The sequence below is a fragment of the Rhodamnia argentea genome, chromosome 10 (assembly GCF_020921035.1).
Source record: "Rhodamnia argentea isolate NSW1041297 chromosome 10, ASM2092103v1, whole genome shotgun sequence".
Taxonomy (NCBI): Eukaryota; Viridiplantae; Streptophyta; class Magnoliopsida; order Myrtales; family Myrtaceae; genus Rhodamnia; species Rhodamnia argentea.
In genome coordinates this window covers 24,274,153-24,346,241 of record NC_063159.1, presented here as the reverse complement: position 1 = coordinate 24,346,241, position 72,089 = coordinate 24,274,153, and the positions used below count along the sequence as shown (strand labels likewise).

Here is a 72,089-nt window from a genome sequence, read left to right as displayed (position 1 = left end):
GGTCTCGAATTTTCTAGAATGCTGTGTTCACATTTTTTCAGAAGACAACCATCCGATAGTCCAATATCGTAACAGATGATGCTAGAATAGCATGGCACTCGCAAGTTGAAGAAAATTCAAGCCAACATAGACAGCATAATATTCCATGACAAACGCTTTCCTAAAATACTGAAAATCTTACACGGCTTAAATTGCAGTACAACACTTGAACTGCCTCGGAGCTGTTTATTAACTTTAGCTGTTCAACATCACTTAAGATACGAAGCATTCTGCCTCAGATAGAACGAGATACATAATGGCTTAAATAACGAAGAATGGAGACATATTTCGCCATATACAAAATAAAGTTCGTGTATATCTTAAATTGTTAGGTCCCAGCTATAAATTTAATGTATGGGGGTGACCAGAAAAACAAAGGCATGGATCAGCCCCTCAAGCGCAGAGACAGCTATCCTGAGGCTCTCTGGCGATCAAGATTTTAACAACATTAACTTCTGAGTCCACCTCAAAATGCTTAACTGACTTCCACAGGAGCCCTCAACTATGAGTCACTCTACCAAAAGACACTGCAGTTGAAGCTTTTAACGAATTTTATTGAAGAATCAAGGAGGAGCTCATACATGCTTCAAGAGAAAATTTAATGGCAAAACAAGCCTCAACAAAATCAACATCAAGCGGCACACTTATTCTCATTTCTTACACTGAGGTAACTTACTAACTTCTCCAAACAACCGATCCTCAATTTCCAAAGATATATCAAAGTAGCACTTACTATCCCATGAGAATGACCTCTGTCTCACATAGGAGGTGAATAGCATCCTATTAAGATATTTCACTCAATTTTTCCTAATTTGATCCTCACCTGGAAACTTTTTCTCACAAAAATTCACCAAGGTAACCAATTTCTCTGCACTAGCTAATAGGCCCTCATTTCAGGCTCCTAGGTAATTTTATATAGACACACACTATGCAGTACGACTAGTTGGATCACCTAAACCTCAATAACACTTGGTTGTCTCAAACAACTCCAAAAAATAGAAATGTAATATTAAGAATCCCTGACGTTTGATGTATCGTACTGGACAGGAATAGCAATCTGCCCAAAACAGAATTCCCAACTCTAGAACTACTTCGTCTACCTTGAAATTTTATCTCTACATAGGTCTTGACAATTTCCCTAGTAAGTGAACCATCGAAAGTAAGTTTTAGGTTATTCACAGAATAAGTGTTATGTGCCATTACTATGTCCCACAAGACCCATATAGGAAATCTACAAACCCCTGGCTAAGAGAATGAATGTTATGTTTCATTAGAATACTTAGCATATTGAGGTTGACTTTAATTTTGTGAGAGTACAGCTTCAGTATAGACTAATTGAAGTGAGTTATGTTCAAGTGTTTAACAGTGAGTACCTGTCCACCAAATCGTTAACCGGCACAAGATGGAAGTGTTTTGCAACAAGCTGGTCCCAAGACTACTGATCTCATGAAACATTTCTTTAAATAAGTAAAGAGAAATTCACTATGGGGTGCCAAGTCAATGCCAACCCATTTGCCAAAATAGCTCATTTAAAAGACAAGGAATCCACAGAACAATCAAAGCATTTCGATCCAAGAATGGAAACCCCCGCCACACAAAATTGCAGAATTCACAGTAATATACAGATGCCCAGGAACCCGCATCAACTACACTGGATAATGCATAACTTTCATCCGGATTAATGCCATTAAAATTGCAACAAAAATAATCGATCGATGCAAAAAGAATCGGAATTATTTGCGCCAACAAACCAACTGACCTTTGAGAACAAGCAAAACGGGTACGACGCCAAAAAATCACTTGCACACCAGTCCAAACCATCATTCATTGACTGGAAATCAACATTCACGTAAGCAAAATAACAAGAATGAAAAAAGGCCAAAACAGTTGAAGTTTCTCACGTACGTACCGTTGGCTAGGGTTCACCGGCATCTCGTGGGCGATCCTACCGCGCTTCCGCTCGCCACCCGACACCCCCGCACGAAGCAGTTCCCGATGATGGTCTGCTCGCACTTGGCCAGTCCCTGTTCGGTGGTCACCGCTTCCGCGGCCGCCACCTTCTCCAGCCTCCACGGCGCCCACTGTAGCCGGAGCAGCGCGCAGAACACGAGCGTTTCTCAGGTGTCGGTACAGCACATCGTCCTGGGCCTGTGGGCCACAAACCCAGTTTCTTCGATCGATCGAGAGACGAGGGATGTGAGATCAAGGAATCCCGCATGGGCTTAGAGAGAGGAAGGGACCGTTTGAATTTTGAACGGATGGGTTTAGAGAGGGTGTGATACGAGAGTTTTATGACGCAACTTTTCAACGGTCGATCGTTCTAACAAATGACACGTGTCAATAAATAGATGGAAAAAATTCAAAAAAAAAGCCCGAAATCCTCTTATTTTCTCAAATAAATGCCTTAAATAGATGTTGTTTCAAATAAGAATTCGAAATGACATAGTATGTTTCAATTAAGGGCCTGAAGTGGCCATAGTATTTCAAAAAAGAGTCTGGCTTGAAGGGTATTTTCATCATTGCATGTTTTAATTTTTTTTTGTTCATTTTTTTTCTATTTTTTCCTTTTTTTCGACTCTCAAAAAAATTTTTTAAAAAAAGCATGGTACAATTTCAACAACGAGGAGGAGGATAACGAGGACAGTGAGTTCCTAGGAAGCTCCCAATTCAATTACAAGTTCAAAACAACGGCACCTCCGCGAATTCAAGAAACACCCATGGCTTTTACCAAAATGGAATCGTGACAGAGCCTACCAATGGCGGCAAATCGGACAATGGGCTCCGGATCAAGATCCCCACCAGATTGAGCATAGCTCAGCCCGAAGTGAATTACCTTCGACAAGAAATTCAACATGGGTCCTTCTACGAGTGATGCGAACCCTAATTTTAGCCCTAATTTTGGCCTAATTTCGGAGGTGGCGGTTGTGGCAACAACAGAGGCGGATATGGAGCTAGGGCTACGAGGGAAATGAGTTGGATGAGGAGTTCATCCCAACCCCGGCCAATGAGGATGTGCTCATGCAAAAGGCGGCCCTCGGCTCGCATGGGCGAGGCCGCTTGAAGTTATGGCGGCGACTCGAGAACCCGCTATCCGGATGCTTAAGCAAATCTTTGAAGCATATTCTCCCACCGCTAGTCCCCCCACCGCCCTGAGCCTCCAAATCGCGCTCCTCCTCTTCCCCGCCATTGTTCCCGGATGCCTTGAGCAAGTGGCCCTAGTCACCACACTTCGCGCCGGACATCGCCCCGCGCATTGCATGGAGGCACGCAAACATGGACACACACTCTCTACAACCTCAAAGTGGATTCGGCGAGTGCATCGCATGCGGTGGATCGGCGGCAATGATAATAGCAGCAAGCGCCGATGAAAGAGAACAGAAGCCACAAGGTGGTTTCCACCACCGTTGCCTCTTCTTCTCAATCGGAAGATTCGTTCATCCGTTCGTCTTCTCGTGCTAAAGGAGAGGAGTGAGACCGGATTTGTTCCGCTTTGTCTTCTAGGTGAATCGCGCGAGCAAACTCAACGTACATCGATAGTTGTTTTAACTTTTTTGGGCTTTTTCATTTTATTTCTTTGTTGAGCTACGGATTAAAGAAAGGAGGTGAAATGACTAAAATACCCATACTAAGGCCCTTCTTTGAAACAAAAAAGGCACTTCATGTGCTTATTTGAAATAAAGTCGACTTCGAACCCTTATTTGAAATATCGAGGACACTTCAGGCCCTTAAACAAAATTTTCCCTAAATAGCTCATGCCTATGGTTTGGCATGTGAAGAATTTTTATGCAATAATTGTTCTTCGACAAAACACTAATTACGAAAGTTACCCATCGACCGTGAGATAATTCAAAGACAACGTTGAAATTTATTCGTTTATCTTGTTAAAATTTAAATGCCATCATCAAAATTAAATGTTATACATCGATTTTTAACTTTTTCATTAATGAAGTAGAATGTCATCACCAAATAATTTTTTTTTCGAAAGAAAGATATCATTCGTATATCAGAATATTCGAGAAGTCCAATGATGGCTTTCGAGTCTAACCAATCCCAAATAGCAGCAAAACAAAGTGAAATCTTAAAAGCACATAACAAAGCATGATCTGCTGGCAATAAACTCTCATCTCTCAAGAACAAATCTATCATAGTGAGCGTTCGAAGGCCAATCACCAGATTAAGTAATGAGCACACTCGAGCTTTTCCACTCCATTTGCAACGAGTTGTGGTTTGCGTCTAGGATCAACGTTCTCATCACCATCGCATTGCAGAGACACCAATATCATGTAATGTACAGGACATCCCAAGGCGTCGTCCGCCTCGCTTACAAGATATACTTCAATCTTATATTATATCCATAACAGAGAGCGCATGCGGAAGTTTCATAAACTAGAAACAATCATCGGTCATATAAAAATACACAAGTGCATGTGAACACCAGGTAGACACACTTAATAGGGTATGGCCTTATAGTGTTCACTAACCTATACAGCATGCATTAAATAGCACAGATAAACCCCGCATCTTAAAAATATCTTTTTTTATATAATAGATAACCGTTTTGATTATATCCTTCTTTATTCAAACGAACACCGGAATAAACCGGGAGGATTAAAAGCTAAATATATACTCCCGAGTACTAACACCAACAGCATGCATCGTCACCATCACCGTCCACGAAGCCGCTGGTACCTGGATATCTAAAAAGAGGGTAATAACAAGAGAGTGAGCCAAAGCTCAGCAAGTAAAACATTTAGTCGAACGACTAAACTATCCAATTCGTCGTTCATTAAGACGAAGACCGGACAAACAACACACACCAAAACACAAAATAAGAGTACACATGTAAAGGCTACGAGTTAGTCGAAATCCATTGGAGTCGACATTCGAACTACAAAACTTCACAAGCCATCCCTCAAGGGTCAACGACCAAACTTTCTTCTTGGCTTAGTCCTTACATGCAACTTGCATGTCCAATGCATTCCGTTTCGACGATAATTTCATCCCTCACATATCAAATCCAAACTACCCATAACCGAGAGGTTGTACTATAACCGATGGCATCACTACGACGGGCCACAACTCCATGGACCATTCTTTACATCCCACACCCAAACACCCATATGTGGTACCATTCCAAAATTCCACCAGCTCGACAACATTCAAGATGATCAACTCATGAATTCTAACTATCCATGACCCGAGGAAGCTAACTCAAGCGATGAATCATTCTTCCAAAGGCAATTACCCTTCCACGCAAGCAAAACTTTCACACGCCAAACCCATCTTCAAGATAACTCGTCGCACCAAAACAAATAGCTATCGGATAGCCTAGTGGTTAGGATAGAGGTAGTACTTGCCTTAAAAATGCGTACGAAAAAATGGAACTTGAATTGTCGTCCGGATGAGCTCGAACCAACATCTTCCTCCCTCGGTGCACCACCCGGTTCAAGGGCGAGCAAGAGGGGATTAGTCGGGGTCAAGGCTAAGCACGGACCACTAGCGCTCATGGATCATCGTCGTCGTGCCACGCATTCTCCAGCTCTAAGTGTCACGCCCCAATCCCCAGCTACACAACAATCCTACCGAACGCCTCAGGTCATTAAAGGATGACATTCCGGGCATATCATCGACCCATTCTTTTATTTTATTTTTTTTATTAAGCACATGCGGAATGTGCTACTCCCCATACAATAATATGAATAGCAAGGATAGAAAAGTAGGAAATCAAATCACACATCAGCAAAAGACCATTTCATTAATAGATACTCATTAACCCTACGGAAGCTACGGTATCTACAAGCTCACTCTTTAGGGAGGCTCCCTATGTCCATCAAAAAGATACCGAGTCGGGCGGGGTTAAAGTTGTATCTACTCCCAAAGAGAGGCCAACGTCACTCTCAACATCCATATCAACAGGTCTCCATCAAAAAGGTCTTCACTCCTACGCTCACTCATCTACAATAGCGGGGCGGTATCTCCGGGTCGTAGTCCGGATCCGACTCTAGGTCCTCGACTCCCCCATCCGAGGTATCTATATCCATAGGGTCCCAAGTCTAGATCTTGGGGAACACAGATGGCAGCCCATCAAGGCCGCGGATCGGCTCAAAGAGTTGGTCTCCGTGATGGACAAACTAGACCTTGAAGCGATGGGGCACTAGGTACCCCAATCCCTCATCGATCCAAAGGGTCATCACATGGTGTTTCCGGACTCGATTCGAACCGGGGATCGGATGGTATGTGACGTCGAAGGACTGGTTGAGTGGTAACCCAAACCTCATCGGACGAAGTTCCATTATTTTGGTCCTGAAAAAGATTAACAACAAACAAGTGAGATATAAAATCTCCGTGAGTCAACGTCTAAGTTTGAGTATGGTATTGATTCGCTTAGGATGGCTTAAACATGCGGGACAATGTCGATAATAGACCAATAGCGTGCGACTAGCGCCACGCTCCAACTACCACATGACTAGGCACAACCCAACAGCCAATCATCATTTGCATGCAACTTACCCCGCCTTGGTCATAACACTATGCAATACATATCACGACAATCAATAGCTTATATCCAAGGCATACAATCATAACACTCATCACAACTTTCGGGCATAATGCATCACACGTATTCCGGTTATTAATGATCGATCCCGGTCATAGCAAAACCATGCTCTTCCGGCAGAACTAGGCATCGTTCCATTCCTTCGACAACAACGACCGATAAGCTATGTGGTTCCAAGTACCCTCAGCATGGCCTAACAATTAGGCATTCTTGTAGAGAGCATCGGTCCTCACCTTGCCACGACCGACATTTGATAAGTCATGTAGCTCCAAGTACCCTCGCATGAATGTACCGGGCTCAACTCCAAGTACCCAAGGGTATCGACTTCGTCCCCAAGTACCCAAGGGTGATAGTAACTATCATATGACCAAGCACGCCAGGCAACCAAGCCGGTTTATATCTTTGCATTTAATCCAGTGCACACACGGTCGTACTCAAAACTCGGCTCAAGGCCATTTTTCATGCTCAACATGCAAGGTGTTTCACACATGATCATATGAATAAACCTTATCCACCGGACTTTGCATCTATATAAGGGTGATTATTCGTCTTAACCATATAATTATAAGTAATCAAGACATATATCAATCATCAGACAATCACCCAATAATAATTAATTAATTAATACAGCTCGGGTTAATTAACATAACCGTGATTAATTAACCCCATTACAATTAATTAAATCCATCTTAATTAATTAACCCGATCTTAATCAACCAATTCATCTTAGTTAAATTAACCGACCACGGTCAACTAGTACCACAATAACTAATTAATCTGACCACGATTAATTAAAATAACTACGATTATCTCAAAGTAATTGCAGTTACATTAAAATAACTATAGTTAAATTAAAATAACAACAGTTAATCTAATATAACCATGATTACAATCAAGTAATCATGATTAAACCAAAGTAACTATGGTTACTTTAACCCGACTAAGGTTAATGTAACTTAACCATAATCAATAATCTAACCCGACTACGATTAATTAAACTAATCCATTATTAACACTAATTAACCTACCCCCAAACACAATTAACGTCCTAATTAGAGTTTAGGAGTTAACTTACTAACTAAACGATGGTCGGTGACGACTCAAGTGTGGCTGCGACGACGATAACAACAAGGCTTGCGGGTATGACGGGGGGACTCTCCGCTCGCGGGCATGCGGGTTCGAGTCGGGTTTTGGTCTCGGGTAGGACTTGGGTCTCGCGCGGCACTACAACGGCTGGACGACGACAGCACCTCGGCCGGGGGACAACACGAGGCGCCCGGAGGTGGTGGCGAGGGGCGGCGCGACTCAACCAAGAGGGAAAAAGGGGGTCACGGCTCTCGGGTGAAAAGGGGGCTCGGGTGCGGGATGCCGTAGGTCTAGGCCGAGGCTTGGCGGGCTCGGGCAGAGACAGGCGACAGGCTCTCCCGTAGAGGCGGCACAGCGACAACGAAGGGTCGCAGGTTAGCCGGCTCGGGCCGGTTTCTCGGCGGCTCGCGATCGTGGGATAAGGGGGAATGGCGAAGGTGGAAGTTGGCGCAGTGGAGGTCAGTGACGAGTAGGCTGGTGGTTATAGGTGGCAACAGAGGTGGGCGGCCGACAAAGTGGTAGTGACCGGTGGTGATCGCCCGGGTGAAGGGAGGGGGAAACTAAGTTGCTGTCGAGGGGTGGTTTGGGGAAAGAGAGAGAAAGAGAGAAGAGAGAGAAAAAAGAGAGTCTTGAGTTGATTGATTGACTAGGGGGGCCCAAGTTAAAATTTATGGTTTTTGTTTCTTATGGATAATATCCGAGGGCGATACGGTAATTTGGTAATGGGTACCGGTTAATCATTTGGCTCAATCGACTAAGAGCAATTTCGTATTTTCACATATAAGGTTTGCTCGGGGCTATGCTCGGGCGGAAAGGTTTCCGATACTACGACGTAACGTCTCGACTACCGGGGCTTGACTTTCTCTAACCGACGTCTCAGGATAATCCAATTATTTTTCCTTAAATCCTCAAGAATCTAAGTTTATTTTCCAGGCTGAAATTCATGATTTGAAATTCATTGAATCCAGTTTTCTCATAGACATCAAAATTTCGGAACGTCACACTAAGCAAGAACGAGAGGGGGCTTGAGTGAAGAAGAAATGAAGAGGAAGTTCGGCTAGGGGGGTTATCCACGAAGAGTGAAGAATGAGGGAGGACAGAGAGTGGGTGTCCTTAAATAAAGGGGGGGAAAAGGGCAATGGAAAGGCCGAGGGGTCCAAGGGGCTTCGCAGTTCCTTTGCAAACCGGTTCCAACACGAGTTAACTTCTCAATGACTAAAACAATTATCGACGAGTAACGGTCCACAAATTATATTCCTATCACACCCAACTATAATTTCACGCTTTATAATCCCTCGCACCAAATTATAAAACCCCAAGTCACAATCTCAAATAATCCAATACACGTCCGTCATTGACTACTTCACTTAATAATCCAATTGGCAAAAATTTAGGCTATCACACATCAATATGTTGAAAGAACATGGATCAAATACCAGTAAAGAACTTCCAAATCTATATTTCGATCAAGGTCGGTAGAGTTAAACCCCCAAAACTTGACCTAAATTTAAATTGGGAGAGGAGACTAGCCTAATCTTGAAAATGTTGTGGAGCCACATTAATCGGAAAAAGGACACTATGAGTGTCAATATTTGTGTACGACACTTATTTTAGTGCCAATATTTTTTTTTCGAATCACTTAAGAGCCAATTTTTTTAAAAACAGTTATTTCGATGGCCTACTCTGGCGTGCTTCGCCGGAAATTTGACGTGGCATCTACGTGGCTCGCCGGTGCTTCCAAGTCGGCAATAAAAAAAAAAGCCAAAAGCTAAAAACATTATAAAAAAAAAAGATGCCTCTATTGCAACCGTGAGGGTGTAAGCCCTCGCCGCCGCCACCCCACCATCTTAGGCGAGGGGTGGGGGATGGCCGGGGGGGTCGCCGACCCCGGCGACCCTTGTTGAGGCCTCGGCAATCGGGGGACGGTGGCGGCGGCAAGGGCTCATAGCCCTTGCTGCAGCAACTTATGCTTCCATTTTTTTTTTAGGCTATTTTTTTTGTTTAATTTTAATTTTTTTAAAAATTAACTATTTCAAAGTTGAATAGTCCACGTGGGTCAATTTTTTTTATAAAAAAATTGACATGTAATATTAAAAAATTAATTAAAAAAAAAGTGCCACATGACCTGTTTGGGGGTGTCATGAGCCAATAAGGGGGTAGAAATAGCGCAAGCCAAAAAAAAAAAATAGTTATAATGAGTGCTAATGTTGCAAATTAGCAATTACTGAAATACTTTTACAATATCTATAACTCTTCCTATAAAGTATTTCCTTAGAAGATCCTTATCATTTTCTTTGAATAGGATAAAATGTTGCTGATTACATGAAAAAATATTTTATAGTATAAAAATGACATTAAGAGCTTTCTAATTGTAATCGAGTCCCTATACCATAAACTACTATAAAATACAAGCTAAGAATTTTGCCTTTATTTTGTTCAAAAGAGGTAAAATCAATATAAAGTGTGGTACAATTAAGCAAATAACTTACGGTGAAGTACATTTTCAATTTTACACATTGCTCGTGCAACGTTACCGATCTATAGTAAAATAAAAGCGGATGTACAATAGGGGTAAGTAATCAAACAAAGCTACACCCTTTTTGGTAGGGTAAATGATTCCCGCCCTAGAATTAGGAACCGAACTAGAAGGGCTGGTTCACAATTTTAAAGAATCGAATACCGGACCAAGCGATTCGATTAAAATCCCAAGTGGGTTCAAGAACTGGCGATAACATCATTTTTTTTTCTATTCCCTACAAGATTGCAAGTATTATTGCATAGTTTAAATTAGGGAAAAAGCCACCAAAAACCCTAAACTATGCTCGTTGTGACAGATTTAACCCAAACTTTTCTTTGTGACACAAAAAGCCCTAAACTTGTACGCATGTGACACATTTACCCCAAACTTGTGATCATGTGACACATTTACCCCAAACTTTTTATTGTGACACTAAAACTCCAAACTTATAAGCATGTGACACATTTATCCCAAATTTTGAGGTAAATGTGTCACATAGATATAAGTTTAAGATTTTTGATATAAAAAAATATATATATTGGGGTAAATATGTCACACGGGTACAAGTTTAGGGTTTTCGATGTCACAAGAAAAAGTTTAGGGTAAATGTGTCACATGAGTAAAAGTTTGGGGTTTTTGGTGTCACAAAAAAAAATTAGGGTAAATGTATCACGATTGACATAGTTCGGGGTTTTTGGTGGTTTTTTCCCTTTAAACTATCATTCTTTAGTATTTTGGATCTCTAGTCAATGAAAATCTCGATGGAAATATACTAAGGGCTTGCATGACAACGAGTGATTCTGTTCCCTAGAACAAAAAAGGATGACAATCATGTTTGGTAATGTAAATGATTCCGATTCTGATTATGTTCCCAGGAACGTTTTTAGAGCAAAAACAAGAACAAAAAAAAGTTGGTTCTAGAAAAAAGAATCAATTTTAAGAGTAACAAAATAAAATAAAGTCTCACATCTTCCATTTTTCCCTTTCAAGTCTATCATCACTTTTCCTTCTACCTAAAACATAATGAAGTCTTATTTTCCAAGAAAAATATATAAGATAATAAAAAATAAAATAAAATTGAAAACAATGAGAAAAATTCTAAAAAATCAGAAAAATTTCAGAAAATTCCTAAAAATAGAAGAGCTTAGATTAGGCTACTTTGACCTCATTTTAATAAAATAGAGCCTAAATTCCCTAGATTTCATAGATTTTATTCTTTTTTAGGAAAATCATAAACACCTTTGAAGTTAAAGCCGAACCACATTTCTTTAAGCCTTTAGGGCTTCATTAGGATTTTATGATGTTATTTATCAATGTCATGATTGCTTGATTGTGCACTTGATTTCATTGGTTGTGATTTGCCTTGCTTTAGGAAAATATTGAGCAATGCCACGTAGGACTACCCTTTTTCTTAAAGTTAATGAAAAGGCTAAGGTGCATCAAAATAAAACAAGATTTTGTTTAGTATAACTCTTCGTTTTGCAATCGTAATACCAGTCATATTAATATAAGGGCGTTAGACTTGACATCGTTTCCTCATTAAGTGGGACTTCTATTTATTATGATTCTAGGACGGCTTGCTTGTATTCCAGGCCAAAATCGCATATGACACTTTTTAGTATTATACGATCTTTTACCAGAAAGCACAATGTTTAGTCATACTCAAGGCCAATCGTCTTATCTTTTTTGCTTTTTAGCATTACACCGACATTTTGACGAGGCATGTTAGGGATAATAAATAAGCAACCAAGGAGAAAAAAATACCACGCCAAATTAGCATGGTTTGGTTGGTTAAAACTACATCCATGGGAGAAAAATGAGAGATTTCATTATATATCGAAATAATGAATATTAACTATTACACTTGAATTATCACCAAATCTCAAAGTGTTTTTTTAACGCTAATTACACTTCGGTGTCCCACACTGTATTCCTATCTCACACTAAGAACACAAGTGGAGAAAACCAAAATATTTTCTTTGATGGCTAGGCAGTGTAACTTCCAGTGAAATTGAAAAAATATCCATTAAATAGTGATTGAAGTCAGATTTCTCAGTTTCCTATGCACCGTGTTCCGGGCGCTCGGCAAATGGCCAATAGCCTAGCCATTCCAGGCCAATGGTGGTAGACCGGGTGTCCTCCCAACCGGGGCATCTAGCTTCTTAACAACACCGCTTGAGGTTCGAACCGAACTCTCAATTGCCCAAACCTTTCACGAACCTATCTTTTTTTTGTCATAATAAATCCTCAGCAAAAATTCGAGACATAATTTTGAGAGCAACAACTATTGACACATGAATTTTAGTCATTTCTTTTTTAGAAAATTAATAAAAAAAATCCATAAAAATTCATAAAATTGCAACATAAAGATTGGAGGCCTTGCCAAAGCCTAAGGAACCAATTTTTAATAAAAATAAATAAATTTTGGTATTTTTCGTATTTTTTTATTATTTTCTATATTAGGAAAATACGCAAAAAAATCAAGAAAATAGAATTCATGGCCACAAAAATATGCAAAAATAGGAAATATTTTTATTTTAATTCTCTTCTCATGTTGGCCATTTAAAACTAGAAAAATTCAATTTGGGGTTACTAGAGTCTTCATAAACATAAACCCAAATTGATCCCAAAAAATTACATTTTGAGTCCTTTTATTTTTCTTTTCATATTTTTCAAGTCATGACATTTACCTCTAATGCCTCATATTGCTTTTCAGTCCAATTATTTCTAAAATTGAGCAATTTTGGAAAAAAGGACCTATTTGCACTTTTTATTTTCAATTTGGTTCTTGGTTTTCAAATTAAGTGCAATTCACGACCAATCAAACATTTTCATGCAAATCTAAGACCATGACCCTATGTTCTCCACCGTCCTAAATCTATTGGTGGGATTAAATTGGTTCGATTTGGTCATTTATGGTTTGGATTAATCAATTTCTGAAATCGGGTCAAAATTGAAAATTGGGGGTTTTGCATAAATCCGAACAAATTTTTCCCAAACTCATCATTTTTAGATGAAATCCATATTGCAGAATTCAATTTTGGGATTTAATTTGACAAATTTTGAAGTTTGACAGGAGAATTTGATCAAATTTGAATGTTCGGGTCTATCGGGTTAGACAAATCCAACCTAACAACCCGAACCATGCCCTCTCCTTCTTCCTCGTTTTCGCGAGCAGGTTCACCCATGGGAGGCCGAAGTTTGATCACCAAATTGAAGTCCTTCCCGGCTATAATCGAAGACACAAGGAGTTGGGCTTTGTGCGCCACTCTATTCCGATCCAAACGGGACTAATTTCATGGCTCGAGATTGACGGAGTTGCGATGGCCACTTGATTCTTCGTCACGGCAGCACCCTAACAACACTTGAGCTTAAACTAGCTCCAATTCAACATCAATTCACTCTTGATGGAGGCCAAATGGAAAGGGACGAAATTTCCAACCGTTTACGGCGCCTTTGGGACCAAATTGCATGTGATGGTACGTGTGGAAGCAAGTTGATGAAACCACAACAACCCCACATATTTTTAGGAAGCAAGTCGACAAGGGTAACTCTCAAGCTCAAACTGGGGAGTAATCTTAAACCTATTTAATCTCAATTTCATGTAATTTCTTTATTTTGAAAATAAACAAAAACTAAAAAAAAGTCATAAGAAGAAAAACTCAAAAAAACCACACCTTTGAATATCAAGCAGAATCCATCAAAATTGCCAAATCAGAATTTTTTTTTTTTATGAAAATGGTACCGAAAGGGCGTTAGAGTAATCTAGCATAACCAAGTCTCCGGACTCTTAATCTCCGGTACGTAGGAATAAAATAATTCTCACGCTATTTTATTTAGGTTTCTAATCAACCTACCAAAAATGATTAGTGGCGGCTCAAAAAATGAAAAATCTATTGCAAGGTAATTACATGAACCATAAGTTGCGATTTGGTATGGACTTGGGAGGGTCCGAGTTAGATTAGTTAATTAATTAACCTAATAATCCATTAGCCTAGAATTTAACAGTTTGTTTTTTTTTAGGTCGCGACAGCTTAGCGACTCACTGGGGGACATAAAGAGGACTTAGGTAAGATAATTTCATGAAAAAAAAGGAAAATCACTTGGTTTGGCAATCTTGGTTGAACTTTAATCCCTAGGTGTTAAATGGTTTTGCGGGAAGGGAGTTATAAGGGGAGGAGTCTGTGGCTAACATCTATTTTGCAGGCTTGGTGATGAGAATTTTAATTTTTGAACTATCGGAGTGCTGATTGCTTTTAAAATGTCATGCATGCCCCTAGTATAATTGCACTACACCACCTCGACTTGTGACCGGACCCGGGTCACCCGATAGTTTCAGGATGGTATTTATGTGGTTCTTTAACCTTAGCGGTAAGGCTTCGCTAAAGGTTGTCCCACTTGGATCCCGAATTCTTCAAAAAATGGCTCAAGGGTTGTTCTCATGCACGTGAAGCTATGATGCATGAGAGTTGCCCTTGTCGACCGAGCCAAGCCGAGATGATGAGACCCGACTAGTCATGACTATGTATGCGAGGCGGCAACTAGTCATGATAAACGTGTGCGAGGCTGCGACATGTCGTTCTGTCTTTCATTTCACTTTGCTAAAAGAACTAAAATCTGCATCCACAATTCATGTACATGTCTTTGTGATTGACATTTTCTTCCTATGAGCGGTAATTTCTTGTCCCTTATACCCTGTCATCTCATTTTTATTTTGAGTCGGTACATGGTTTAGGTTGATTTATTCGACACGTGATCTATATACGAATGGGTCGCAACGATATCCGTTTCGTGCCTACTCCAAAGCTAGAACTCAAGAAACTATGGGGTCGGTTGAAGCCGGATGGTCAGCAGTACGTGCTCAAGCGCACCAGGTTCATGTTGCCGATTCTTGACATCGATGTTCAGAGCAGGATCAGGCAAGCACTTGCTTATTTTTGGTGCCCCGAGACGACCACATTTGTGTTAGGAGAATGTCTCGCCTTCGCTTGAGCCCAACAAATTCCAAGTTCAGTTTGAGAAGGACAAGAACTACAGAGCGCAGCTTAGACGTCATTCTAAGGCTTGGCAGGAGTGTTCTAATCAGAAGCTGATTTGACCCATAGAGGAGCTCATCGAAAATATGAGGAGTCACTTTGCCACAACTCGGTATGTTTAGTCTCATACCATGCCTGCTGAGTTACTCTCGAAGATCCCGATCGTGACAGTGCAGCATACCCGTCATGCTCAACTCGAAATCAGTGAAGAGAAGGCGATGAAGGTCCAAGAAAAGACAAATGCTTTGGCTAAGGAGAATGCATGATTACGGCGTGCCTTGAAGGCCCATTCTTCTATAGATCATGTGGCCTCTAAAAAAAAAAAAAAGAAGACCGTTTGATTTCTTGGTTTGCTTAAATTGAGTCATGTATTTACTTTCATAGGTTGATTGTTTGGGAATCTCATTGTCATGTTTCCAATTTCACACTTTGTTTCCGTAGTTTTTACATTAAGTGTAATTTCATCGATCGTCCTCAATTCTGATTTGGTTTGTTCTTGCTGTACGATTTTTACTAAATTCTATGATCGAGCTTTGAGTAAATGCCAAACACGAAAGTTGTAGACCTATGTTTCAACTAATGTCCTACAAAATTTCAGAATTAGATTCATAATTTAAGAGGGTCATTCGTTCTTTCAACTACATGCGGTTATAACAGTTTTCTGAAGGTGATTTTTTAGAAAGACACATTAAACTGATTTGATCCGTTCATTTCTAGTCCCATTGGCCAACATAAAAGTTGTTCATCATCTTCTCAACTACAAGCTCGTCAAATTTGGACGAATTTTGGTCAACGTGCGAATTAATATGGAATTTTTCGTAAAAGCGGACAAACTGAAAATTGCCTGTTTCAATCCTTTGGTCATAATTACTTTGTTCGTTTGAGTCTAGAGGGACGCCATGGGCCAGCTCGCTATTCTTACTCCCTATACTCATTTTGGGTTTGTTACTGCGTACGGGTAATTTATCACGAATCCTTCACATATTACTCGATCAGCCGCAAAGAGGATGGCCGACATCAACGCCACCGTCGGTGACGAGAAACTTGGCTCATTGACCGAGCGCTTTGAAGGGATGATGTCCCGAAAGATGGAGGAAATGATGGCCACCTTCACTGCCCAAACTTTAATCATCCACCTCCAGCCCGCCGGTAGTCATTCCCGCACCGATTCCTCCCGCGGACAATTCCGACAAAGCCTTGAAAGCTACTCCCTATCGACAATCTTTGCTAGAAAAGGTGATCATCACGGGCATGAGCTCGAGCATGCCACCCTTAGTTTCAATCCCCCAAGCCGGACATGTGGCCCCCAGATTGAATGATGATACGGCCAAGCTGTTGGCCCAAATGGAACAAAAGATCCGAGAGGTCGAGAGGACTCACAATACCGACGGTGCTTATCAGAACATGAGGACTTATAATTGGTTTGCTGATGCATTGGCTACCTTGTCTTCAATGCTACAAGTCACCGATGGACTTGAGGTTGACCTATTGAAGATCGAGGTATTAAAAAAGCCGGCGTATTATATGGTCGTGATCGATAAATCTGATAGTAAGCCGTGGTACCATGACATCAAGACTTATATTCAGAAGCGGGAGTTCCCCAAAAAAAGTACCGTATCCGACCAAAAGTACATAAGGAAGATGGCCTCAAAGTTCTTCCCGAACGGAGAGAATTTGTATAAGCGGTCATTCAATTCTGTTTTGCTAAGATGTGTTGACTCAACCGAAGCGGTTCGTCTGATGATGGAAGTACATGAAGGGATATGTGGTCCACACATGAACGGCCACTTGTTAGCTAAGAAGATTATGAGGTTGGGTTATTATTGGCTCATGCTCGAAAGAGATTGTATTCAGCATGTCCGGAGCTGTCACAAATGTCAGATTCATGGTGACAAGATTAGTGTCCCGCCGAATGAGTTGCATCGCTTATCCGAACCATGGCCGTTTTCTATGTGGAGCATTGATGTTATCGGCCCTATCAACCCTAAAGCATCCAATGGGCATCGATTCATCTTGGTAGCAATTGACTATTTCTCTAAATGGATCGAAGCCGCATCCTATTTAGCGGTCACATCACGAAATATCGTGAAATTTATCCGTCGCGATATCATTGCTCGATACGGTTCACCCGAAGCCATAATCACCGACAATGGCTCAAACTTGAACAACAAGCTAATAGATGAATTGTTCAACGAATTCAAGATCAAGCATCCGAACTCTTCCCGATATCGTCCTCGGATGAATGGAGCAAGAGAAGTTGCCAATAAGAACATTAAGAAAATCTTAGTGAAGATGGCTGAAAATTATCGCGATTGGCATGAGAGGTTGTCATTTGCACTTATGGCATATCGAACCTCGATCCGGACATCTACCGGGGCAACCCCGTATTCTCTTGTATATAGAATGGAGGCTGTTCTATCGGTTGAAGTGGAAATTCCTTCCTTACATATACTGTCTCAAGCTAAGCTAACCGAAGCCGAATGGATCCAGCAGAGGACGGCCCAATTGAATCTGATCGACGAAAAGAGACTTAAGGCCGTATGTCATGGCCGGTGCTATCGCGAGAGGGTTGCTAAATCATTCAACAAAAAAGTTCGGCCTCGATATTTTCGGATCAATTACCTGGTCTTGCGAAAATTGTTGCCAATAGTCCCACTCCCATAAGGGAAGTTCGCTCCAAACTATGGTGATCCATATATAGTAAAGAAGGTGCTCCCTGGTGGTGCTTTGATTCTAGCCGAGATGGATGGTCGTGTCTTTACCAATCCAATCAATTCTGATGCTTTGTAAAAAAATATTATACTTGATTTACTCTCATGTTTTCATAATCAAGTTATAATATTAAGATAGATTCACGAGTTGTTCACATTCGGGCATTCGTTTGTTTCCTCACTACTAATATGTGCTGAGAGATTGTTTCAAATGTGGGGGTCTCTCCGGCCCAATTGAATTGACCATCGGGAGCGTGAGATTTACATATCCACAAAGTAAAGGGGTTATCTTGCGAAAAAATATGACAACCAAGATGAAATCACAAAGCATATGGAAGATGGAATAATGCGAAAGCAAAACGCAAATGAGCAAAAACTTGCATCCTTTTCATTTAGCGGAAAACCTTACAAACAGATCATCGGAGTGGGAACGTAAAGCCAAACCGAGCCCTAATGAGCATCACAAAGGAGTTTAACCGACTCTCCATACGGTTGATGCTCGGCCTACACCGATCGCTCCGAGAATCGAGATCCATCAGCTTAAAGAGGAGGAGCTCACATTTCTCTTTAAGCCTGGCTACCTTGTCCTCGTGATACTCGGTAGCAAATTCCAAGTCATGGATTAGCATTTTCCCGCGGGCTATATCCAGGGTCGGATCGTCAAGCCTTTCTTCCAACCATGTGCATTGAAATCTCAAAATAATATTGAGCGAATCACGCTCGAAGATAGTCCGGGACATGGCCAACCGTTCCACCAAGTTCCCCCTCTCACGAATCGGTAGTGAGACTTGTTCATTACCATAGTCAAGGGCCTTTTTATGATTGTCGGCTACAAGACCGGCTAACACCAAGTTGTCCGACCGATCATGATAGCGAGCTCTCACAAGATAAGCCAAGGTAACATCTTGATGAGCAAGATGGTAAGCCTCTAGGAAGTTAGTGAAGAGAGTAGGAAAATCCCGTATTCCTCTTCTAACTTGGTGCCTTTAATAGAAACAGTGTCCATATCCGTAAACATAAGACGGATTTCAACTTCGGCCTCGGGATGGTTGGCTATATAAGAGTGGCCCTGGCCTAAGAGATTATAAAGTTTCTCCCATTTGGCCAAAACCTCGGTCGAGAAGACGTGTGCGGGGAGGGAGGCCATTATTGTTGAAACGACCGAAAAAGAATGGATGTGAAAGAGTGACTAGAAGGTTGAAGACGAAGATATGAAAGCGTTAATCATCTCGACACTAAATCCTAATTTAAAGAGCAGGAAAAGTCATAACAATAATTATTGTGGGGGCCAAGTTAATTGTATGGGTAAAACTACAGACGTTTGGTCCGTGAATCACGGATTTACCGATTCGAGCCTCGCAAATCAGAAAAAGTTGCGAAATGACTCAAGGGTCCCGCCATATTAAGAGAGGGACAAGCATACCGCAGAAAAGATTTGAGGGTCCCACCATGTCGGGAGGAAAGGAAGGAGATAGAGCGGGAAAACACGAAATCTTGGGAGAAGCGCCGGCTTGGTGGTTTTCATCCACGTTAAAAAGGAGGCTCTGGAACATACATGATTACTCAAAAAAATTTAGAGAGAGTAAGCATACATTGGAGAATAGAGAATCCTGAGTGAACGAAAGGTAGTAAGAGCTATTTCAAACCAACATGTTTATAGACTACCATCACTTACTGGAGGCGACCAACCTAGATGTCCCGGAGAGCGAACTGCTGAGAGGCATTGAAGATTTCGAGGTCAAATCCAGTGTTGAAGCCATAAAACCCAACCCCCTCGGTGATGAAGTTCAAGATCTCGATAACAACAACAATAATAGCAAGAACAGCCGTAGTCAACCCCGAAAAAGAAAACATCAAATCAAAGAGCTCGAAGCTGCGTTCAAGGAGTGCCCTTACGTGGACAAGAAACGAAAAAATGAATTGAGCCGGAAGCTAGGAATGGAGCCCTTGAAGGTCAAGTTTTGGTTTCAAAACAAGTGGGCCCGATTGAAGGTTCAAAATGAAAGTCATGAACTTGCATTTCTAAAGGAAGAAAATGAAAAGCTTCGAGCAAAGAATAAGAGGTATAGGGATGCTCTTAACACCGCTGTTTGCCATGTCTGTAGCAACCCCATCACCTTTGGTGACATGTTCCTCGATGAGCCACATCTGAGCATTGAAAATGCTCATTTATCGATTCATCCCCCAGAGCAAGTTCTCGAACAATCGGATTTCGTTGGGGATACGTCCCAGAAAGTCGATCTTGCGGAGGCAGAACCGACTCCCTTCGAGGGAAGATACATGCATCACTACAATTGGAGTTTCCACGATGTCACGATCGGCCAATTCAACGCCGATGGAACTCTGAATCAGTAGCCTACATGAAGCTTGAGTATTTTATTATGGGCTCTCAAAATATCACTCTTTTGAGCATTACTAGCTAGCCCTTATGAATCCTCAAGAGAAGTAGGGACATGCACGAATGAATGTCTTGTTTGTTACAAAATCCCCATATGAGACATTCTTCTTTTTACACCTAGAGTTAATCCAGGGGCAAAGAACAGTACTATCCACGAATATCATCATGCTTAAATGCGTGAATTCCTTGTCAGATTTGATTGCATGCTGAAAAGAAAAGCATTGAAAGCCTTCACATAGGTAAATACGAAAATATTTGAGAAAAAATAATTGCCTCGTTCGTAGGAGGAAGCGAAAAGATTTGAGGAGAGAAATAACTGCCTCGTTCGTAGGAGGAAGCGAAAAGATCCGAGGAGGAAAATAACTACCTCGTTCGTAGGAGGAAGCGAAAAGATTTAAGGAGGGAAATAACTGCCTCGTTCGTAGAGAAAGCGAAAACATTTGAGAGCTCCTCCATATCAGAAAAGAAAAAAGATGACAGATTGAGTGAGAGGTAAGAGTTATTACGAAATGGATCCAAGGCACTAAGACCGAAAAGGAGAGAAAAAGCTGTCCTCTTTCGTAGAGAAAGCGAGAACCTATATGCGAAACTAACGGATCAGAAAAAGTTTATAAAGAACTTGAAGTCTCCATGCACCTAATGACCTCCCGAACTCGTCACGAAAGGCCATCATCGCTTTTGTGATTTTCGAGCAATTTGTTTTTGCAAGTCCAAGAACATCTAAAGCCTAGTCTCCGGTCGAAATACCCATTTTCGGTCTACATATGGAAGGTTTTAAAATAAGTACACGTTCATTCCAGGCGGAAGTATGGAAAACTTCCTATCCCGAGGATCTGCGAGTCATGGCCATTGATGGCAACCCCGTTTCCTTCTCGATCCTCGTTGCTATCTTGAGAAAGTGCATGTACGGGGTTTCAGCTTATGCGAAAGCAACGAAAGCCTTAGAAGTACCGAGGCGGTACAAATTGATTTTGACATCGTCATCACAGCCATTGTAGGGATCGATATGAACAGTCTCGATCTCTTAAAGATCATTGATTCCGAGTTGGACATACCGATCATCGTAGCATCAGCAAGTGATGATCATCGGTTCATAACGAGGACCATATTGCACGGTGCTCGAGACATCCTAGAGAAGCCGATCTGCGTTCGAGTGCTCCAAAACATTTGGCAGCATGTTGTAAGGAAGCAATTACTCGAACAAAAAAACTATGGCCAAGCTGACGACGACGATTTTGTCGGAAAGAAAGGGCCCCTTTGATCCACCGAGCTTCATTCTATATTCATTGAGGCGGTTCGACAACTAGGAATCAATTCAAGACGACCAACGGCTGTACTCAAAATAATGAATGTAGACGGACTCACCATACAAAGTGTCACGAATCACCTTCAAAGATTTAGAAATAAGTTGAAGAAGAACGATGCAGCTTGGAACCAAGGTGCCCGGAGCAAAGTTGAATGGAAGATCAATATTGGGAAAACCTACAGAGTAAAAAGTACTCGGCCACTTCCCAATCAAGAATACTGGCCATACCAACCTTCCGCTGGTAGTTCTAGCGGCAGACAGCTTGATCATCCCTACAAGTTCCCTAGCAACGGCGGAGGCTCAAGCTCAAGGAGTCAGATCGCTCACGGCAAAAACAAAGTGGAAAATCTATCGCCAGTGTTAGCAAGTAACTATGTCCAATTCGAGTATCAATTGCTCGAAAAATCGAAAGATTACTTTGATGATGAGCTCACCACCTTGATCGCCCGGTTCAGAACCGAAGGACCTCCCGAGTTGTGATCCGAAGCAAGCGATTATGGATCCTCAAACAACGATCGTTGGTGTATGATCCAAGACAAAATCAATCGATCATTGGAATGGCCAACAAAAGAGGTGGAACCAATCTCGCATGAATACTCCTTTAATTCCATGTATAGTTCCCCTGCGTGGGATATTTTTTTTTACTTTCTAGCTGTCTAGAATTTGTCTAGAGTTAAAAGGCGAATTTTCTCCTCTCTTATCAAATGCGTAAATTCCTTGTTAAGCTAGGCCTGTAGCAAAATCAATTTGTGGATGACGCCCCTAAACGCCCGTAAAGAGAGATTCTAAATAGCCTTACTTGGGAGAATACGAGTAAAAGACCAAGCGGGCTCAAAGATGGGTAACTCCGTATCGTCCCAATTGGCTCTCGGTCGTTTCAAACTCTAAATTAAGCTTATTTTATTCTCGATAGGGGATTGTCAACTGCTTTGAGAATAATATAACAAAAACCGAACCACCCGTGGACGCCAACAACACCACGGCCTGGTGGTTGGGGGAATGACAGATGGTCCGAGGCGTCCGGGTTCGATCTCGGGATTTGGCATCAATGTACAATGATTAATAAAAACTTTTTGCTTCGCAATTCGGTGCCGATCGAAGCTCAGCCCGGATGGTTACAAAACCGGAGAGATAACATCCCGGACATACAATCCGATCCAGACGAGTCGATCTTTTCAATTCAAAGTTCACAAGAAATTCGTACAAGGGTAAAACGGTATCGTTTCAACTCGTTTAGAACATGAGAACGTACATTGACGCTTTCCCTTTTGATTTTAATAGGGGTCACCGCCTTTCCAGATAGGGAAGTATCTCTTCTCCCTAAAAATTAATGAAATGAGAAATTTTTGAAGCTTTTGACAATCTCATGTCTCGAAGTAGACAATACGGTTTTGCGACTCATCTGCACGCCCTTAAGAATTTTCTTACGTGCTTGTGAATTCTGTTCGCCAAGATAAAAAGTTGTTGTATTTTGTATGCTTGAAAACACTCATACATCGCATGGTTTATGCATGATTGTTCATCATGTTAAATTTACCAACTCTAAATAAGAAGTATGAACTATATAAGATATATCGAATGTACAGAAGGGGGCATGACAGGATGATGAAAGGCAATCCTTTCCCAAACACGTCCAATTTTTTCAGGCGAGATGAACGGTGGCAAAATTCCGTATTCCCCGAGGTAAAGAGTTTTCTCGCGAAAGGTACGATAACCGAAGTGACGGAGGCATTCATTTCTCTATCCTAAACACTACAAGTTGTCCGTTGATTAACCCATTTGAGTGGAGGTTTCACTTCTACAACCCTGTCAAGAACCACCCCACATTGGGGCAAAACAGAGGTAATTCCATCAGCATCACGAGGCAAAATGGTTAGAAATTTTCTTGCTTGGACTAACATTAATCTTCGGGTGATTCTTTACATTATACTTGCGCTTAAATTCAAGTGCCTTAGGATGACGAAAAACATTTGTTCCTCTATCCTATACATTTATATCCATTTGCACAACCCATTTGAACCTGCAAATGCATTTCTAAAAGCCCTTATTGGTGACCATTGTTGTCCCAAAGCAAAAATGGTCCATCTTTGAGTAGGACTTGAAAAGTCGGATCAACGAAAAATCCCCGAATGAACTCATCAAGATACTGAAATATGCAGCAGTAAAATAGAGGTAAAAAAAAAAAGCAAAGGTTGATTCTTTAGAAAATTCTTGGACATTTAAAAAGCAAAGTGCCTACCAAAAGTAAGGCCAATGCCCATTCAATTCATTGTTCATTTGTAATGCACAATTCTCTTGTACATTTCAAGAGGGGCTCTCATTAAGTGTCAAATTGCAAAATGCAATCCTCTGCTCATACCACCCTCAAAGTAATGGTGGCACCCCAAAAGGCCAAGATAGGTGACAAGATTGCAATGGTCACCAACATCAAGCTGTTTCTCATACATTTTCCGAGCCAAAACGAATCCTTTCTTTTCCAAGTCCCCAAATCATAACCCACAATACAACCCTTCAAAAGTCTTTTCTGACTAGGGCACTTGAATTAATGTGGAGTTCAATGATTTTAAGTATCGCTCGAAGAAGTTCGAGCAAAATTATTTCTCTCTCATTTTTGTAGGGTTTTTGACTTGTAAACCCATAGCAAATAACAAAGAAATTCATTTCAGCAGCCTTGACTCAACTAGAATCCCCTTTGTAAACCTTTGACCTAGCCCTTATTACGGTTCTAATCAAGACCTCCAGATCGGCTCGGTCGTATCAATTGCGAGATTACTCGGATCCTTGTTGAATGCGATGATGGAAAGATTGAGTGATTTCTTTTGAATCCTGCAGACAGGATAAATAGTTTTTCTTGAGAGTGAGAGAAAACCCTTTCGGATTGAAGTCCCCCCATTCATCTCACATTTGAGGTATTCGTAATGTGAGAACATCCTTGGACAGAATTGGTAATGCAAACTTGATAGAATGGTATGAGTAATTGCATTATACAAATGTTATTTCTAATCATTGAGAGCTTGGTAAAATAGTCTTGCATGAACTCATTGTTGAATATGTTTGCGCATGTTACCTCTAACATTCTATGATAGGTAATACATTCCCAATGTTCGATTTCCCTCCAAAGGTCTCGAAATTCATCCAAGGATTATTGAATGAGCAAGTTCTGCTGGCAAATGCCTACCATGTACGATACGAGCAATCTGTTTCATTCCTTGATTAATCATTCGAGCAACTCGGGTAAGTTTTCCGAACCCTTTTTCAAATTAGCAACTCTTCCGATGATAGTTGTTATGATTCAATTCGGGTAATATGCCCCTTTCGTACTTATCGATTCTATTCGGTGGTGCTCCTATCAAATATTGTTCAATTCGGGCAATGTGCCTCTCCTATCAGGTCGTGTAGATATATACACTGGTGATTTTGACATCTTATCAAACCATAACGACGTAGCTCTTATGATTTTTGTCTCAGATCACGAAGACATATACACCGGTGATCTTGCCCTTTAGTCGGCTCATAATGACATAGCTTTTATGGTTCTCGGCTCCTTTATCAAATCATGAAAACATAAGCACCCATGATTTTGATCTAAACCAAATCATAATGACGTAGCTCTTATGATTTTGGTTCTCCTTTGTCGAATCGCGAAGACATGCACCGACGATTTCGACATTTAATCAACTCACAACGACGTAGCTCTTGTGAACTTGATCTCACTTCTTTCGACTCACAACGACGTAGCTCTTGTGATCTCAAAGGACACACATATCTTACGCTGTCTCGCATTGGGAGAAGTCTTTGATAGCATATAGGCCAAATACCTTAAGGTCCTCGTGTTTGCAAGAAACTGTGAAATTAAGGGAATCGACAGCTTATGAGGTATTTGGTAAAACAGGTATTCTCATATGCGATCCATGTGCAGGTTTCTCTAACATGGAAAAGAGAAATTATGACACGTGTTATTTACAGCCTTGCATATCATGCATCACTTCATTACATAAAAAATGGGATTAAAACTCCCGCAAAAAGTTCATTCATCATTTGCATTGTCAAAATTTAGGGTTCAACTTTGTCTTTGAGCGGAACCTCTACGAGCCTCCACTCAAAGAGGGCAGCTATTGACACCTAAATTTTGACTAATCTTTGCATAAAAATTAGAACTATTTTAGTTCTAAACAAAAATAATCTCACATATTTATTTGTTAACATACATTGCATTGCCATATAATTGAACAGACAGAACATTTGAGCTTAATTTAACGGACATCCGGACTAGACATGGGGTGAAAAATGCAGCAAGAATATTTGGACTTGAAAGAAATATTTTCTCAATGACCGTATTGCAAATACTTAGAACCTCGGGGACCGTATTGCAAATACTTAGAACCTTAGGGATCGTATTGCAAATACCAAGAGAAGTGGATATGGAGAAGGAAAGATGAAGAAGGGAAGATGATGAAGGGAAGATGATGAAGGGAAGGTGATGAAGAGGAGATGAAGAAGGGAAGATGATGAAGGGAAGGTGATGAAGAGAAGATAGAGAAGGGAAGATGATGAAGAGGAGATATAGAAGAGAGGATAGAGAAAGGAAGATGGTTGAAAAGAAGATGAAGAAGAGATGATGGAGAAGGGAAGATGATGAAAAGAGGATGGAGAAATTTGGCTATAAAAGAGGGAGAGTTCTTGAGAATTGAGGAGGAGAATTTTGGTGATAGAGAATTTAGAGAGCTCTTGAGAGCAGTTTTAGAGAGAAAATTTGAAGAGAGTTTTGAGAGAGTATAAAAGTTTTGAAGCTCGATGCTACCATTGCCAATTTCTGCGCCGACCAACACAAGCCACAAGTTCATCCCCATCATTCAAGATCGCCGCAGAAAAAGAAAGCTAAGTGATTTCCTAATTTCCTCTAAGTTCGAATACAAATTAGTCCAGATTTTCTACACTGATTTCTCTATGTTTTATGTTAAATAACAGTTGCATATCAATGATGAGACATCAATGGTACAAGAATAGAAGGAAAACAAAAACTTAGAGAAGATCAACGCCTAGATTGCATCCGTCCCGATGATTAATTAGCCAAAGCAATTTCCTCCACTAAAGCTAAGTCCTCTTACTTTCTCCGGCTTCGTTCAAATTAATTGCACTTAGTTTAGTCTTTTCTTAATTTGCAGAGCCTCATGGAATTATAGCAAGATGAGAAAAGAAGCATAAAGGAGAGATAGGACCACGAGACTTCTTGGTCTAACAAGCCACCGAACCACTCCAATGTCAAGACAAGCCCGGAGCATAAGTTTGGTGCGAGAGCTCAAACCGGGGAGTAATCTTAAACCTATTTAATCTCAATTTCATGTAATTTCTTTATTTTGAAAATAAACAAAAACTAAAAAAAAGTCATAAGAAGAAAAACTCAAAAAACCACACCTTTGAATATCAAGCGTAATCCATCAAAATTGCCAAATCAGATTTTTTTTTTTCATGAAAATGGTACCGAAAGGGCGTTAGAGTAATCTAGCGTAACCAAGTCCCCTGACTCTTAATCTCCGGTTCGCGGGAATAAAATAGTTATCACGCTATTTTATTTAGGTTTCTAATCAACCTCCCAAAAATGATTAGTGGCGGCTCCAAAAATGAAAAATCTTTTGCAAGATAATCACATGAACCATAAGTTGCGATTTGGTATGGACTTGGGAGGGTCCGAGTTAGGTTAGTTAATTAATTAACCTAATAATCCATTAGCCTGGAATTTAACAGTTCGTTTTTTTTAGGTCGCGACAGGGTTTCTACGCGTCCGCCATAGTTGAGCTCAACCAAGAGCTTTCGTGACTTCGCGGGACCTCCCGATGAAGAATCGAAGTTCCACATCACAACCGCGAGCTTTGTCTCGGTCCAAGGAAACGATCAAACCAACTCGTGTGGCCTAACCATCTCTAAATAGGTGAACACAATTGTTGGAGCTAATGGCGGACCTCCACTCACTCGATCTTTTTTACTCGAAACACGTTCTAAACTTCTCCTCATCCATCACTAACCACAATCTTGCGTTTGGTTTGCTTCAATTTTGCATAAAACTTTGTGTCAACACCCCGAATCTCGCCAAACCCACCGCAAGTTCACCAAATCAAACCTAAGATCATTCGATCGATCGGGACCTCAAGTAAGTGTATCCGAACTCCTTAGAAGTTGCCCGTATGTCAGAAATGCCTCGATTTTTCGTAGAATGCAAGTTTAGTTCCGCCATGGCCAACCTCGTTCGAGCTTCAATTGCATGTGATGGTACGTGTGGAAGCACGTTGATGAAACCACAACACCCCCACCCCCCCCCCCCAAAAAAATCTATTCAAGTTGGATAAGGTCAATCCAATGTGGTTTGAAGAAAGGAGAGCATCATTTCTATTCCAAGACACAAAACAAACTAGAGAGAGAGAAGCTCTCCTAGGGTTTCTGCACGTCCGCCATAGTTGAGCTCAACCAAGAGCTTTCGTGACTTCGCCGGACCTCCCGACGAAGAATCGAAGTTCCACATCACAACCACGAGCTTCGTCTCGGTCCAAGGAAACAATCAAACCAACTCATGCGGCCTAACCTTCTCTAAATAGGTGAGCACAATTGTTGGAGCTAATGGCGGACCTCCACTCACTCAATCTTTTTTATCGAAACACGTTCTAAACTTCTCCTCATGCATCACTAACCACAATCTTGCATTTGGTTTGCTTCAATTTTGCATAAAACTTTGTGTCAACACCTCGAATCTCGCCAAACCCACCGTAAGTTCACCAAATCAAACCTAAGATCATTCGATCGATCCGGACCTTAGGTAAGTGTATCCGAACTCCTTAGAAGTTGCATGTATGTCAGAAATGCCTCGATTTTTCGTAGAATGCAAGTTTAGTTCCGCCATGGCCAACCTCGTTCGAGCTTAAGTAGCTTAGTTCTAGCCGTTGGAACTCGTTGAAAATTAAGCATGTTGTAGCTTAAGAGATGAGGAGTCGAATGGCGCTAAGATTGGAGTTATCGGTGGTGGTTTCGTCGTTGATCGGTGGCTGAATGGTCTTGGCCGTCCATTCTTCATCTTCTCAAATGAGGAGTTGACTTGGTCAACACCGACATGGCACCACATGGCATGCCAAGTCAGAATTACACGATTTCTAGAAAATAAAATCAAGATCGGACGGGCACAATTGACCACGTGGCACGATCTAGTATTTTTGAAAAATAAAAATTCATTTTTCTGATATTAAAATCCTTTTTCAAAAAATAAAAAAATAAATCGATCTAACGGTACGTGGATTAGCCACCCCTTTCAATCCGGCCCGTAGGTTTCAAAGAGTGGATCTAAGGGTCATGGGCTAGCCACATGGCACACTGTGGAGCGTTGGATTAGTAAATAGGCGGGAAAATTAGGAAAATCAATAAAAGTTTCCGAAAATTCAAAAATCCAAATAAAAATTCAAAACTACGTCGTTTTATTCTCGACCGGGACCCTTACGGTGCCGGGCCGGGCACCCGAGAGGTGCGGGTCAAGTTGACTCGAACCGGATAACATTTTTTAACAATAATAAAAAATTATAAAAAAATAAAAAAAATGGAAAAATTCATTAAAAAATTCAAAAAATTTGTAAAAGACCAGAAAAATTCAAAAAATTCCCAAAATCACAAAAAAAAAAAAAAAACCACATTCAGCTGGTTTGACTTATTTTGTTGATTTGGTTCCCGAACCTTCTCTAAAATGACATTTTTGGCCCTCTGGATAATTTGTCCCAAATTTTCCCAAATCTCTCCCAAAATTTAATTGCACATTCTCTAACCCTTTAGGACTTCACTAGGGATGCCATGTTATGATTTAATGTTATTTATCCGTACGTCCCCGATTCTTTGATTTGCGCACTTATTTTTACTGATTGTGATTGATAGGTTAGATACTCCCATTTGCATGAACTCTTAGATTTTAGAGCCTTCCTTATACCAAGTCATCTGCATGAAAATCATAGCTAGGAAAATCATTGAACTTGAGTACCGAAACGGTGTCAATGGAAACATTGGCGTAACTAAAACCCCGAACCCAATTTCTCTAGTTTCGTAGAGCCAAATGGATTCTCCCAACCGCTCGGTGGGGTTTCCAATCTACCCTTCAAAAAAGATTGGTGACGACTCTATTGACATGTACACCTTGCACATGTCATCCGACCACATTAAGATCGAACTCGATATTAAAAAATTCTCCTATCGAGATTATGTATGGGCCTGGGAAGGCCCACACCCGAGCCCATCCATCTCCTCCTAAAAAGGGGCTCGGCAATCCACTAGCCCAATGTCGGACCGCACCGCTCCGAAGGCGGGTCACAACAACAACGCAATAGTGATGCCAACCAGAAGAGAGGGAGACGAAAACAATAAGCTTTTAAAAGTGGTTTCCATGTTCAACTTACCAAAACTAGAGCCTAATTGCATGGTGAGTTTTCATCTGGCTTGAAATGGTAACCGACAACCATGTCAGTTGAATGTGGCGCAAATGATGACAGAGAGCATGTGAAGTGGGGTTAGGAGTTTCTTTTTGGTGCCATCACCAAGGCCCAGGGGCTAGGACACATGCACTTTTGCTGTCTACCTAGTACCTATGATTGTCCTTGATTTTGACTGAATATTGCATTGTGAGTATATTGTTTAGCTGAATAAAGCACATCAATCGGATTAAGAGTGCTTATTTTGTTTGAGTGATTTCCATGAACTGGCGTTCTTTTTCTCTCAATCTCACCATCTGAAGCTCTGTTGCATGGATCAAAAGTGTTGTTGCTTAATCTCATGTTTTAAATTTATCTTTCTTGGTACATAGTCTCAATTATAGTAGCAGTAAAAATGAAGAGAGTTTCACCTCATCCTTTTTTCTGGCTGGCAATTTTAAGTGGAAGTGAATAACAAATGACATATTGGTCTAGATGACTAGGGAGGTTGCTCCTGCCTCATGGTCTTCGTTCAAACTTAAGAAATATCCTGAATGCACCATACCAATGTAGGAGAGGTGCTCCTATCGAGTTGTGTGGAAGTTGGCTGAACACCACCTGATCCACTTTCTCAATGATGATGTGCATAAATCACATGCGCAACATGCTCTTACCCTCACTTTAGGTACTCAATTTTCATGTTCACCTATACTTTTAAGGTTAATATCATGAAAAGCCCCAAACTAGTACACATGTGGCAAATTTACCAAAAATTATTTTTTTAATCACAAAAAACCTAAATTAGTACGTTTGTGACAAATTTATCCCGAACCGGTACATCTGTGATAAATTTATCGTCCGTTAATTTTCGTTCAATTTAACTGTTAAAGTACTAAGTTGTATGATATGTGGCAATTAATGGATGTACCAACTTGGGGTTATTACCCTTTGTTTGTCATAGATATATCAGTTTGACAATTTTTATGTTATTAACCCAATTTAAAGGAGAATAAACTTGTTACAAGTGTACCAGTTTAAGATTTTTGGTGATCAAAAAAATAATTTGGGGTAAATTTGTTGCAACTGTAGTTTGAAGTTTTTTGTGATCAAAAAAATAGTTTAGGGTAAATTTTTCATAGGTGTATCAATTTTCGATTTTTCATGGTATTGACCCTACTTTTAAAGGATCTAGACATGGATCTTCTAGCATCGATGAAACTCTTGAAAACAACTTATTAAATATCCTATAAGGAAATTAAAATAATAAGGGAAGGTGAAATTAAGCCTCCCGGAAAGTATCACCTTTATTACATGCATTTCGATTTATTGTACATGCAAAACTTTCAAAAAGTTACACAAACATAATCAGCATTCGCGTTTTCATCAATTACTGAGATAGTTCTAGCTTTATATTCCTAAATAATCTTTTTTTCTGGATGTCTATTTGAACAGTTTCATATTTTAAGGTTGTCTAGTAACCTGCTTCGGCATAAAATTTTCACTACACTCCTTATCCACCTGCTTCAGCCAAGTCTTGATGCAGACCTCCTCTTACAGACACAGCTACACTAGTCTCTTCTAGGGTAATCAGCTCCCAGGTGGTTCGGTTCCCAATATTTGGAACCGGGAATCGGACCAAACCGGTCCAACCCCGCTCCTGATGGGGCCAATGGAATCAATTGCATGCTTTTTTTTAATGATTTTTTCAGTATGTTCTCTCTTTTTGCCCTTTCTTCTCTCTTTTTCCATTCAATGTGTTATGTATCTACTTATGTCCTTTGTGGGGTGACATTTTCTTTGTGGGTTTCTTCTCTAAACCAACCATGAATTTCCTGAAATTGGTGGACCACACGTCATGTACTGCGCATAGTTTGGCAAGCTTAGCTTAGCCCGTAGCAGAACAAATTCATCAGCATTTAATCTAATTTGATGCTCGATACCAAGTATAGCCAGCTAATGAGATACGTACATCATGAGTGTCATAACTTGTGTACGGCGTTCACTTGAATATCATAAATTTTTTTTCGCTCACTTGAATGCTACAAATTTGAAAAAATGATCACTTAAGTGACATCGCTGATTTGCCACGCTGGAAATCCTACGTGGACGCTGAAAAATCTGACGTGGCATCGCCGGAGCAATTTTTTGGAATTTTTTAATGTACATGTGGATTTTTTTTTAAAGTTATTTTGATTTTTTTTTTTCATTTTCCCCTTGTTGGCTGGCGAGGGTAACCATGAGGACCCTTGCCAGCCACGGCTGCTTCGCCCTTGGCTAAGGGGGCCGCGACGGCCCTAGCAACAGCCGTCATGGCCTCGGGGGCTGCAAGCAAGGGCGCAAAGGCCCTCTCAAATTTGGGCGAGGGCCATCGCGGCCCCCTAGGCCGAGGGCGAGGCGGCCCTTGCCCCCGGCCGAGCAAGGCGTGGCCGGCGAGGATCGTCGATTACCTCGCCGACCAAGGAGGAAATCCAACGGGTTTCTCTTTTTTTTCAGAAAATATTAAATAACTAAAAGATAAAAAGATTAGAATAAATTAAAAAAATCCATAAAATATTTTTAAAAAAATGTAAAAAATCCACATGTGATTGAAAAATAAATAAAATAATAATAATAAGTCCACGTAAGGTATTTGCCTGAAATAACACTCAAGTGAGTGATTTTGCTCCGATATAGTACTCAAGCAAGTGAAAAAAAAGTTATGGCACTTAAGTGAACGCCGTATAAAAGTTATGGCACTCACAGTGTACTTATCTCCTAGCCAATCAAGCCGCATATCTTGGAAGAAAATGAATTAATTTTCCCAATTAGGCAAAACAACAACCAAAAAAAAAAAAAAAAAAAAGGTGGTCGGGTCCGGTGATCCGGGTGGGCGGATCCACACATGAAATCGGGAACCAAACTGAAAATTGCCAGTTCTAATTTTTTGAAACCAAGAATTGAACCGGTGCCCCCGGAAATAGCTCAAAACCAACCGGTTTGGGCGGTTCCTTTTGCTCACCTCTATTCTTCATCATATTTATTTAGTTCTATTATCATGGAAATAAGAAAAAATTATGCAAAGACAAATAACGTGATAAAGCAGTGGCATATACCCAAAGACCTTGTGTTGTTGAATTGTTAATTATCTGTCTATCTAGAGAGTTAAATGCAGCCCATCTCATGTCTCCTTGCAAGATAGGATGAACACAACACTACTTTCCGAGCATAAAAAACCAAGGAATCAGTTTATGGTTGCCTTTTCATTCATTGGATGATTTAATTATTAAAAGAATTTTGGCACATCTAAGCTCAATAGTTCTAGAAGGGTCTTATGTTAAGAATCACATTGAGAAACTTGTTGGTAAGTAAACCACCCTTTAGCGGGAAAACCCGCTTTTTTATCCTAAACATAGTAAAGCTCAATTAGATTCCGTAATGACTGGCATGTATTTAGATGGAACCGCACTTTGGTTTTGACGGTCCATAAACCAAATGATAGGATCACGATCGAATAGGTTCTTGAGGAAGAAGTTCACTATTGGGCTCCGTTTGTTTCATGAAAAAATGAGTCATTTCTGGAAAATATTTTTCAGAAAGTCAATTTCCAAGAAAATGACTATATTTTCCGGTGTTTGGTTGAAATATGAAAAAGATCAGGAAAATATTTTCTATTGTTTGGATGGGAAATTGGATTTAATTTTCCTCCATGCATTTCATTTAATAATTTATTGTTTTTCCGTTTTTTCATTTTTTATTTTTTAAAATTGAAATTTAATATTTTAAATTATTTATCTTTTTTTTCCCTTTTTTTCTCCTTCCTCTTTTCTTTTTTTCTTTTTAATGTTTTTTTCTTTTTTCAATTACATTTTTCCGTCGGTCGTAGGCCCCGACAACGGCCGGCGACCACCCACAAGCAACGCTTGGCCTCGTGCAAGGCCGGTGACCGCTGGGCTGGGCTCACACGAGGTAGACGGCGGCTCGCCCGGCCTCGCCGGATCTAGCAAGGCCCGGCCTCGATTGAGGCCGGCGACGGCTCGCTTGGCCTAGCATGAGGCCCGTGACGGCTCGTTTGGCCTCGTTCGAGACCAACGATGCCCGGGCGGGCCTTGCTCGAGGCCGGTGACGCCGGGCCTCACCTGGTCGGCCACAGGCCGCGGTCGTGGCGGGCGACCAGCAAAGAAGGAATACTAAAAAAAAATGAAAAAAGGAAAAATAAAATAAAGAAAGTAATTAAAAAATAATTTTCATCGGAAAATAAAAAAATAAAATTTTTTGAATTTTGAAAAAATAAATAAAAACGAAAAGAAAGCAAAAAAATAATTAAAAGAAAAAATAGTTGAAAGAGAGGAGGAATGAAAAGTGTGGAAAATGTTTTCCTTTTCTCAAATTGAGGAAATCATTTTCCTTAATTTTAGAAGGTTTTTTTATTGACTGAAAAATATTTTCCGTCGACCGCTCATTTTCCATCGCCCATACACCGGAAATTAGGGAAAATGTTTTTCGGAAAAATATTTTCCGCGAAACAAATGGAGCCTTGGTTAGGCAAAATTCTTCGAATGTTTGGATTGAAGCATAATTCGTTAGTAGTTGATCAAGAAAAAGAAAGTCCGGATAATGGGAGAATCATATTCAGCCGTCTAGGAATCGGTAATGTGCTCAAGTCCGAGTAGTTTATGACTAAAGCGTTTCCGGAAAAAGGAACATTCTCATTGATTTAGGCTGCGTTTGTTTCTCGGAAACTATGACCTTTCTGGAAATATTTTCCAGTAAGTCATTTTCCTTTCCAGTATTTGGCTAAAACTTGAAAAAAACTCGGAAAATATTTTCTGCTATTTGATAAGGAAATTTTGCATTATTTTTTTCTTCAAAATAGACATACATTATTCGGACTTCGATTACTTGAGTATGGGCTACCGGGGAAATGGGTACGGGACCCAAGGTCCCCAATTGATCATGCCCAAGTCCATCGAAGCCGGGTCCGAGACCCCGGTGCTCTGGCTCAAGTCCATCAAGGTTGGGTCCAAGTTCACAGAAATCGGGTGGACCAAATTGAAAACTATTAATTCAATAACCGAGTAACAAGTGGTTGCATTAGAATGTAGAAACTTAGGACGAACCCCGACATGATCAATGCCCCTGGATTATCCAATAGACATAAGAATATGAATTGATAACACGAAGCAATGACTAAACAAAAGCAACAATGCAATGTCTTGTTGCGGTTGCATAATAAGCATGTTCTAGTGGGGAATCCGAGAACGGAGCTGTTGAACCACTCAATCGAGTTGTTCGTCCGGAGAAAAAGAAAGGCCTTGTCGAGAATAAGTCCGACAGCTTACGCATCTCCTCCACAGAAGATATGGAGCTTCCAGAGAGGCATGCGGGTTTAAGAATTTACCGGAAAGATGAACCTCCGAGATTTGAAAAGCTTAGAAAGCAAGATCCGGCAGCTAGAAACATCAAACCAGAATATGTACCTTTGGATGAATCAGCAGCCAAAGCAAAATATAGTCCAAAAACAGAACAATGTCTCAAAATATTTCCAAGCACGCGTTTCGATACTAAAACAGGGCCGAAACAAAAGTGACAATGCAAAATTTCATAGCTGCAGCCTTGTTCCACGTAAATGGAGTGGTTTAATTCTCGAAGGACAAGGCTCCTAAGTCTTATGTAACCTTCCCCTTTCACTCTTCTTTAGCATTTTGGCAAGAAACCCGTGAGCTCTCTCTTCTTCTTCTTCTTCGGCAACTAACCCTTCTGCACAAGCTCTCTCTCATCTCTCATTCTCGCCGTTGGTGGAAGGAAGGATGAGCTCGAGCGGCAATGTTTCCATGGTGGTTTTTGTGCGTAGGATTTTGAGGCGAGTAATTTCTAACCCATCATCTTTTGATTCATCGATCCTTCTTTCATGTTGTGTTTATTGGCATAATAGATGTTCTTGAGTGGTTGAATTAGTCGAATTCGTTGGTTGATCATGCGATGGGCGACGGATATTGACGGATCGTGCATGAAAGGCTTTGAAATAGTTGGTTATGGGCATGAGAGGCCCTAAGGTTGTTGCATGCTCCTTCATTCCGTCCGATGAGGTGCAATTGATGTTGGATTGGTGGAGTCCGAGACCAATTGGACGAGACGGCTTATGGATCGTAGCTGGGTTTATCCGAAGGGGTTGGCGGTAGCTTTAGACCGGTGCGTAGATAGCTTGAATGATTCGTGAGTTATGGTTATTGCTTGTATGGTCTAGCTATCTTGATTCTTTGATTTATGTGCCCTGTTATGGTTGATTTGTGTTGCTTGCTTGCTGGATGATTGATAGGCCAATTGTCGTGGCATTAGATTTTTACTCGCCGTGACTTGAGCTTACTCTAGTGGATTAACTATTTTTCATATTAGTCAGCAAGAATGGCGGCGGAAAGTAGCGAGCATGAATAGTGGTGATAATGGAACATGCCAATGGTGCCGCTTAGTTGGGAGTAGGCAAAACCCTTTTTATTCCTTCTAGTGTACCCTCTTGTGTTTGTTGTTAAAAGGCTGATGTATATAGATGGATTATCTATTATATAAAATGAGTACTTTGTGAATCGATGATTGATCTTACCTTTTGTTTTCATCCGATTAATGAACCCTATAAGGTCATATCTTTAGGCGTGCCTAACCTATTATATGGACTTGTATGCTAGTCTCGTTTGTTTTCTATTAGTCTTCTAGATGTGCCAAGTATTATATATGTAATAAGAGATTAAATCAGAGCATGTAATTAGTAAGGTACGGCTGCGCCTTGGGACGTTATAGTCTTTTGGCAACAAACCTAAATAAAACATATCACTGATTATGTTCTCCTTTGCGTAGAAATTTGTCAATCCATGCTTTTTGAAGATTCGCACTGTTCACCATGAATGAATTTGCAATTTTTTATTTCTATATATTTATTTTTATATAATTATTTCTTTTCCCTCAATCTTTTATTTATTTTTAGGTTCATCGACCGCCGACCCAACTAGTTTGGGATAAATGTGATGGTGATGTTCATGTTGAACTAGATAGTCAAAAATCGATCCAAGGAAAAGTTCATCATGTCCATCCACTTTCATCACCTCATTATAGAATTAGAGTATTCACCTTTCATCACCTTAACAAAGATTTTATAGTATTCGGCAGTAGTTTGACTCAATGACTTCATTGTTGATGCCGTCTCTCCAATTTGTGTTGAAAGTGTAGCATACTTATCATTCATGTCGGAACATCTTCGTCTTTTGTGAGACCTCTTGTCCAAAGGCATGGTAGATGATGACATTTTTTACCACTTCATCAACTCGTTAAAGTCATCACCTAAATCAACAGGTGAGGAGTCAACCGCCGCCACATCAATATTTCTGAACCGCTTATCAAAGATTCTAGTGGTCATATCTCTCCCAACCACCGGTGCTATCTCATCATACATATCAATCATCTTGTTCGGATGCTTTTCGTGAAAAGGATAGACATATCAATGAAGATAAACCATAGAAAGTCAAACAAAATGAAATATGCATAGGATTGTTCATCGCATGTATCTTTTGTTGGGTTTGCCTAGTTATTTCTCATGAGTAATGGATGAACGCATGAAGAGGAAGTGCAGTGGCCATGACTCATGATTACTATTATAGTTCAGTATTTTGTGCGGTATCCTAGGGATCTCGTGTGGATGTGACATTACAATGAACACGGTAAGAGTGTGCTTTGAATGAAGTACAATTAAGCATTAGAAAACAAACGAAAGAGATGTGCATTTTTGCCTATTGCAGATTGTTGTCATCACAAGTATATAGCTATGAGAAAAACAGAAGAAAAGTTCGTCTCTTCAAGTGAATGGACAGAAGGCACCCAAAAAAAAAAAAAGTGAATGGATAAAGGAAGGAGAGGTCTACACTGCAAAATTAAATGGAATACGATGCGTGATCATATTACCACTTAAGACCCGACTCCATAAGTGACATGTCTATATTCCCATTCCAACTTCTCACAACAAGTGCAGCACATCATCAAACTCACCGAGGATGCCATAATCACACAAAAAAATAAGAAAATCCAAATGCAAAGCTGCTTTCTGATTCAATTGCAAGAACATTTTTTTTCAATGAAAAGTGATGAAAAAATTACCATCCCATATTGATCAAATTCATTTTTCCCAGCTATGACCATCTTCAACTTGTCATCCCAATTGAATCCACTCTTGCCACGTCCATTTTGAATCATCTTCTGCTTGCTTTTTCCTGTCTTCAAATGGTTCTCAACGTGGTCGGACTCACAACCGACGCCAAACCTCTCGTTTATTGTATCAACAACTTGAGCAATTGAAGAGAGTTTGAAAACGTTCGAAGGCTTGTTTCCTTTACTAGCTTCATCGGCAAGAATTTCAAGTAGAACACATTCCATAGGTTTAGACCACCTAAATTGGTTGACCTTCTCATCCTTGGCCTTACCTTTTACCCATCATGATAACTCTGTAACAACTTTAAACAGCATAATAAGAAAAACTTTCATGAAAAATGACAAGTACTAAACATTTAAAGATGATTAACATTAAGGAAATGAAAACCACATGTTCTAAATAAAGCACTCAAAAGAAACAAAACGGAAAACTATTGGTTTCTTCTCATATTTTGATAACTAATCCACATTGCATGCACAATCCTATCCCTTTTTTATGCACATATCCTATTTTCCTCCTTTCCTCTTTTTGAGAAAGTCGGACTCTTGAATTTTCTCTTTGAGATTCCACTTGCCTATTCATCTCTTCCATGATAGAGTCATTGGGATCAAATCCCATAATAAAATTGTGCATGGTACAACATGCTAAGAGAACATCAACTTGTGTTCCAAATAACCAAAAAGGTGCAGAATCCAATACTCGAAAAGGCTTTTAAGACTCCAAACACTCTTTCGACAGTAGTTCTTAGAGATGAATGGCACAGATTGAATAGTACCTTCTCATTTTCAAGTGGATGGTCACCGAACTCCTTCAAATGGCAACTATCACTGTGATAGGGAGAGATAATGCTATTTTGGATTCCATAACCAGCATCGGCAAAATAATATTTTCCTTCAAGTCACAAATAAGTTGATTACTAAGATACTAAGGTCGATTCAAAGATTGCGTATAAGTTCCATTTTCTTACCTCTAGGAATGTTCCATCCATCCAGCTTTGAAACCGCATCAAATAAAACACATGAATCATGTGCGGTTCCCTCCCAACCAGATAATACATAAGAAAACCTCAAGTCAAATGTAACAACAGCTACTTTCAAGGATGGAAATTACTTTCCTCTATTTTAGATTGATGTATTCCACTCATTGGATATCATTTTCCTTGGCCACCTATTTTCCAATCCCCAATGCCAGAAATTGGGGAAAATATTTTTCAAGAAAACCTTTTCCGAGAAACAAATGAAGCCTTAAACTTCTTCTTTCAATTCTCTTGTTGTGGCTCATTTGAATGAGCCTCTGCTTCAATGCCGGAGAGAGCAACCATTGCGGAAGAGTTCTTCTAAATCGAAATGACAAGATGGTCCGTAAAAAGTTGAAACCTGGCATGTATAGAATGTTCATAGACAAATTGTGAATTCAAAAGGAGCATTGAAGCATCTATTCTTCACAGATTCCTACGGATGTTTGATAGAATCGGGCTCAAAACTTGTTACATGTTCATCCAGTTCAACTTATTTTATTAATTACAGATCAAAATATGAGATCGTTATTCAATTTTCACAAGAACCCTCTCCAACACCCGATTGAACACTCTCAAACTCAGAGAGAGCATCAACGAAACTTGAACCGAAAGTGGAGATGTAAAGTAATTGTTGCCGAGCAAATTATAGGTCGTTGCTCTCGAATGAAGTACGGGGGAGATGCTACCATATCGTCTCGACCACCACTCTTATTAGACTCGACGAATAAGGAAGTTTTTAATTTGTAGAATGTCTATTCTCCGAAATGGAGATAAACAAAAGAGTCATTTGGCAATCAAGAAGTTCAATTGGAGAATAACCGTTTACAAAACAAAAAGGGCAAGAAGAAGAATTTTGTGTACAAGTCGTGCGTGTGCAAAAAAGATATTGTCTCCCATTTCCTATGTATTATAAGAGAATCAAATTATCCTCCATAATTTTAGCCTTTCTCATTATTGTTAATAACTGTCAATTAGTTGAGATTTTCTAGTTGTTGCTATTCTTGTACATGTATTATAAATATCTTAGAAATACAGCAATGAAAATTATCCTAAAATATATTCTCTCAATCTCCTCTTTTATGGTATCGAATGATCTCGCTCCTAAGAGCCTTCTCTCATCTTTTTTTGTAACTTGTTTTTCTGCATCCTTTTACCCGAGCCATAACTACCATAGACTCTGCTTCTGAAACAATTCTCCCCGAAACTCTTGTAGCCACTTCAATCGAAATTCCCGTAGCCATTTCAACCGGACTTATTGTAATCTCTGCTGGTGCATAGCTTCCCATGACGCTAACTTCCACTAACTATGCTTATTGGCAGGCTCAATTCATGTCCTTGCTAGTCAGATATGACCTTAAAGGATTCATCGACGGAACGCGTCCTTGCCCACCAAAAGAAATTACCTTTGGCAATCAAACAGTCCCGAATGCCACCCACCTTCATTAGATTAGACAAGACCAACTCTTGCTCAATGGGATTTTTGCCTCCACTTCTGAAGCCATCATTCCCCTTATTGCCTCTTGTGTAACATCTCAAAGTGCATGGAACAAACTTGCACCACTTTATGCAAGCAAATCTTGATTAAACGTCATGCATCTAAAGGACCAATTATCAACGGTTAAACGCAACTCTCATTTCCTTTCTAATTTTTTTTGCAGCAACTAAAATCTATTGCAAATCAGTTGGCAATGATTGATTCACCTCTCCATGACGATGACCTTGTCATCCATGCTCTCCAGGGATTAGGACCGGAATACCGTGAAATCGTAGCGATGATTCATGCTTGTGAAAACACAATCACTTTTGAGGAACTTTACGACAAATTAGTCACCCATGAAATGTTCCTTCGACATGAAGAAACGGCAGCTGAAGTATTGCTAGTAACAGCCAATTTTGGCACTCGAAACACTTGAGGTCCAAGAGTCCCATCCTGATGGAACAACTCTAACCGTTCTGGACAGCTTGCTAGAGACTCCAGAAATTCCCTTAGTACTCGCAATTCAGACCGGTAGAGAGATCATAGAAACAGTGATTCACGGTCTCCACAAGACAACAGCTCCCGGCCCGTTTGTTAATACCGTGATCCCGTGGGACACTTCGCCAAAAATTGTTTCCACATTCGTGACGCAATCCGTGCTCCGGTTGCAAATGTTGCCTCTAGCCCAAGCTCACATCATGTTTCAAGTGATCTAGCTAATTTATCTCCGCATAACAAGTATGAAGGCCTGGATGAGATAGTTATTGGCAATGGCTCAGTTTTGAGTATCACTCACATTGGTTCTACTACATTAAATTACCCGCATACTTCATTCCAATTGTCTAATATTTTACGCACTCCTCACATAACCAAAAATTTAATTTCGGTTTCATAATTCCATTGTACTGACCGATCCTCGATTGAAATCTTTGCCGCTTATTTTTTGGTGAAGGAACTTCGCACGGGGGTGGCGCTACTTCAAGGAGAACTTAGAGACAGTGTTTATCAATTTCCGCCATCCTCTAGGCAGCTACATATCTCACACACAACCTTGGTTGGTGAGCGGATGCGAGCAACTACGTGGCACGATCGTTTAGGTCATCCATCCATCGATATTTCACATCATACCATTAGGCATTTTTCACTTCAATCGTCAAATGAGTCTAGTCTAGGAAATAAGTTACCATGTGACTCTTGTCGTTGCAATAAAAGTCACAAACTACCATTTCATTCTTCAACTTTAGAAGGTAGACATCCACTTGACTTATTGTATACGGACGTTTGGGGTCCGGCATCTACTTTATCTATTGATGGTTTCCGTTATTATGTTATTTTTGTTGACCAGTTCACTCATTATATTTGGTTTTATCCCATCCACAACAAATCCGATGTTGTCCTATTTTTGAACAATTCAAAACATTGGTCGAAAAATAATGTCAAGAGAAACTACGAACTCTTTATTTTGATGGGAGCGGGGGGAATTCATTCAACTCAAATCATTTTTAGCAAAACACGGAATTTCACACTAACCACTCCTCCATACACCCCACAGCATAACGGCATCGCCGAAAGGCGTCACCATCACATCATCGAAACCAGATTAACCTTACTACACAAAGCTGGCCTACCTCCCACCTTTTGGACCTATGTTGTCCAAACCGCCACATATCTCATAAATCATCTACCCACAGATATTCTTAATCATAAGTCTCCACATCATTGCCTCTTCGGCAAACCCCCAAACTACCTTAAACTCCGAATTTTCGGATGCCTCCACTACCCGTGGCTTCGGCCATACACAAAAAAAAAAAGCTTTTACCACGCTCTCGCCCATATATTTTTCTTGATTATTCTTTAACTCAAAGTGCCTACAAGTGTTTTGATCCCACTATCCAAAAAATATTTCTTTCACATCATGTTGTCTTTAATGAAATCGTTTTCCCATACCCCTCTTTGAACCTACTCGAGTCCTCCCTCTCATTCTTAGCCAAAACTCCTCTTCTTCAGTTATCTACTGTGCCATATATTGCTCCCGCTCCGAACACGCCATCATCCATGACAAGCACTCCTCCTAATAGCTCGGTCGACATGCAAGTTCTGCCAGCCAATTCACTCGATAATTCAGTAAGTGATCTCTCCTCTAACATCGCACGCACACCTCCAATCTCACCAAGTAACAACCACCACTCAACTAGCAGTACCTCTACCGAAAACAATGTCCCACCAACCAGTCCCTCACTTTCCCTACTCTTAACCGAACCACCCCCAAACTTGCCAAACCCAAATCACCCCCACCCGCACCCATAACATGATCACACACTCTCAAAATAACATTTTCAAGCCTAAACAACTACATACACTCACCACAAAACATCATTTACCTCAAACCTATGAACCAAATGGACTCACTCAAGCTTTGAGTGATCCCCAATAGCGCTCCACTATGTCCGAAGAAATCAATGCTTAATTCAAAATAGAACTTGGGAACTAACCCAAGGAATTCCTCCATGAATATTGTTGGTTATAAGTGGGTCTACAAGATCAAGTGTCGATCCGACGGCAGCATCGAGAGATACAAGGTACGTCTTGTTGCCAAAGGATTTCATCAAAGATCGAGAATTGACTTTAAAGAAAACTTCAGCTCGGTTGTCAAACCTACAACAATCCGCATTATCCTCACTCTGGCACCGACTCGAAATTGGCCGCTACGCCAAATGGATGTCAACAACGCATTTTTACAAGGAGTGCTACAAGATGAAGTGTTTATGGAACAACCTCCTAGTTTCAAAGATATCGCAAAACCCGACCATGTGTGCAAATTCCGGAAAGCTATCTATGGGCTCAAACAAGCTCCTCGAGCCCGGTACAATGAGTTAAGTACATTTTTAATAGCCAATTCATTTACTAATTCCAAGGCCGATAGCTCCCTTTTTATCTACACACATAATGGCATAGAGGCATATTTTTTTGTATATGTTGATGATCTTGTTATTACGGGCAACGACACTTGGTTTCTCAATGATTTCATTGCAAGATTATCCAAGTGTTTTTCTCACAAAGATTTGGGGACCTTAGGCTACTTCCTTGGAATCAAAGTACTTTCCACCAAGAAGGGTCTTTTGCTCTTGCAACATAAGTACATACGGGATCTACTCGGAAAGCTTAAAATGGCCGAAGCAAAGGATGTTGGGTCTCCAATGGCAACCGGTTCTCCACTTTCACTTCATGATAATTCGAGGTCCACATCCGCAACTAAATTTTGGAGCCTCATCGGTGCCCTTCAATACCTCCTAATTACTAGACTCAATATTTCGTTCTCTGTCAACAAATTATCTCGGTTCATGTACAACCCAACATTAAATCATTGGTATGGCGCCAAATGCATTCTTCAATATCTTAAAGGTACCCTATTTTATGAGCTTCACTTGCAACGAGATAAAAAGCCCATTTTACATGCCTATTCACATGCAGATTGGGCCGGTGATTCATATGACAAGACTTTCACATTTGGCTTCATTGTTTATCTTGGCACCAATCCTATCTCTTGGAGCTCCCGCAAACAACAGTCCATTGCCCGATCATCAACAGAAGCCGAATATAGAGCAATTGCTGCTACCTCATTGAAATTACTTTGGGTTCAAACTTGCTTACCAAACTGGGAATACACTCACTTCAAACACCCACGATATACTGTGACAATATTGGGGCGACTTATGTGTGTGCCAATCCGGTCTTCCACTCTCGCATGAAACACATTGCAATTGATTATCACTTCGCTCGTGAGCTTGTAAAAGATGAGCAATTGAGAGTCTCTCACATTTCCACACATGACCAACTAACGGACATCCTTACCAAGCCACTATCAAACAGTGAGTGCAAACACTTCGAGCCAAGGTCGGCGTTTCCGACGGAAACTCCATCTTGAGGAGGCGTATAAGTGAATCAAATTATCCACCGTAATTTTAGCCTTTCTCATTATTGTTAATAGTTGTCAATTAGTTGAGATTTTTTAGTTGTCAATTAGTTGAGATTTTTCAATTGTCAATTAATTGAGATTTTCTCTATATTTTTAGTTGTTGCCATCCTTGTACATGTATTATAAATATCTTAGAAATACAGCAATGAAAATTATCCTGAAAAATATTCTCTCAATCTCCTCTTTTATGTATTAACAACATCTTTGCCAGAGAGAGAGAGAGAGAGAGAGAGAGAGAGAGAGAGAGAGCACTCAAACCGCCATACTTCAAATAAGCAAGAACTGCCCATGATGTTTTGGGTTTTATTTGCTTTTCAAAGACATCAAACTCAAAATCTCAACCCCTCCTGTTTAGGGTATGGAAAGGACAAACTACAATGCACAAAACAAGAGAGAACAACAATGCCAGACTCAATAATATAATCTTATAACAAATTTTCCTATATCATTAGATTATAGAATTTTATGGGATCTTTCGCTCGACAATGATCCGAAAGATCTTCCGCCAAGGAGCACCGCACCAAGAAAAATAAAAGCCTTATCCAATTGCTCCATTTCAATTTGATCTCCGACACTTGGACCAGCAAACTCGCCAATTTCTTGATCCTATGTGCTCGGACAGCTAAGTGTCTTCTTGAAAGATGGCAAAATACGTAGGCTGAAACAAACCCAACCCGGATTCAAGGTACAGAGCACCAACAACCTACTTCTGCTCCGAACTAAAATAATAACTATTGCCTTCTTGTCCGAGGGAGACAATGCTTCGGTTTATTTAGCCCATACCCTTTTGGTCTTACTCGACCATCTTGCTCTTAGAAATGGGTCACGGGTTGATGGGCTATATAAGTCCGTGAGTCGCCCAGTGTTTCATGGCTTGAAGCATCAGAAAAAAATTGAAACTTGCTTGTGAATACCGAATGACATGCGCTGATTAACTTATATTGAACTGTTTCATCCAAGGAAATGGTCAGCTTGTGTTGGGGACAGCCTTTCGGAGGACAAGAAAGCCGTGAGTACAGGGAAGTTGGAAGGAGATTCGACGGGTTGATGTGGAGCAAAAGCTTAGGGAGTCATGCTCACGGAGAATTCTCCATGGCGGTTGTTCAGGCCAACAATTTGTTGGAGGATCAGAGCCAGCTCGAATCGGGACAGCTGAGTTTCACCGATTCCGGGCCCTTCGGGACGTTTGTTGGCATCTGTGATGGCCATGGTGGGTCCGAGGCTTCATGGTTCATCCGCGACAATCTGTTCTGCAACATCAAGAGTATGGCTCACCTAGCTTGAGAATTTTCTGACCCTTGTAGATTCACGAAGGAATTTCCTGGTCCAAAATTATACATAATCTCGACCGGACAATTAGACTTCTGTCCTACTTCATAAGACAAGACACACATCAGCACAAATAGAATAGTTGTTTTGAACTTATGGACACTTGTTTGGACTAGAAAATGTTCGCTTCTTTTGTGATCACTCGAAATCAGAGCTAAAATTGTTGCTTGCCAAAGGCGGGTAGTCATCATAGCATTTTAATCATGCTTGAATCAAGTTCTGGTTATGCATATCTAATGTTTCGGTCCTTCTCACGGCTACCACTGAAAGAAAAAGTTATTTCTCATGCAGAATTGGTGTCCAAGCATCAAGAGGTCAGTGCAAATGTCATTAAGAAGGCATTCTTGGCGACCGAAGAGGGTTTTCTCTCTATGGTAAAGAAAAATTGGCATAACAAACCACATATTGCGTCTGCCGGATCTTGTTGTCTGGTTGGCGTCATAAGCAACGGGACACTAATTGTTGGAAATGCTGGGGATTCCCGGGCTATACTAGGGAGAGCAGTGAAGAATTCGAAAAGAATAACACCGCTCCAATTATCAGAAGAGCATAATGTGAATTTTGAATCCGTGAGAGAGGAAGTCCGATCCCTACATCCCCACGATCAACAGATTGTGATGCTCAAACATAAAGTTTGGCGTGTTAAGGGACTCATACAGGTAAATACTCTTTGCCTTACTTCATTCTTGACCTGTTCTGTGGAAAGAACAAGTGCACTTAACTTGACCAAAATGCATACTACGTATATCCTTAGTATTTGGTAGTACATCTGATGTTTGTCAACCCTGCTCGATGAATTTTTCCACATAAATGAGGCTGGTTATGATCTGGTTTTGCTCTTAAGGTCTCAAGATCTATTGGAGATGCATACCTGAAAAGGACAGAGTTCAATAGAGAGCCTTTGCCTTGCAAGTTCAGGCTGCCTGAGCCATTTCTCAAGCCAATCTTGAGTTCAGAGCCATCGGTATCGGTACACCGACTCCAGCCTGAAGACCACTTCCTCATTTTCGCATCAGATGGTCTTTGGGAGCATTTGAGCAATCAAGGTGCCATCGACATTGTCAAGAACTACCCTCGCAAGGTGCGATCCATACGTTCCTTTCCTATTCTTAGAACTTTATTGAATCCAGAAGTACGTTTTCACAAAGGGCATCTCCTCGGAGTACAAATGTATCTTCATTCCGCAAGCACTAGCATAATAAAAGGACAAGAGGCAGGACAACAGAACTTAGTTTACATGTTTTATTGGTTGAAGCAGGGAATTGCAAGGAGGCTGATTGAAGCGGCACTGAAAGAAGCAGCGAAGAAGAGAGAAATAAGGTACTCGGACATGAAAAGGATCGAGAGCGGAGTGAGGAGGCACTTCCACGACAACATAAGCGTCGCCGTCCTGTTTCTCGATCCGCAGTTAGCCAGTACTAAGAGCTCATTACAACGGCCTGTGTCAATAAAAGGAGAAGGATGGGCCTCTGCTCCCTACTGCTGACTACTAGGACTCGGCAAAACGGCAAGGGTCTGTTCCTTGCCATCCAGTCTCACCATTCACTCAATGATGGGTCTTATAGAAGCTGCATTGGAGTTCCTTGAGGATCATTAAAGAGGAGCCCTGAAGGACCAATTCCCAAAAGCGAAGACCTTTTCATGCAAATTAGTGTTGTTGGAAAAGAGAAGCAGCATTGCACACCCAACCCCAAAAAAGAGAGAACAAAAAACAGAGAAGGAAAGAGCAGGTGTATTTATCACAGTTTTCTTGATTGACATCCATCCAGTGAATATATGCGGGAGCAATCCCCCAGACGTTATATCGACAAGTGTAAATAATTATCTGTCTCCGATTTCCTCAATGAATCCTGTGCGCTTGATAAATTAAGCTCCAAGATTGCTATTTGAAGATCAGCTCCATCACTTGATTTGATGCAGAAGTAGATCTAAAGTTAATTTCATACGAAGGAAAGGCAATGCCGATGAGGCCATAAGTCAATGCATGTGCTTTTTGGTTCACCAGCGTCTCCAACCACATGTTGATTCAATGTGGTTATCTAAAAGTAGACAAGTCTCTGACAAAAAAATAAAAAATAAAAGTAGATCTATCAAAATGAGCCATAAACCTGTTGGTTATTCCATATATGATGGGTTGAGTTGTAATATGAGTTAATTATATTTAATATATTCCAAGCAAGACGCGCACCTTGATATGGCTCTATTCCGTTCATCGTATCACATAATGGATTGAAATATAATACGAGTGTTAAATGGGTCATAAATAGGTTGTAAATGGGTAATAAACAGGTTTACAACTTACTTATACCCAACTCAGCTCTATGACTCTTTCTTCGTTCTCTCGCCTTTTGTCGATCTCACGCTCACTCACTTCACACTATCACCTCAATTTGGATATGAGTTTTCTTAAATTTGATTAAATGAAGAAGTATTTTAAGCATATCGATCGAGTTGGATATGAATCGGGTGCGGCTATGTGAGTAGGGTCAAGTATGGGTAACTAGATCTGCATTGCAATAAATGTGTCATAAACAGTTAAATATGTCAATTTGGATTGGACTATTTACGACCAAACCCACCCTTTTGATGAGTCACCCAGAAGCTACCTCGAGACCACTAGGACTCGGAGGCGTGCAAAGGAACAGGAACCACCCTAAACAGAACTAGTGGATCCCAAAGGAACTGGTCATGTTCCCTATTCCTAGTGTGGAATCACCTATCCAAATCGGTATGTGCCGCGTGCACACATAAATCCCTAATCTATATCAACATGTGGTCGCGCGCTCGCGCATAAATCTATAATCTATATAAATTCGTAATTTTGCTCATCGGTTGTCTCATCTCATTTTCGATCTTTCGCATCTCAACTCTCAAGTGATTCCCTCAACCTCTACGTCTCTCGTTCTCTAACTTCCATCGACTCACGAAAACCCTCTCAGAGCCGACTTGCGAAAACTCTAATTGCTGTCATTCACCCCTTTATAATTTCTTCAATCAACTCATTGTTGGGAGTTGCACGTGCTTTAAGTTTTTTTTGTTTTCCACGAATAACTAGGCAATTAAAGAATGCATTTCTTTTTTGCTAAAAAACAAAGAGCTTGGTGAGACCAGTTCAGGACTCGCCAAAAACAAGCCACTAATGACATGGAACTTGGTGGGACCAATTTTATGGACCCACTTGAGAACCGGACCATGGCTGTCCGGTGCTCAAATGGGTCCATAGAATGAATGGAGGATTCCGATTTCAATTTTTCAAAACCGGTCCTTAATGAGCAGTTTCTGATTTTAGAGTGAAAACCAGCTACACTAAAAATCAATCACCCCTGCTAGGACTCTTGCCCAGCATTCGGTTGATGCCGGAAAGTCTACAGCAGAAAAAGAAAACTCACCGGTCATGAGTGATACCTACTTTCGTTTCCAGAGCTTTCGAAGGGCTTGTAAATTTCAGCAAAATCAACTGTCGCAAGTGAACAAAAACAGTCTGAAACGGAATTTCTAGTTCAGGCCCCTATAAAACACCACACGAGGTAGTCATCAGCTGTCGCTTCAATTCAACTGCCAATACAGATTGCTGTCGTCTAGAGGTGGGAACAAAAACGTACGGGAAGAGCTTTCAATGTGATGAACAGACTACAGGTGTATACAGAATGGGGTCTATGATGTCTCAGCTCACGATGCCTGCCATAAGAGGAGACGGCAAGGATAGCAACCATGAGGAGGAGACGATGAAAATAATATCCAACAATTTACTCCAATACAAAACGAATATCACAGTAAAATTACAATACCTATCATCTTAGTTCACCGCTACAGATAAGTTTCATAACTGAAAACATCATTACATGCCAAATTATCCCCAGTCAAATGGACAATCCTAACTCACCGACTGCAATCCACCAAGTGAAGACCCGCAGAAATCAAGAAACCTCCTCCATGTGCTAACTTTTCTCGAAGAAACAGATGAGAGTATCAGAAATTCCAATTTCACAGCCATGAATGAAAGATTCCATTTCTTTGCATCATTTATGCCAAACAGTCCACATTTTTTAAGATATCCTGTTTGAGATTTGCAAAAAACATCCACCTTCAATTCATTCTCTCAATCTGCAATGTGTCTCACTATCAAGAGAGACTGATGATGACTCTCAACCACCATGAAATGCTTTACACCTTTTTGTGATGCAGCCTAGATTATTTGGCATTGGTAGAATCTATCAATTCTCATGAGGATTCATTCCATGAACTGCATGATATGAAGCAGCAAAACACCCCCATGATGTACCAACATGGAATACAGAACCCAATACCCACTCAAAAACATGCTCTATCCTCATACGGGGAATTTTAGTCCGCACTAGACTGAGAGTTTGTTTCAAAATTACACATTCTAGAATAAAATGCACACATCACATCTTAATAAACTACAGCATTTCAAGATACTTAACAGCCAAAACAAGGAGAAATAAAAATGTGGCCACAAGCAATGAAGCACGCGTCTGAATTGACGGCTAACGGCTATTGCCATCAACCCCTTCACCGCCAGACTAAGATTAAAAAACTGACTGGATTTCTGAGCACAGGTTTCTTCTAGTCTGTCAATCTACTTCATCCGCAAATAGCATATCAATCTACTACATCAACAAAGGCCACAAGACACCCCACTAAGGAATACTCTATCCAAATTATCTATGATGAAATATCATCCAATTCAATCAAAAGTAAAAAAAATTCATGTCCACACAAAACACACATGCCAACACAGAATGCTGATCACCATTAAAAACTGAGGCTGCATAGGAATTTCCGATAGTCTTGATAAGATTAAGATTGGTTAACACATGGAGGGAGGTTTCATCATTGAGGCCCCACAAGGTGAATTAAAGACCAATGCAGCCGAAGATTCTCCTGCTCTAAAATCCTGCTCAATGTCCTGTTGCAACTACTCAACTAAGCATGAATTTGGATCTGAACATTCATGCATCAGAAACAAGCACGGCTTCATAGATTGCTGGTAGATAAGAGTAAGTTAGACGACTCTACACCTGAAAGAAAAAAGAAAAAAAAAAGTATAAGTAGCATTATATCAACTAATTAATGGGCAGCAAAGCAATGATTTAGAAGGCGATAACATAAAAAGTAACAATAACTGCAACAGCAAATTAAAACACAGAACTTACTATGCAAAGGAAAATAAAAATAAAAAGAAAGAAATGTATAGAAGTTTGCTCTTCAAGACCCCTCGCTGGCCTTGCCGGCAATCGCTTCCTTGCCATTCACCTGTGACAGGGACCCCAATGGAGGATTTGAAAACCTGGCAGGACAAATTCCTGTCAGATAATAACATCGAAGGTACAATAAACAACTTTCCATTGACCTTGCTTTTGAACTAAAATGCTCTTATGGAGCACAAAATTGAAGAAGAACAAAGATAAGGATGAACATGGGAATAAACTAGCATGGATAAGAACCTGATCGCCCTTGCTTTCCTTTTTTCTTCCTCCTCGGGATCAACTTTCGAGCCTGATGTGAACCTGGCAAGCCGGGCTTTCTTTTTGGCCTCCTCATCAGCATCAGCAGGTGTTACAAGCACACCAAACCTGAGAAACCAAAAAAAAAAAAAAAAAAAAATGAGCACAAGATATAAATTTTTGTGGTGAAGAGTCACCACTTAGTAAAAACCTAAAAGCATACCTCTCTGCCCTAGCCTTTCTCTTTAACTCCTCTGACTTAGTCGGTTCTTCAGATTTGATATGACCAGATCCAGTGCCAAACCTACAATAAAGAGAATCCAGACATTGCAACAATCAAAGAAGGAAAAGGGTAGAACAAAGAAGAAATTGCAAGCCGTGAAAAGTTCTATTGAGAGCAAAGATCAGCAGTGTCGATAAATAATGTGAATAATTCTAACCATGTTATTGTACCCTTTTCATTGGCCTCACAAATCAAGTGCACCATGCCCAGGAACCATAATGTATGATGGGCATGGGATTCACTAGCAACTAACATTTCCCAATATATATAAGACTTTGAAAGTTGAAATACATTTTTGTCACGTTACTAAAAAATCAAGCACCTATACATTCATCTAATGCCCCAATGTTTACTCGCCTTGGCACAGCAAATACAAAAACAAACAACATTGATTAGATCAACTTCTACTACACTAAACCAGATCAACCACCTAATAGCAAACCACAGGTTTACCTCAGAGAGGGAGGGTAGTAAGGGGAGAAAAAAGGAAGGAGAGGCAGATGTAAGACAATCTCAAATGTCAACGTGATGTTCAGCAAAAACAGTTTTCCAGTATAGGTAAGACGATTATTGGCCCTTCACTACGATTTCCCAAACAAAATTTGGCTAAGTGCTTAGCGGAGATGCGGCGCATGCAATGGTTCCTGCACCATATCATTGCAACACCTTCCAAGAAAGTCCACGGATAGGCCCAGTGCTTTCCAAAGGCCACCCAAACCCAAAGAACTCCACAATTATGTTACTCCGAGCCAAACATTAGGTTCTGGCAACCAATTCCATTATGCATGAGGGCACCAAGAAGTCATACTCCCGCAGTAGTTAGCATTAGCTCAAAGAGTAGACTAAAAGAAACATCCACAAAATCGATGCACTAGAAAAGCCCGATGAAGGAGTCAGAAGTGCCCAGTTTTTGGAACCATTGACCATATCCCACCAGCCTAGCGTCATAACCAGAAAGCTCAAGTAGACTACAATGCCAAACAAAAAGGGATTACTGAAGACAGTTCTCTAAAACTAACTGCCCAAAGCTTCGAGGTTAAACCTTTCCGACTACTGCTATCCACCAATATCACGGCATCAACAGCACACATATATGTTTAGAAAAAAAAAAACTAACAATCCTAAATGCTTCGAACCACATACGACGAAGAAAAATAAAAGAACGTTAACACGCGATCAAACTCGCGTACCTTTCAGCACGAGAGTTACGCTTCTCTTGCTCGGAGAGCTGCACCTGCACACCGAACCTCTCCGCTCGGCGGATCTTCTTCTGGACATCGTCGGCCGGCTCGCTACTCTTCCCCGCCTGGGAATCCACGGGATCGACGGCAACCTTCACTTCACCGTCCTCCTCCTCCTTGGCGGGCCCATCCACGACGGCACCAGGGCCGGACGACGGAGGAAGATCGGCACCGTTGGCCGGCTGGTCAGATTGGGCGTTCGGTGGCGGGTCAGCAGAATCTAGGGTTTCGACGGGGTTGTCCACCTCTTCTTCTTGGGGGATCTTCTCGTTCAGGTTTATAATGGTCTTGCTCGCCATTGTCGTGAAGAGAGAGAGAGAGAGAGAGAGAGAGAGAGAGATGGATCGAAGCGAGCGTCTGGTGCTTGTGCCGCGAAACAGAGAGAGAAGCTAGGGCAGCTTGAGAGGATGAAGGCGGCGTGATTTCCCTTTCTTCTTTTCGTTGTTCCGAGCTCGCGATATGAAGATATTTTTTCGGGTTCCGGGGGCCGTGGCGTGGCAAAAATGTAATTAGGGCTAGTACCTAGGGCTTCTTCAGTAAATTGGGCATCGACAATGGGCCCCCAAAATACGAAAAAGCTCAATCTGAAGCCCGTCGACATGTGATCTGATTAACTAGTTTGGTTCATTCATTTTGCTGACGTCTTTTAATTAATATAGTTGCTTCGTGAAAAATGAATTATTAAAAAATATTTTATATAAATAATTATTTATATCTCTTACAAAATGAATGAATTGAAAAATATTTTCAAAACAATGTGAGCGATTTTTTTTTTAGCGACACTCAACACAATACCTTTGCCTAATCACCTTCTACCTTGCCACCCCGTGACTAAACAATCTAAACTCTCCTGGCTTTAAGCGTCCGGGATTTATGTCTAGTTTCCTTGGTTCAATATCTATTTCTTCTACTAATCTTTTATGTATTGCTGTCTCTGTACAACCCGAGTCTATGATTGCTCTAATTAATATCCTCTTTTGAGTGCTTTTAATGTGAACTTCACAATCTATGCCCTCAAACTTCTTACTTTTTCTGTAGGTGAACAATTAAATTTTATTTGTTCTACTGGATATTGGGGTTCTTCTTCTTGGAAAGAAACTAATTCTTGCACTTCTTCCGTCCTTATTCCCGAACTAATTTTCTGTGCTAGCTCCTTTTGTTTTCAGAATGAAATTTCCATCTTATCTTTACAATTTTCTACATCTCTTGTAAGAATGTTTCATTCCCTTGTGTCTATTGGTACCTCACTAATAATTTTTTCTTCGTGCTTTTTCATTGTCTTGACCTATACAAGTTTTACATGCTTCTGCATAGCAGTTAGTACGTTGCACTCTTAACTTCTTATCAGGGTACCATCTACTTTTAAAACACAGAACACTATCTGATCCTTTCTTTATCCATTTATGGTCACATTCTGTATCCATGAGGTCTAACTCTTCGTCTGAGAATAACGCCTGTTTCCTCTGCAAGGAATTTTCTAAGAAGTTCTTTCTTTCTAATATTCCTTCCACAAAACTCCCATCTTCACTCTCTTCTCTTTTGAAATGTCCATATTCTTGGACTGAGATGATAGAATAGATACTTTCTGTATCTGACATATCTCCGTCTACATTGAGTAAATCTTGATTTAACACATTCTACTACCAATGCTTCTCTGATATATTAGTTAGGCCTTTTAGGACATCTAGTACTCATATGCCCTTCTTCTCCACATGTAAAACAGCTTACTTTTTTGCTGTAAGTTCTCTTTGGGTCATATCTTCTGGCATGCCTTTCTTTGCTTAAATAAGGTTTTCTAGCATTGGATTTTCTTAGGTAATATCTCTTTTTTCGTGTTATCCTGGTTTTGTGACTGTTTTGGTTTCCTAAACTTTCTTTTTGGAGTTTCATACTGTTGAGGCGTAAATATCTGTTTATAGAAACTAAATTCTCCTTTTTACTGTTTTTGCTCTCTTATATAAGTAGATTCTTCTTCTAGCACTTTTATAACAAACTGACATCTTACTGATACATTTTTCAAATATTCTGGGAAACTCTGGCTATATTCTAACCATTTTCTACTAATCTTTGTTCCTAAAGGATCTGGTAGCTTGTTAAATAATTTATCTCCTATCGCATTATCATAAATACTACCTGAAAGGCTTGCTAAATAATAATAATCATTTGAAAATCTCTTTATATGCTTGAAATCTGAAATGCTAAGTTGTTCTAGTTTTCTCATAGCTTCATATTGTTGAGTCTTTACCCGTACATTAGGATCTTCTGCGGTTAGTACCATGCTTACCTTATTTACAAAATTATATGGATTAGCCCCTCCACTGAGCAGTTCCTGAAAATCAGTGGGATACCTAGTTTTATTGACTTCCCAAATTGCTCTTGTTGTCTCTCCTAAGTATGTTTGTAAGTATCTATGCATTTCTTCTGAAGTATGATCAAAGTCTTGTTTCAAATAGTCATTTACTACTATAGACTTCCATATACCTATTACTTCTGCCCAAGTCTGAGGATCGTGTGCTGAAATATTTAATATGCTTCCTTGTTTACTATCACCTTGAAGTTTTATGGGTTTTTCTAAAGGCTTTCTAATTCCTTTACTTTTAAACTTTGTTTCTCTATTATTATCATAATTTGTATAACTAGGCCTTGGTAGGTTACCTGTGTTATAAACGTCTGGAGTTTCTGCTTGTACGGGTCTTATTCTTGTACAAGGACTAGTTATTGAACTTTCTTACATTAGATTCTTTTCTAGTGATATTGGCTCGCTAATATCTGTCATTATTTCTTCCTGATCTTGGAGAAATCTTTCTAGAATACTATCTTCTATGTGTTCTAACTCTAGTTCATTTTCGTAATCTATCTCTCTTATCCTAATATTACCTCCTTTATCATAATATAGCTCTTCATCTGAGTTGATTTCTTTGTTTCTTATAAGTTCGTCTTCTATTTCCATCAACTGTCTAGGGGTTAAGTCCTTCATTCCTAGTTCTTTTGGGTGCCAGATTCTTTCTTCTTCTACATTCATTAATTTATATTTTCCTCTCTTGTTTCTTCTTGTAAACTGGTTTCTGCTTCTGTTTCATAAATTTCTCTTGCTTGCCTATTTTCCTAATTCCCAAATCTGATTTTTGTTTTGTTATCTAGATGTTTATAAATATATCCCTCTTGTGGAGTTATTACCCTTTTGCCTTTATCTTCTTTAAATTTATCTAGATCCCATTCTAATCCTGCTAAGTCTTGAGAATCAAAGCTACGTGGTTTTAACATATTAAGTCCTCTGCTTCCCATTAAATCTACTAAACTTTGAGTTTCTATCTTGTAATTTGTATTACTGTTATTCATACATTTCCCTAAATATCCTATCCAAACTAGTAGATTTTTTCCCTCAAAATTCTCATATCCTTTGGTTTGGACTCCTACCATGATGTTCTTACTGAATTCTTGTAGATCTAAAAGGAAAACTGGATTGCAATAAAATAATCCTACATTTTCATTCGTATCCACTTCTGTCATTACTATAGTACCTCTTTGCATATCTACCCACCTATTGTCATATATGGTTACTAATACCTTTGTTCCGAGATGCTTTCTTGTTAATCCTTTGATTCCTATAATAATTAATCCTGTATAGATCAATCTATAATTTTTTTTAATAACTTTTTTCTTGATTCTCTGTCTACAATTTCTACACTTACTGATTCTCCTTCACAACATTTAATTCTTCTTCTCTATAATTCTTATGTAATCTAGTCTTTTTTTTAAATCTTCCTTTTTCATATAACCTTTCTGGTCTTAGCAATTCTAGTTGTTGTCTCCTAAATATTTCTACGTCTCTTTCAATATCTATTAACTCGCCTAACTGTAATGTATCACTATTATATGTACTTCTCCTGTGTCCAATTAATCTTCCTGATGGTCCTAAATTGTCTGAAATTTCATCTCTAAGGTCCTACTTGTTCCTGTAAAAAGGTAAAGTAGTTGTCCTAGTTCTAGAGGTATTATCCATAGTTTGTATGGTCTTTAAATGCTAAAAAACTATTAGATAAGTTCGGTTTACGTTTTCTTTCTACCACTGGTAATTTTCTATTAAATTCTTCCATTAATTCATCTACCTCGTTCGTACTATTTTCTCGGTTTTCTAATGCTAAAATTCTCTGGTGCAAACTTTCTATTTTCTTATGTAAGTCTATTAATAAGAATACAATTGTATTATTTTGTGCTATCAATACCTTATCTTGTTTAGAGGGTATTATTTTTGTCTTGTTAACTCCTTTTATATCCGGGGTTTGTATATCTATAAATTGTTTGGCCTTAGCAACTGCTCTCTTATAAGGTCCTTCCAATAAATCTGACATAAACTCTTCCTATTACCCTAGGATTTACTGCCATTGGCTCTGATACCAAACCAAGGGGGGATCTGGTGTAGAAGCCAGTTCTTTTTAAGTTGTTACAGTTTTTGAGTTACTTTTCTCCTCCTGTAACGTGATATTTTATTTCTTTCAAAGTCTTTTCTACTATAATTGTCTTTTTAGTTACTTGTTTTAATAGCCTTTTCGTCTCTACTTCAATAGGCTTAGGTTTATGTAATTCTAATTCTCTTTTTTTTTTTTTTTTTTGGTAAGGTAAGTATGTATTGATCTTTCAAAAGTTAGATACAAAAATACCGGGCACAAAAGCCATGAACTCAACATGGCACATAGGGTGCCAAGGAGAGTTCAACGGTGAACCGGTACTAATTCTCTTATTAATCTTTCTATATCTGCTTTATTTGGGAGATTTGTAATATTTATTCTGCTAAGCTTTTCTAGACTAGTATTTTCTGTTATGAAATACATGAATGAATATTCATTAGATTCATGTATCTATTATGGTTCATTTGTATCTTACATTCTATGAACATCTCCATATCCAATGAATGTTCTTTTCTCTATCCAACGTATGTATTAATGATAAATACATCCTTGTTCTCCTATAAATAGGAGCTTCGTTTTTGTCATTTGTAGTGAGTTAGAATAAGAGATCTCTCTATTGGTTTTTTCTACTCTCTCTATTTTCTCTCTATTGCATACTTGCAACATAATATTTTACAACAAGTTATCAGCACGAAGATCTACCAATTGAGTTAATAACTTTTGCAAGGTAAGTATGTTCCTTTTTCTTTTCTTTTTTTCTGAGTAAGTGTTTTTTTTGTTTTTCTTTAATCGACGTATACTTCATCATCTTCTATCAATTCTTCATTTTTGGCTCGAAGCCAATTTCGAATCTAAAAGTATCCTTTTGCTCCCGAAGTGGCGGTGGATATTTGGAAAATCCTTCTAATTAATTTAAGGATTCATTCTGATACATAATTACGCACAATATTGAAAAGCCCAAATTCCGCATCCCGGAAGTGAGTGGAAGTAATTATCTATCACGGTGCCTTGACATGGAAATGCACCTCCAAGGGCAAGGTCTTGCTAATGCAATTACTGAAGATGGAACCTCAAATGCAAAAGATAAAGCAAATGCACTAATCTTTATCGATCGTCATTTGCATGAGAGCCTACAGACTCAATATTTATTCGTTCAAGACCCTCAGACCCTATGGAAGAGGTTGAAGGATAGGTATGACCATACCAAGACCGTTATCCTCCCTCAAGCACAATCAGTGTCTGACTATTACTCCGCTTTATTTGATATTGTTTCTCGGCTTGAGTTATTCGGTGCCAGGCTTACTGATACAGAACAATTAGAGAAAACTTTCTCCACCTTCCATGCTTCGAATATTCTATTGCAATAGCTGTGACATCCTATATTCCGACTCACTTTTGAAGCTTTGAAGGAATGAAATGTCTCATCGATGTATTTCAGCTAAATCTCACTCAAAATTCATTCTTCTCGAGTAAACTAACCAAATGGGAATGACTAGCTAGAAAAATCAAGTACCTGGATCTAAGAACTTGATCCTAGATTGACTCTTTGGCCCCGAAAATTGTCGAGGGAATATTCCGGACCAATATAGGCTGATTCTAGAATGATTAAGGAACGATTTGGATAATACCCTATGCTCATATCACGGGTGATTCCATTTGACCTCGTATGAGTTCCGAACGTCCCTAAAATATTTTCTAACGATCGTGTCCATCGGGACTAGTGATTGACCATCGCAATTGAATGATAACTAAAGTCGTCATCACTCCATAAATTCTTAAACGTGATATTAATCACGGGTCCATACGCGTCACTCCTAAAAGCCGTCCATTAGTTTGAGATACGCTGAAATTTCTATTGATCGAAATTGATCGCGAATCGAGCTTTAGGATTTGACGTCGAACCTTCAGGGGTTTCAATAATTAAATTTTGGACGTTTCTTCATCCAGTGTATGATTTCTTCGCGGTTTGTCCAAAGGGTTCGGGAAAAATAAAATTTGGACCGAAATGGGAAAAGACCCATTTGCCCTTGGAGAATACCCAATTTTTCACTTGGACCGAAGGGCATTTCGGTCAATCCTCCCTCTTGGCCGAAATTTGCCTAGTCTTGTGGGGGAAAATTCCATTTTTGCCCCTTTTGCATTCAAGACACCAAAAATATCTAGCCCTAATATTATCCTACCCTTTTATTATTAAGTCTTGGTCTTCTTCTTCTCCAAATATTTCAAGAACACACTCTCTCTCACCTCACTCTTCCTTTGGCTGAACTTCATTTCTCTCTCTCTCCCTCACCAAAAATTCTTCAAACAACCACCGTAGTCGCCTTGAATCGCGGGGGCTCAACCACCACCATGAACCACTTTGGATCGCCGGAGTAGCTTGAGTTTTAGCCCAGCAAAGGTAGTCGCCGGAGCCGTCGGATTGGGGTCAAAACTTCTCTTGATTTCTCGCCGGAAAACTTGCTAGAATTGTGGTAAGTTGGTCTCTAACCTTAGATTAGGTATCTAGGATGCTAATAGACTTGAGATTGAGTTGTTGTGATGAAGAATTTGATGATTTTGTGCTTGATTATGGTGTTGGCCAAAAATGAGAGGGAGAGGAGAGAGAAAAAGATGTGTTCTTGAGTGAATAGTGAAATGCAATGAGTAGAAATAGATGGCTAGGATTTAATCTAGTTGATCTTGCTTTAATTGGACGGTCCATGTTGAATCTTGCTTAGGAAGATTAATCTGACGGCCGAGATTAAATTCTGCTATACTATAAATTAATCGAGTGGTGGAGATTTATTGCATGTGGGGATATTTTAATCGGACGGCCCAGATTAATCGCCACGTTAGTATAGTTTGATTAATTGGTGCATATTAATTGTACGTTAGCGAAATTTCGATCGGATGGTAATAATTAATTGCTATGTTAGTATAATTCCGATCGTGTGGTGCAGATTAATTTTTGTGGTGACAAAAAGTAATCGTGTGGCCCGGTTGGCCATTGGTCTTATGTGACCTAATCGGGTGGTCCCAATTTATTAATTCTCTAACGTGAGTGAATCACGTGGTTCCGATCGAGTATTTGCCCAGTACAATTTAATCGAGTGGTCTCGATTGGGCAAATGAAGAAAATTAGAAAGATCGTGTGGTCCCGATCTTTTGTTGAAGAGAAATTGAGAAGCTCGTGTGGTTCCGATCTGTTGTCAGAGGAAATGGGTGAGACCGGGTGGTCTCGATCTGCTAATCAGGAAATTTAGCAAGATCATGTGGCAAAGATTGATCGATCGGAAGGATTTAAGGGATCGTGTGGTATAGGATGAACGATCGACGAATTATTGTTGTTATATGGTCTTAAGTGGAATAATTGGGAGGAAGTGTGGAAATATACCCTCGAGGCGTTATTACGCGGGGTTTGTGATTGTAAGACCATATTTACCCCGAGGCGTTATGACGCGGGCTCTATTATTATTAATTTACCCTAAGGCTTAATGACGCGGGGTTCATATTTTGTAAGACCATATTTAACCCGAGGCGTTATGATGCGGGCTTTGTTATTATCATTTTACCCGGAGGCGTTAAACGCCGAGTTGTGCTTATTATAATATCCTGAGGCGTTAAACGCGAGATAGTGACCCGAGGCATTATTACGCGGGTCTGTCCGATTATATAATAGCCTGATGCGTTAAACGCGGGCTCTGGATCAACATGGAATATTTATAATACCCGATGCGTTATTACGCAGTGCTGTCGAGTTATATTATAGCCCGATGCATTAAACGCGGGCTCTGGACCAACGTGAAATTTTATATGACAGTCTGATGCGTTAAACGCGGGCTTTGGATCCACATGGAATATTTATATTAGGGCCCGATGCATTAAACGCGGGCCCTGGAGCACGTGGAATATTTTATTGACGATCCGAGGCATGGAACGCCAATATGGGAGTAACGTAGAATATTTGTGAAGGTGTGGGAATTTTCGGAGAAAGAACGGAATTTTCTGGAATTTAATTGTGAAATTTTTGATTGAAATAAGGATTGTTGGAAATTGTTCACCGATGACGTGTCTGGAGGCACTAGAGCCCTAACATAGGATTATGGACTTTCTTACTGAGATTTTATCTCATCCCGTTGTGGGATTAACATTTTCAAGTCTCAAATGATGGATCATGTGATCGCCATGGAGTGACATCGGAAGCCATCTTTGGGAGGACTTAGATGTTAAGCTCTATTCGGATGTAACCTTTTGTAGCCTTAAGAAATTGATAATTTTGTATTGTCTGCTTTGACTATGCAGCCAGTTTTGGTGAATACTGAGAGAGGTACCATCCTTCGTCCTAAGTCATCTCTGTTTATAATGAAAGGAGTTTTGCATTCATTTCCGCTTGTGCATTTCTTTTGCATTAAGCTTAAATTGGATGGTCGAGGGATCCTGGGAGACTAAAAGAAGTCAAATGGCCCGGTCAGATGTTCATGTGCTTGTTGGGTTCGGGGAGTGACATTCTCGTTTGGAGTGGTATTAGAGCGAGGTCAGCTCGATCCAAGTTTGGATGAGATATGGAGTGATAAGGAGTGATGATGACTTGAGGACGATTTGATAATAAGACCCTTATGATAAGGCATTGATTTCTGAATCTTGAGGATTATAGGCTTGAACTTGTATTGTATTCTAATGGTTCTAGTATCGTTTTGTTTTGTTGGTAATCTTGAGTGATGATGTTATTGAGATTTATGAGTGAGCAAGCAAGAAATTGAGGAGTCACAAGTATGGATTTTGAGGTTATACATGTGTTTGAGGCTAATAGAGGATTGCTTTTGAGTGAATGGTCAATTGGATTATATGACTGTGATTATGGTTTGTCAATGACTCAACTTGAAGAATATGGTAGAACATAGGCAATGGATCTATGAGACGTGGCGATCATTGGTAGAATTATAGATCTTCCGTGGATAAGAATTGATCCGGAAACGACTATGGTATGACGAGTAGCGAAGACAATCATGTAGTGCTTGTATTTATGGCATTAGAATGAAAGTCAAGAAATATGCATGTATGAGCTTATCACTATCGGACCTAATAAACCGTCGCTTGATATGGGACAAGTTGACGGGATACCTATAAACCGTAATGAAGCATGGTATGGGGCGTGTGAAACAGGGCTTTCTCCGTAGATGTATGACTTGGGACAACCCGCAACGACCGGGTCCGATGAGGGCGGGGAGTGATCGCCGGGACAGAGAGGTCCGGACAAGGAGCGGCTCTTGACAGGCTTCTAAGATAGCAAGGAGGCGGGAATGACCCAGGCCATAAATTGAAAGGGAAAGTCTAGATATCAGGTTAAGTCGATCTTGATTAAGAGACGTGTTGCACCGAGTTGATTCTCAAGGTGAAATTTCAAAATTTGCTTGGCCTTGGTGATGGCGCTTGTGATTGGCATGATTAAAAGCTTTGTGCTTGGCAGTAGATGCCGTTATGTAGTTGGCATCATGTGATTGTTATGGCCAAGGTATAATCGAGAGATTAGACGGCGTATAGGATTCATACCCCGTTGAACCGATATTTTTTGAAAGTGTGATAGCCTGTTGTATTCGTATTAGAGGAACAGGTGCCTTTATACTTAAAATATGAGTGATTGACCCACCGAAGTAATGCCTTGAATGGTTGCTTGATGTTGGCCTAGTTGAAGCTTGCCTAGTAATTGGTTGTTAATTAAAAAATTACCTCGTTGAGGCTGGCTTGATAGGTAGTCACCGGTTAAGGGTGATTTGGAACCCTTGGATATTTGGCAAGTAATTGAGAGTTGCCTAAGAACCACAGGATGGTTAATTTCTGGTTATAGATAATGAGATGAGCAGCCCAGAATCGCTAAACTCGAGTAGATAACTTAAGTCTTTAATCCCTGGAGGGAATTATAGTGGTTTAAGTGCCATAAGAATCTAATGAGGTCGAACGACCGCAGTATGGTCACTAGAGGAGCATTTGGCTCGGATATGCAAAATATGAGAAGATTCAAGAACTAAAAGGAATCACGATAAGTGAGTAAAACCGAACCACGAGAGTATGACCGTTGGAAGAGCGTTTGGCCCGAGCTTGTAAATTGTGCGAGACCCTAGAGTTGAAGGGGTCAATAGAACCTTGAGAGGAATTTGAAATTCGATGGGTAGGCAGACTCAAGAAGGAGCTGCCGTTTTTGCCCAAAGCAGATAAGACTGTTGTTGTTGATTGTGTTGTTAGCAAAGTAAATGATAGTGATCGTGGGAAAGACGATAGAGAATGGAAAAGAAAATTGTTTGAAAAAAAGCTTGTGGAAGGATGCATAAGAGTGAGATTGATTAAGTTCGATGGAGGGAGAGTGAATTTAAACCGCCTTTCTCTGGATTGGGGATTATGTAAGGAAACTTTAGAGGTTCTAGGTACACGGATGAAAAGAAAGTGATCCTGGCAATTACTAGCCTTAAGAGGCCGTCGATGATTGGTGAAAGATCACTAAAGGAAGAGTTTTTCCTTGAAGGCATGATATCTGCCTGGATTGCCTTCGCCAAGTTGTTCAATAGAAAGTACATTTTTAAGGTTACTCAAGAACAAGGATTGTCCGAACTTTAATAGTTTTGTAAAGATCTCAAGACGATTCACCAATGCAAGACAGAGTTCTCAAGATTGTTTAGGTGTACTAAGGGTGGTTAATGACCTTATTAATGAGACCTGAAGTTCCTGCGTGGATTGGAATTCGAAAGCCTTATGGCCGCTTTTTAGTCTTGCTTCTGAGGAATGGTAATGGATCATAATGAATGAAGTGGATGATTGAAAGAGGAATAAGCAAGAGAATTCATGGATTGCGAGTAAGGGAATTTTCACTTATGGAGCACAGAATGTACACGTGAGGAATGGCTATTACCTTGGCGTAGAGCCCGTAATGAAATATTGACGTTTCTTCTCTGTCACGGGAAAAAATTATGGAAAAAGTTATGTCGGTTGTCCGACTTTGTTGATTTATATGCGATTAAGTGAGGTTGAATCGAGACCACCGGAAGTGGTATTGTGAGTTATCATCCTAAAGGATAGGGCACTGTTTTTAAAGGGTGATTGGATCATGAGATGGTCGTTAATGGAAAGGAAAGTGAATGGACTTGATAGTCCCGACTACTCACAGTGTTCATGGATGGATGAGTAAACAAAATGGGGTACTTGGATTGTAATCACAAGGTGAATTGATTTACTCAATTAAGATATCCGAGGTGTGAATGTGTGGAGATCGAGGAAGAACCTCGACTCCTTTGAACCTTGTCACTTAAGATGACGGGGTTATTAGAAGAGAATGTCAAGTATGGGGGCATCTGAATCCTAGAGTAAGAACACCGCTATTGGTGTGAACTCCAAGGACAAAGTGGATTCGAAGTAGAAGAATGCCACTAAAGTGTATCGTTTCTTTCATAGGGTAAGAGACCCTAGTGTAGAAGGAAGAGAAAGTTCTAATTATCGTGGCATTAAGATTGAACATCTAGACTGAGAAAGAAAACGCAGAACTCAAATGATCTCCGTAAAATTATTCTAAGGAATTGTCTTGTAGACAATGTTGAATTCCAGGAAATATCGATGTTCATTTAAATGAATGAAATGGGGATAAGATCGCATTAACTGGTTGTGGAACCAAGAGATTGAGGCACTGATGCTTCCTAAGGAGAGAGTGACAAAAATGAACAAAATATGGCATGGTCTAACTGGAAATCTATAAAGACAGATGTTGACACCCGAATTTTTAGTCGGTTTTCCTTTAGTTTTATTTTCCAAAATTCATTAAAAATTCACAAAAAATCAAAAAATTAAAAAATCAACATTGGAAGCCTTGGCCAAGCTTAAGGAACCAATTTGGAACAAAAAATATTTTTTCATATTTTTCGCATTTTTTTTATTTTAGGAAAATAGGAAAATACTTGAAAAATTCATAAAAAATACTTTTCGAGGTCGCAAAAATACATAAAAATGTTCAATATTTTTCTTTTAATTCCCTTTTAATATTGACCTCAATAAAAATCAAAAATTGAGTTTAATCTTAGGTGTTTCTTCACAACGCCTAAGGTTGAATTTGCACAAAAAATACCAATTGAGTCTCTTTATTTGCAATTTTTGCACATTTGTTGTCTAGACATTCAATTGCAGTCCCTTTGAACTTTAATTTGATCAATTCCACCCTCAATTGCACGAATTGCACGAATTAGGCAAAATCCCCAAAATATTTTCAATTTAGTCCCTCAATCGGTCAATTTTTGAAATTACTTTTAATTGAGGGACTATCATTGCAAAATCGGACTGTCACCCTATGTTTTCATGCATTCTAAATCGATTGGAATGGGTTTCAGGATCCAATTTGGTCAAATTGACACTCAATTGAACATTTCCCCAATTTGGGATTTTAGAAAAATTTGGGGTTTTTGTGCAAATTGATAAGAAATTTTGGGCGAAATTGCATTTCTAGATAATATCCAGGCCCCTAAGTGCAATTTTCAAATTTAATTGCAAAAATTCCAAGTCAATTTTGTTTAATTTTGAAAATTACGCGAAGTTCATTGTCCGAACCGGTTCGGACCGGTCGATTCGCGGTCGGACCGGTCGAACCGGTCCGAATGATGCTTCGTCTTCCTCGAACGCCCGTGCATATGAACAAGTGAATGGCATGATTTGGACGATCAAATTGACAGGCCAATTGGTGATAATCGAAGCAATTAATTTAGGCGTTTTGTTCCCCAGGTTGATACGCGTTGATTGAGCCAAGTATCAAGATCAATGGCCGCCGGAGGAGCTCCCGGCGAGCCGATCAAAGTCACGGCGACATGAAAAAGTCAACAGCCTGCAAATCAAGTGCAATTCGCGCGTAATTGACATCGCCGGAGCACCAAACGGAGTCCAACGGAATTGCATTCCGTTCTTGACGCCCGTTTAGACCATTTGGCACACTTGAGCACGTGCGGAGGAAGCTCGGCCAGCTCACATTCGACGCGCGCAAATTCGAAAGTGGGTATAAATAGCTGGGAAGCTTCGCGAATGAGGGAGGTTCATTTGCTCGCCCGTGCAACAGAATAGAGATAGAGAGAGAGAGAAAGCGAAGGAGAGCTCACCTTCTCGCCCGAGCGATCGAAGGTTTGAGCTCGGTCTGTGAGTTCTTCGCGAAGGCAATCCAGAGAGAATCGAACCTCGCCGCTACTTCAGGAAGCTTGCCCGAACCTTGGAGAAGCGATCGCGGCCTCTGGATTAGCTCGAAACCTTCAAAATCGGTGAGTCGACTTCTCAAGCTTCTTCTTGTGCAATCATGGCGTCGCATCATCCCGAGCATGATTGTTGCAATTAGTTTGTGCGTTTTACTCCTTGAGCATCACTCGACCACAATCGCACTTCGTTTTTGCATCGATTTCCCTCGAATCACGCGAGTCGAACCCCCAACCTTGCTCGGTGCGGCCGAACACCGGCCGTGCTATTTTAGACCTTGCGAGCTCGATCTGAGCTCGAGGTAAGTTCACTTACCTCTTATTCGCTTCGTGTGATATGATTTGATTGTTATGCTATATGTTGTGCGTTTGAAGTTCCGGGTTGTCGCGATTGTGATTGATCCGATTCTCGCGATTTAGTGGATAAAATACTTAGATCTTTGGATATGTTATAGAGGAGGTTCGGGTGAGTTGTTTGGCGTTGGTTTCACGTTATTCCGGCGAGATCTCACCGTCGGATCTCGCCGGAGGGATGTCGGCCCGTCCGTTTAGTGGTCGTCGCGAGGAAGAAGAAGAAGGTGACGTGGCGGTCAACGTGGTCGGCGGTCCGACGTGTCGGGCGCTGGTTGGTCCAGCTCGTCGCCGACTCGGCTCGGCCGTTGGCGCGGACGAGCCGAGTCAGATCTCATCCAACGGCCCCGATTATTAGTTGAGTTTGATTACGGGCCGTTGGATCTTTATTTTTATATTTTTGGATATTAGATATATTAGATTAGAAAATAGAAAATGTAAAACGGTGTCGTTTAATGTAGGCGATTCGGCGTCGTTTTGGCTATAGAATGGATGGACGGTCCCGAGATCAAGTCTAGGTTAGATCATGACCGTTCATGCATTTAACTCGATCCGGCGTCGTTTTAGCAAGAGTAGGACGAATGGCTGAGATGAGATCTAGGTTAGATCTCGGCCGTTCATTCGATAAGCGGATACGTCGTCGTTTTGGTTCCGAAAGATTGGACGGTGCGAGATCGGGTTTAGAATTAATCGCAGCCGTTCATTGCTATAAGTGATGCGGCGCCGTTTAGACTAAGACCCGGAAGCGTCGTCGTTTTGATTAGGGTAGAGTCAATGGCTGAGATTGATTTAAGAGTTGATCTCACCGTCCATTTCTTTTATATATTTTCGAATAATAGGAAATTAGTTTAGAAAATAAAAAAAAATCAAATAAATAGCATACGGCGCCGTTTTAGTCGTAGAGGGTGCATGAGCGGTCGGACCGGGTTGACCGGCCGTTGACCGGTTTGACCCGGTCCGGTTCATTAATAAAAAATAATAAAAAATAAAAAGAAATTTCCAAAAATCCAAAAAAATTGTAAAAATACTTAGAAAATTCATAAAAATTCCCAGATTTTCACAAAAAATTTCTAAAAATTCCTAGATCGATTCGGGACTCATAAAGTCTGGATCGAAAATTTTTGAGACTTCAAGGGTCGATTAATTTCGATCCGGAAAATTTCCAATATTTTTTAAAAATAAATAAAAATTCCAAAAAATAAAAAAAATTAGAAAAATTCAAGAAAATCACAAAAAATGAGAAATGGCCACATTCAACTGGCCAAATCGAAATTTTGTGATTTTCGTCCCGAACCCCAAAAAATGACCATTCTACCCTTCCGGGCCATTCGCCCCAAATTTTTACCAAATCACCCCGATACCCAAAATTGATTTTTGTGTGGGCCGATAGGGCCATTTTAGACATATCAAACCCCGATTGATTGATTTGATTGCTTGTAATGATTTTGACTGCGCGTTAATTCCTCCGATTGTGATTGATTAGGATAGAAAAATCCCATCCGTATGAATACTTAGATTTTTTAGGACCTACCTCATCTTATATCGCATCTCGCATGAAATCTTAGGTTAGAAAAACAATCAACATCGGTAACCGAAAGGGCGTCAAATATGAAACTTGGCGTAACCAAATCCCCGGGACCCAAAATCTACTGGTTTTCGCGGAACCGAACGGTTTCTCCCGACCGCTCGGTAAGGTTTTCCGATCGTACCTTCCAATAAATCGATCGGTGGCGACTCCAAATTGCATGTACATCTCGCACATGCCACCCGACCACACAAGGTCAATTTCGATATTTGAAAAATTTTACCCGACATCGCGATTCGAGTAATGGGTCTTGGGAGAGACTCGCGATCCCCCATATATATGCCTATAAAAGGAGGGATCGGCTCGTTAGCCCTATTCCACCCCGGGAAGGAAATTTCCGGGAGGGTCGCGACAGATCGGCGACTCCGTGGGGATTACTTTAAGAGGATTTAAGCCGATAAAAATGCTGATTGTTTTCTAACCTCGTTTTACTGAGATGCTCTTGAAGATGAGGTACGTCCACTAACAAAAAAGTGTTAAATGTTGATGCGGATGGGAGTTATAAGGGGTGGCGTCTGTGCTAACCATTTTTGATGCGTATATGGAGTTTTGGATTGTTTGTTTATTTATGCAAATTTTGAAGCGGTGTTTTGAATATAAATTGTGGTGCATGTCTTGCATATTTCGAGGATCACGACATCGCACACACAAGCGCCTAAACCCGAGCCGCGAAATCACCTCTTAGGTCGCCATAGATAGGGATCGGTATGCGAAGCTCTTGTGTTTGATTGCACTTGGGTTGACCATATTTGATCCCGCTCGCTATGTAAGATTGATGGTCCTACCCACTTGTTGTTTGATTGCGCTTGTGGGCGGCCCATCGATTTGTATAGCGGGAGCCTTTTTAGGTCCATACCCGAGCCTTTTTGATTTCTTTAGAGTTAAACCTCACCTGTCTCATGCGCATGTGAAATGGATGGTTGGTATACCTAAAACCAAAAACCAAAAAAGAGTAACATCGGTTGGTAAGGCTTTCTACCCTTTTTATTTTGAACTTGTAAATTTAAATTTTGCATATCATACATTTCCACTACATATCATCACAATTTGTAAGATCGTTTAAGTGATCGGGGTTGAAAGTCAAATTTTCCTTTTTTAGGATAGATGGCGCCCCAAAGTCGTGTTGATGCACCCGATGTATTCACATGGGAGCGGAGGACCATTCGACGCGAGGACCGAGTACCCGCTACATTCCGAGTTTTCGGATTTGTTCACGGACGAGAGCTCAACGGACGGAACCGCATCCGTAGCGAGAGTTGCGATTATACCCGATGTGGACGATATTTGGAGCTCGAGCGCGAGAAAGAAAGAATCCGGGAATTGTACATGAAGTTGGCGAGGAAGCCTCATGCTACCAAGACGGCCCCAAAACATTCCCCGATTAAGAAGAAGGAAATCATCACCATATCCTCCGATGATGAAGAAGATATCAAGCTTCCCGAGATAGTAGAGATTTCATCGGATGAGGATACCATTCTTACTTGTCTAGATTAGTACGACTTTGGGGCATTTTCTAGGTTTCATTATATTTTGAGTCTATTATGTACTTTCATCGACATTTATTGTCCGAACATCTCTAGATACTTGTCATGTTCTATCTTTTTTGACTTTATTGTATTAGACTTGTAAATTTCATGAGTTGTCAATTTGTGAACGACTTTTTTACCCCGATTACGCTTAAACGATCCTAATCAAATTACATGCCATCTTTGGGTGAGATTTGGTCCATAATTACCCTATTTGGCTTATTTGGGTCAAGTGGGAGTAGTTGACCCTCATGTTACCAAAAGATGACATGGAATTTGGTTAGCACATTTGCATCACATTACATGCATATGCATATTAAACTGTGGTAATTGACTTTAGGATCATCATTTTTGCATTTTTTAGATCATGGGGAATGGAGACATCAAAGTCATCCCAATACCGCGCAAGGAACTCGCTATATGGTGGGATCGCCTCGACATCGTCAACAAAGCCTATGTGGAAGGACGTTTGGGACGACTTGTAGATTTGATCAAAGTGGAATACCAACCGGCGCTCATTCAAGCACTAGCCAAGGCATGGGACGCGCGAACAATGACGTTCAACTTTCGAGGATTGGAATTGACCCCTACGCTTGAGGAGTATACCGCTATTATCGGGGCCAAATTTGAAGAACGTATAGCTCAACCCCCTTTGGACATGGATTCCACTCGTTCGTTATCGAGTTTCCTTCGCCTTAAAACTTCTGAAATTGAAAAAGTTTACAAGTCCAATTCCAACAAGTTCACATTCTCGTTCCTTTTCGATAATTATTCCTCTCTACCCACCGAAACCGGTCATAAATCGGGAAAGGTGTTTATCTTGGCTTTCTTTGCATTCGTTCTATTCCCGACTTCTAGAACTACTTTTGACCCCTCCATAACCCATATAGCCGGACAAGCGTGTTGTCACCTGGGATTATTCGTACATGATCTTAGTCGAGACTTTTCTCTCCCCGAATCGTTCCAAATCTTCAAAAAGGCTGTTTTCCAAGCGTCTAGCGGATTACTCCACTTGTGGTTCACCTCTCATATAAAGACTTTCCAACTCCGGGTGGGGTGTTATGAGATCAATGAGCACGTTCACCCCCTTAGATCCTTCCTTAAGTGTCAATCCCTTGTACCCAAATACTCATTCAAAAAGTGGGTTGAGCTATTGGACAATTTGAAACCCGAGCATATTAGATGGCGTTTGACTTGGCCCAAGATCGTAGAAGCTCGCATTTCGGGTATTGAAGATAACCCTATCCCCTTATTGGGATGTACCGGCGCTGTGGCATATTACCCCATTCGAGTGGTGAGGCAATTTGGAGTTCTACAAGAGATACCACCGGATGTTTGTCCCGGGATCTTCTCATTCGATATGATACGAGGAAAGCTCACTAAGGAAACAAAGGAGTTGTATCGGGCCCGGATCAAGCTTATTCTTCACGCTTTGAAGAATTCCCCACTGCAACAAGTTGAATGGCCGGACTATTTGGACGATGAGATGAACGTTCACGGGGCCTCCAAGGAGTATATCCGAAGTTTAAGGAGTATCGCCAATCAATGGTAGAGCCATATGTACCCGAGTGCGTATCTCCTCGGATTGAAGAAGTAGAGTCATATGAGCCGAGTACATAGTACCATATGTACCGGGAGTAGAACCGTACATTCCCGAAGATCCAGAGCAGTGGATATCGAAGAGGGAGAAGACCCATACTTGTGGGATTCCGATGGATCGAAGAGCAAGAAGAGTGGAAGCGTCCCCGACTTGGATAGATCCATTCCCCCATTTAGATTTTACATATTTGTTATCTTTTAGATACTTTTGAACAATTTGGTTTGTAATGAATACATACTATCTCTTTTATGAGCATTTCATGCATACATATAGAAAAGTCAATTACCACGGATCAATGTCTCCAATTCTTAATATTTCCCATACCGATTTGATATTCGAAAATCGGGTGAGTGATAAATACGAGGACTCGTAGTAAAACGCGCAAGTTA

General features: G+C 40.3%; 2 protein-coding genes across 4 annotated transcripts; one reads left to right on the top strand and one right to left on the bottom strand.

Moving 5' to 3' along the window:
* The first annotated feature begins 45,150 nt into the window (after positions 1-45,150).
* Positions 45,151-47,752, top strand: LOC115735085 (probable protein phosphatase 2C 60). 2 transcript variants are annotated; one of them, XM_048271476.1, is made up of 4 exons: positions 45,151-45,987; positions 46,344-46,711; positions 46,897-47,133; positions 47,311-47,752. In XM_048271476.1, exons 1-4 carry the CDS (start codon positions 45,687-45,689, stop codon positions 47,536-47,538), a joined length of 1,134 nt encoding a protein of 377 aa, XP_048127433.1. In that variant the 5' UTR covers positions 45,151-45,686; the 3' UTR covers positions 47,539-47,752. The 2 variants fall into 2 exon arrangements, with proteins under 2 accessions (XP_048127433.1, XP_030522012.1); XM_030666152.2 differs by having other exon boundaries at positions 46,329-46,711.
* Positions 47,753-49,784: 2,032 nt separating this feature from the next.
* Positions 49,785-53,520, bottom strand: LOC115735086 (protein MODIFIER OF SNC1 11-like). Of its 2 annotated transcripts, none has more exons than XM_030666153.2 (5): positions 52,994-53,520; positions 51,744-51,824; positions 51,521-51,649; positions 51,226-51,363; positions 49,785-51,088 (listed from the first exon to the last, which is right to left on the bottom strand). In XM_030666153.2, the coding sequence occupies exons 1-4, from the start codon at positions 53,341-53,343 to the stop codon at positions 51,282-51,284; spliced, it is 642 nt and encodes a 213-aa protein (XP_030522013.1). In that variant the 5' UTR covers positions 53,344-53,520; the 3' UTR covers positions 49,785-51,088; positions 51,226-51,281. The 2 variants fall into 2 exon arrangements, with proteins under 2 accessions (XP_030522013.1, XP_030522015.1); XM_030666155.2 differs by having other exon boundaries at positions 49,785-51,094; positions 51,230-51,363; positions 52,994-53,519.
* Positions 53,521-72,089: the final 18,569 nt, after the last annotated feature.

What these genes read in the sequence shown, in the direction of transcription:
- LOC115735085 (XM_030666152.2), top strand. Translation starts at nt 45,687, where the DNA reads ATGGTCAGCTTGTGTTGGGGACAGCCTTTCGGAGGACAAGAAAGCCGT. An exon ending in GTGTTAAGGGACTCATACAG is followed by an intron (nt 46,712 to 46,896) that starts GTAAATACTCTT and finishes TTTGCTCTTAAG; the next exon opens with GTCTCAAGATCTATTGGAGA. An exon ending in TCAAGAACTACCCTCGCAAG is followed by an intron (nt 47,134 to 47,310) that starts GTGCGATCCATA and finishes TGGTTGAAGCAG; the next exon opens with GGAATTGCAAGGAGGCTGAT.
- LOC115735086 (XM_030666153.2), bottom strand. Translation starts at nt 53,343, where the DNA reads ATGGCGAGCAAGACCATTATAAACCTGAACGAGAAGATCCCCCAAGAA. An exon ending in CGTAACTCTCGTGCTGAAAG is followed by an intron (nt 51,825 to 52,993) that starts GTACGCGAGTTT and finishes TCTTTATTGTAG; the next exon opens with GTTTGGCACTGGATCTGGTC. An exon ending in AGGAAAGCAAGGGCGATCAG is followed by an intron (nt 51,364 to 51,520) that starts GTTCTTATCCAT and finishes TTGTCCTGCCAG; the next exon opens with GTTTTCAAATCCTCCATTGG.